The 72,089-nt window shown below is 37.8% G+C and overlaps 1 protein-coding gene, 1 long non-coding RNA gene and 1 pseudogene across 2 annotated transcripts; 2 read left to right on the top strand and 1 right to left on the bottom strand.

Annotated features, from left to right (window-relative positions):
• The first annotated feature begins 16,909 nt into the window (after positions 1–16,909).
• Positions 16,910–24,689, top strand: LOC107807946 (uncharacterized). The gene is made up of 4 exons (XR_012696651.1): positions 16,910–17,040; positions 17,767–17,800; positions 18,911–18,983; positions 24,379–24,689. It is a non-coding gene; the product is annotated as an uncharacterized LOC107807946 (long non-coding RNA).
• A 13,697-nt stretch (positions 24,690–38,386) lies between these two features.
• LOC142165945 (secreted RxLR effector protein 161-like) lies at positions 38,387–38,887 on the top strand. The gene has a single exon (XM_075224334.1). It carries the CDS (start codon positions 38,387–38,389, stop codon positions 38,885–38,887), a length of 501 nt encoding a protein of 166 aa, XP_075080435.1.
• Positions 38,888–49,701: 10,814 nt separating this feature from the next.
• Positions 49,702–68,086, bottom strand: LOC107802205 (alpha-soluble NSF attachment protein-like; annotated as a pseudogene).
• Positions 68,087–72,089: the final 4,003 nt, after the last annotated feature.

Genomic DNA, 72,089 nt, shown 5'->3' with positions numbered 1-72,089 from the left:
ATAAACGTTCATCCTCAAATGTGCCAAGAATCTTTCCCAAGCCACCAAATCACTGTATAAACTCACCACGCACATATTCACGGGTGATCCTACATCACCCAATCAACACAAGCCTGACAACACCATCTCAACCGTAGATTATTCCTTCCACTCATGCCAATAAGCCTTAGAATCAAATTTCCACATCTTCCAAGGGCCCTATTATCACATAAGCACATTGTAAAACCCTCAACTAGATACAATGGATCATGCATACACCGACAAAGTAGAACCACGTGACATAACACATCAACCATATGCCCATAACAACTACTCTGACTACAATAGCTGCCCATTACCAAACCCGTACTGGCGAACAAACTCATATCGATGAGAGACTTGTTCCAAACCTTCACAATGCTGAAAATAATGCAATAAATACTCGAAACTCATAACTACTCATCTGATCAATAAGCTACCTCAAACTCCACTAGGGCACATACATCACAAGCCAAACCCAATAAGCAACACTCGAATATGACTGAATATGAAAAAAAGAACACATGAGAGTACTGTTAAACAAGCCAAGCAGGCACAACTCCGCACTGATACAATATTGTGGATCTAATACATAAGAAAGAAGCAAGGAACACACAACAACCATAATAGATATTACATTAATATGACCTCACTACGGCATATAGCCTAGCACAAACACACCTATCCATCAAGAACACCAGGTCCCCATCATTAACTCGGAATCACGAGTAAGGTACACAACTCAGCAACTAAACCATTTAACTAACTCAACCTCGTAAAACCAGAACCACAACATGTAACAACTTCCCATACCTGTAAAGCACCCAAACCATAAGTCGGGCCAATCCATCCGGAGATCACATCAAATTCTACCGTATTTAACTAACAAAAAGTCCACCCAAGTCTCATGACCTACAATAGCAACCAAGATCACATCAAATTCTACCGTATTTAACTAACAAAAAGTCCACCCAAGTCTCATGACCTACAATAGCAACCAAACCAGAACAATAGATACGGGCTATCACAATAAAGTTCTCAACTGGCATGAACACATGAACAGAGAACAAGAATAAAAAAACATAACCATACCTAAAGCAAGGTAGAATGAATCTCACCAATAAATGGGACCGGATTGAAGTAATACAAATGCATCTCTATACTTAACTGAAACCATACCGGTAAGAACATCATCTGGTGCATCGGTCTCTACCCAACCAAGAAGGGCATAACAATGGGCCCGACCTCCCTCTCTAAGAAGACCTCTACCCCTAGATGGTAGTGCAAGTATAGCAGCAATTGAAGTAGAACTCATATCCTGAATGCCCCATCGTGACATATTTATCTGGAGTCTGGGATAATTTCTCACCATGTGGCTGGTATTTCCCCACTCAAAGAAACCTCTCCACTGAGGTGGCTGTGGAAGTTGTTTGTTACATGTACTTTAGGACCTATGGATATCTGAAACACCGCGTGAAGCCTGAAGTAGTTGACCTACAAAACCTATACCATGAGGTACCCTGCCTCTAAAATAGGGACTAGTAGATCCTCCCGATCCACGAGGCCTCTTAGCCTCCCTATCCTCTCTCTCCGGACCCATATACCCTCTAATCTGCAAGCGATCTCTACCTCCTGCTGAAATAAAACATCTCTCTCCAACTCCCGAGCTGTGCTGGATCGTATACCATAACTAAGCCCCTCAGTGAACCTACAGACTTGCTCTCTAACTGTAGAAACCAAATCAAGTGCATGCCTAGACAAATCACTGAATCTAAAAATATACTCCGACATTGACATAGTACCCTAGCGCAACTGCTCGAACTCTATGAGCCATGTATCTCGAAGGGTCTAGGGAACGAAATCTCTCAAGAATATCTCTAAAAATTGAATCCATGAAAGTGAAGCTGCATCGGCTGGGCTACCTTTCTCGTAAGCCCTCCACCACTGGTATGCCTTTCTTGACAACTAGAATATAGTAAAAGTAACCCCACTCGTCTCCATAATACCCATGGTGCAGAAAATACGGTGGAACTCCTCTAGGATACCATGTGCATCCTCTGAAGCTAAACTACTAAAAGTAGGTGGATGATACTTCTTGAATCTCTCAAGTCTCAACTACTCATCCTCAGATGTTGTTGCCCTAACTGCGAGCTGAACAGAAACAACAGGCCATACCGGAATAACAAGCTATGCTGGCATGACTCCTGGAACCTGACCAATGTGGATTCGCTCCTCTAGGGTATGGGTGGCGGGAGTCTGAGCTCATCACCCGGTATGTGAAGTAGAATTAGTTGGTGTAACTGGAATCAATCCTGCCTAAGCCAATGTACCAAACATGCTCAGGAACTGTACTAAAGTCTCTTGAAGTCCCGTGGTAGCAACAGGTGCCTCCGGTGCCCTTTCCCCTTAATCGGAGCAACTAGTGGCTCCTCAGCTACTGCTTTGGCAAGTGATCTAGTTGTAGCACGTGCTCCTTCTCGCCCTTGGCCTCTGCCTCTACCTCCGCCTCAGACCTTAGCAATGCCAACTCTGGAAGCAACATCATTAGTAACTGCAGCTTGTGTTCTCACCATCTGTGAGAGAATAGAATGACAAAGGCTCAAAGTCTGAAATCAATAAACTCGCACGATAAGAATGAAAGAAGTGAAGTTTTCCTAATAGTTTCGTAGCCTCCGAAAGATTAGTACAGATGTCTCCGTACCAATCTGCAAGATACTACTAAGTCTTTTTATGACTCGCAACACCTACGAACCTAGGGCTCTAATACCAATTTATCACGACCCTAATTTTCGTCTATAGGATGTCATGATGTCACCTAGTTTCTACGACTAGGTAAGCCTTACACTTACTGATTTAATAACAGATTTTAACCAAATAATTATTAAGCATGAAATAAAAATTTCTGTAATAAGCGAACAATCCAAGTTAGACACATAACATCCCAAAACCGAAAGTACAAGTCATATGCTCTGCTGAGTTTACTAGGAAATTTCTAAGTACAACTATTCTGGAATAGAAATAAATAGTACAAAGTAAAATTTTAGAAGGTGACTTCGAGGCCAACGAATGTGACGACAGGTATACCTTGAGTCTCCACAACAATGCCCGATCAACTAGCTAATGATCAACAAACACCGAAGTACCTGGATCTGCACAAACATGTTTATAAAGTGTAGCATGAGTATACCACAATGATACCAATAAGTGTTAAGACTAACCTCGGTGGAGTAGTGACAAGGGACAGTCAAAACACCTATTAGACTTAATAACTTGTACAAGTATGACTGTGAAACTAACAGAGAACAATATCAATATAAAGCTAAGTATGGTAAAAATAACAAAAAATACTCGCAATAGAAAACTAGAAACAACAATTAGAAACAGGGAACTAACAGGTAATAACGCCGTAGAGGAAGCTGAAACACAGTTTAAGTCCGGTGAAAACAAGTGACAAATCAATAAGAACAACCGCTTTCACACAAGATTTATTCAAGAATTTCCCGAGGTACCATACCTCATAGTCACAAATCACGGGTCCCAATTCACGAACCCTAATCATTTGGCATCTTGTGCTCACATTACAAATCACAACCCTACAAACAACTCAAGTGCCAATACCATTAATACCTTATATCTGCACGGACAACTCACGTGCTAAGGGAGTGACAATATCTCATATCCGCACGGTCAAATCACATATAAGCAATAACAATAACAGATAACCGCGCGGACAACTCACGTGCCAATAGTACAACTCTTAGACAGCAGTCAAGTAAACGAAAATACATGTAAATGATCAATAAACAACAGGATTCATCTTCTTAAGCCGATATGAGTGAATATTTACGTGTATGCTTGTGGAAGTGTTATATCACAATTCGAGTCAATAAGTAAGAGCAGATACAACGAATGGCATATAGGAAACAACACAAAAAATGTAAAATGCATAACTCGCACAAGGTAGGCACACTACTACACAAATATCATCAATAACCATGCCTCCAAGCCATCACAAGTCATCACAAATCATCACCGACAAAGCCTCCTTGTCTCGCCATGTGCGCAACAATAAAGTAAATGTCCGTCTTATGTCGCCGCATGCATGTAATAATATTCACGCCTTGTCTCACCACATGCGTAAATACACATATATATAACCCTCCTTGTCACGCCGCATGTGCAAATATCAATAATAATAATAGCACGAACAACTCACGTGCAAACATCCCGACAATTCTCTCAACAGTATCACGGGTGCCAAAACATAACAGCACAATATAAAAACTCGCACAACCTATGCCCATATGCCACAAAATTTCTTAAAACAATTCCAAAACCACAACCACACATATCCCTCAGCTCAAAAACACTAAGTACAACAACAACAACAACTATAATACCGAAGTACGGCAAGTAAACCAACACAAGAATCTCTAAACACAAAGAATGGAAGAATGAGCTCACAATGAAAGTCATAACAAGTAGTAATGGTTTCAAGCAAGAATAACTCCACAATGGGAGAGATAATATGTACAACAATATCAAATAAGAGTAATTCAATAATGGAAGGGATAACATGTAACAATGATTCCAAATAAGTACAACTTGACGATTAGAGAGATAATATGTAACGATGATTCCAAATAGGTACAACTCCAAAATAAGAGAGATAAAATGTAACAACAATTTCAAATAAGGATAAGTCAACAATGGAAGGGATAACAATAACCTCAATTAAGGTTAAGCAATTACGGAAGAGATAACATGGCAATAAAAGAGGCAAGAATTTCAATTAAGGGCATATAAGAGTATATTTGTCAACAAGGGTAGAACATGAATCAATCAACTTCAAATAGGACATATAAGGGTAAATTTAGCAATGGAGGATTTAACATGATAAGACAACTTTTTTTTAATGTACATAGGAACCTAAGAGTCTAAGTCGGTCAAATTTCCACATATGAGTCGTGTAGACACTCGTCACCTTGTCTACACGTCTTTCACATAGTTCAAATAGTGCAAACGAACCAATCCATACGGGTTAATTCCCTCACACAACGTTAGGCAAGATACTTACCTCAAAAGCCTTCAATCAACACTCTAAAATAGCTTTTACTTTACAATTCACCTCCACTCGATTCAAATCTAACCAAAATCAACTCAATAACATCAAATAATACAAGAGAAATCAATTCCAATAATTAAAGCAATGATCTTTACATAATTGTTCAAAAGTCAACAAAAGTAAACCCCAGGCCCGTCTAATCAAAACCTGGGTCCAATGGTAGATTCTGTTTGCCCATGACCCTACGAGTTCATAAATGTGATTAGTTTTAAAATCTGAGTCCAAATCGACTCTTAAAACTCAAATTTTTATTTTTTTCAAAATATGATAAAGTTTCACAAATTTTCACTCTGATTCACATGATATTGGTGTTAAAATCTAAGATATATTGATGAAATATGATTAGAAATACATTAGAATTATTTACCCAAAGTTTGTAGATGAAAATCCGTCTTCAAAATCGCCTCCTACTAAATCTAGGGTTCCAAAATATGAAAATGAGACTAACAACCCTCAGCTTTTTGTACAGCTGCAGGAGTCACAAATGCGTGAAATCAACTGCAAATGTGAAGAACCTCACATCCCTGGTACAGTCGCAAATGCGAACAATAGACACATTGCAAATGCGACCTGTCTGATCCCAAATGCGAGAAAGCTTACCAAGTCCCACCTTCGCAAATGCGAACTTTTGGTTCACAAATGTGAACTCTTGGCTCGCAAATGCAAACCTAACAGTCTATAGCTTAATATCGCAATTGTGATCCTAATCTCGCAAATGCGAGACCTGAGGCATCTGATCAACTCAGCAATTTCCAAACTCTTCCAAACATTCCAAAACGGGTTAAAAAATCACCTGAGCCCTCGGGTATCCAAACCAAACATCAACACAAGTCTAAAAATATAACATGAACTTGCTCGCTCGATCAAATCATCCAAATAACATCCGAAACCATGAATCAGACCTCCAAAACACATGAAATCAACATGAAACTCAAGAACTTCTAAAAACACAACCACGCGTCCGATTCCTACGCCAAACTTTGCGGACAAGTTCCAAATGAAAAAATATACTTATTACTAGTCCCGAATTAGAAATCCAAATACAATAGCTATGAATTCAACCTACGGTCAAACTTATCAAAATTCTAAGCCTTTAAATTACTAACTTTCATCAAAATAACACAAATCAACCTACAAACCTCCAAATTCGATTCTAGGCATACACCCAAGTCCAAAATCACCATACGAACCTATTAGAGCCATCAAAGCACTGTTCTAGGGTCGTTTTTACAAAAGTCAAACCCCGATCAATATTTTCAACTTAAGCTTCTAAAACGAGAATTACTCATCCAAATTCATCCCGAAACATCTGAAATTTAAATCCAACCATGCACGCAAGTCATAATACACAATAGGAAGCTACTCAAGACCTTGAACCACGGAATAGAACCTTAAAGCTCAAAATGATCGGTCGAATTGTTACATTATCAAAGTAGACATGTTAAGTATATTATATGGATCAACATGTGGCATAACATTTCTAATCCTAGGATCAATGTAATGCTGGTGCAGTTGACATAATCTCTCAACAGGATATCAATAAAGCCTAAGATCACAACCTAATCAAGTTAGCAAAGCATAGTAGTACATTTTAACTATATATATATAGGGCTTAGGTAGTTCATTTTTTAAGAAGCATTCATCCGGTAAAATTCACTAAGTGCCTTAGCAAATAATAAACAGCTAACATTTGAATGGTCACAAATTATCAGGAAACAATTAGCTCAAACAATAAGACTAACACATGAGAGCAAGGCGTGATAATCAATCATAAATTAATAACATATGCCATAAACAAAAGATAATAAATAGAAGATATGGTAAGCGCGAAACACAACAAATTTAAAGAAAGCGAGGTCAGTGTACACTGACATTCTACGGAGCAACAAACCAAACAAGAGCTTCGTCTAGCCATTTAGGAATCCAAACTCAAGCTCGAGTAGTAAAGAAACTCAGAACCAGAGAAAGAGAGGAAAGTAAAAATCAGTGAGGAAGTATAAAGAATTTTAGTTCTCTTAGGTGTTGTTCGTTTGTTAAGTTGGTTTTGTTAGGTGAGCCATTAAAGCTCCTATTTATAGTAGCATTCAATGCCCTAGGGTTTCGGCATATTTGAATTGTAAGTGGAAAGTGATGAAGTATAGGTGATGATAGCAATAGAGGTGACATCACTAAAAGGTATAGGGGAAAAGCAACATAGAAATTACCTTGGCATAAGAGAATGACCGTTTAAGGTAAAGACTCATCGAAGAAAGACCCAATGTCTAGAGGTCACTGCGTTTGACCTCTAGACATGAATAATGATGATGGAATCATAGACAATAGCCATGTATGTCATGGATTTGAAAGAACATAAGGGAGATTCGGACGATTTGAGGTTTCATCGTCAAGCCTAGGGTTTCAATTTGGGAATTGTGAATCTAGTGATGAAAGAGGAAAGAAATCGTAAGACTCATGGGGTGTAAGAGAAAGATTGAGTGTTGTGAGGTTTAATTTCTTGACCTTGCAAATATTTGTGCAAGGATTTGGGATTGATGAGTGTGGGGAGTTTGAGATATTAGAGAGAGTTTAGGGAAAGAGGGGCGGCTGTTCAAGGGGGAAATTATTAGGGTTTTAGACCTTTAGTTGGCCTCATAGGTTTAAGGCGAGAGAAGAGATCTGGGCCGTTGGATCATTTGTTCAACGACCTTGACAATTTAAGTTGTATGAACTTAAAAAATACATTATTAGGAAAAAATAGGGACCGTTGGATCTGTGTGATCCAAAGATGAGGATATAATCTCGCATGGGGTTAAAATAATGGGAAAGGTGAGAATAAACGTGGTCAGTTGATGGTATGGATCAACAACCTGAATTGAATGTGTTTGTTTTGTGAGTGGGATTGAGGATGACATGGCACACTTCGATTGGTTTTTAGGGGTTTAGGCGGATCACCAAAGTGGATAAAGGAGGTTATTTCGGACTGGGTCAGGTGGGGATTGGGCTGGTATTTGGGTAGGTTTTGATTTAACAAATAGCCAATTTGATCTTATCCAGGCAGCTCTGGCCCCACTCAATGCCTAAGTGACTAAACTTCTCAAGAAACATCAAACTTATGAAGATTGACTCTAGAACTTTGAGACAAGACTTGATAAGGTGGAGCTAGGGGGAGATGATAACATGACAAAGATGAAAGAAGATGTTTCCCAACTAAATTAGGAGATGCATCAGATGAAGTCCTTGAACTTGGAGTTCACAGAACTTCTTCTAATAGATGACGACCATGGCATTAACACCTCAAAAATTTTGAATCCTGTGACAATTACTACTGATCAGTAATATGATGATAAAATAGTAGTAGTCTTGTGAGGAGATAGATGAAGAATAGGCAGATAAAGAGGTCGATGACCGGCTGCAAGACAAGGGAAAATAGGTTGCACCTCCAGAACACAGAGAAGAAGATGATGTAGAGTTACAGACGACCATCGTAGAATCTCTTGAGGATTTAGCTGCCAAGGTAGCCACCACTTCTACAGGGCTGTCACAACTTAAGGCAAGTAGCTCAATGGTCCAGGACCCGTCTCCGCAGCTTGAGGAGTCCACTACTCTAGTCCCAGACTCTACATTGCAGCCTGAGGTTTAATCCACCAAACCTATAGTTTTAGCTCCCGGCCCCACGACAGCATCAGGTAGTCCAACATATCCAAGCACCTACTGTGCTACAGAAAGCCCCAAAACTTTGTTCTTAATTTTTAAATGCAATAGGGACAATGCAAGCTGTTATGTTAGGTTGGGGAGCAAGAACATTTTTGCTGATATACGTAGATTTTAGTTTTGATACTGTAGTTAGTAATAAATTTCCCTTGATTTTCTTTGTCGGGTTATTTTCCAAGGGTATAATAGTAGAACCACGACCATAGTTATGAAATATTTTGACTAATTTGGTGCTATTGCATTAGAATCAATCATTTGATAAATTTTGTGAAATCTAGGCTCGTTCTATGACTTTGTATTTACTAGAATTCCAATATCATTAGATGATGCCTTGTGTTTATTTAAGGGCTAAAGATATGTCGATTTGAGAAGTTCATGTGTCATGTGTGGTAAGAGTTTGTGAATAATGCATGTGCTTAACTCAGACCGTCTAAAACGTGCCTCGTTGGTTCCTTAATGTGAATCTTAGGTTGGTGTTTGGTTGTAGAAATGACCTAGGCTCTCTTTGTGATTGTTAACCAAATTTGGCCATACTTACGTCCCTTATGCACATATTACCCTAGTTTCCCCCCCTTTGGACCTTTAACCTTTTTTTGGCTACCACATTACAAACCTTTAACCCTTCTGTAAAATAATTTCCTCTTTTGAACCCGTCCCTCCTTGAATGTTATGAATGAGGATAAGTGCCTAAGTCGAGGGTGTTGGTGTTAATTTGGGAAATAGTGAAGATGCATATCGTGTGTAGAAGAAAATACCTCGAGGTTGTGTCATGTGAAGCGTGTGGCTAAGTTAGAGCCAACATACTTGAAACCAAAATCTTCACATAATCTTATTGTAGACACTCAATCTATAAACCAGAAGTGAAAAAAGGGAGAAAAGGAAAAAGAGAAAAAAGAGTCTTGAGCAAATTTTAACACACAACTATAGGGTAGTTATGATATACAAAGTGGTTCGATATTGGCAACTAGATATCAATAGTGAGTTTAGGTTAGATTCTGTGGCATTCTTGGGCCACATGGTGTCCAACGGTGTGATCAAGGTGGATCTAAAGAAGATTGAGGTAGTTCAGAGTTGGCCCAGACCTTCTATCGCTACAAAGATTAGGAGTTTCTTAGGTTTGGCTAGTTAATATCTTGGAAGGGTTTTCATCTATAGTAGCTCCATTGACTAGATTGACTTAGAAAAGTGCTTTATTCAGATGGTCAAATGAGTGTAAGAAGAGCTCTTAGAAGCTCAAGACTTCTTTAACTACGGTTCCAGTTTTGGTATTGCCTTCGGGATCGGGGTTGTACACTATTTATTGTGATGATTTGCATGTTGGTCTTGGGTGTGTGTTGATGCAGGATGACATGGTGAGTGCCTATGCATCATGCCAGTTGAAGCCCCATGAAAAGAATTATTCAGTTGCATGATTTGGAGTTAGTAGCTATTGTGCATGCACTCAAGATTTGGAGTCATTAATTTTATGCCATCTCTTGTAAGGTGTATACGATTCATCAGAGTCTCCAGCATCTGTTTAAACAGAAAGATTTGAATTTGAGGTTACAGAGATGGTTGGAGGAGTTGAAGGATTATGATATCACTATTCTTTATTATCCGGGGAAGGCTAATGTGGTAGTAGACACCTTGAGTAGAAAGGCAAAGAGCATGGAAAGTCTAGCATTCATTCCCATTAGTGAGAAGCCTTTAGCTATGGATGTTCAGGCATTGGCCAATAGATTCGTAAGATTAGATATTTCGGATCCGAGCAGAGTCCTTGCTTGTATTGTTTCATGGTCATCCTTGTTTGAGCACATTAAGGCTCATTAGTATGATGATCCCCATTTGTGTGTTCTAAGGGACATGGTGCAACACGGTGGTGCTAAGTAGGTGACTATTGATGATGATGGTGTATTGCGACTTCAAGGTCGGATTTATGTTCCTAATGTTGATGGCTTGAGAGAGTTGATTCTTAAGAAGGCTCATAGTTTGCGGTATTCTATGCTTCCAGGTTCTACAAAGATGTATCATGATTTGAAGTAGAATTAATGGTGGAGAAGTATGAAAAAGGACATTGTTGGACATATTTCACGGAGTTTAAACTATCAATAGGTCAAGTATGAGCATTAGAGACTGGGTGGTTTACTTCAGAAGACTAATATACCGGAGTAGAAGTGGGAACATATTTCTAAAGACTTCGTAGTAGGGTTGCCACAAACGTTGAGGAAGTTTGATGTCATTTGGGTCATTGTGGATTAGTTGACCAAATTGGCGCATTGCATTTCGGTTATGACTTCTTAAACTTCAAAACAGTTGGCTAAGATTTACATTAGAGTGATTGTCTGCTTGCATGGTGTACCTGTTTCTATCATCTCGGATCGTGGCACTCAGTTTACATCGCACTTTTGGATAGTTGTTCAGCGTGAGTTGGGCATGTAGGTTGAGTTGAGTGTTGCATTTTACCATCAGACGAACGGGAAGTCTGAGCAGACCATTCAGCTCTTGGAGGATATATTGGATGGCCTACATTATTGACTTTGGAGGCCAGTAGGATCAGTTTCTACCTTTGGCGGAGTTTGCCTACAACTACAACTACAACTACTAGCTTAGTATATAGATGGCTCTGTATGAGGCGTTATATGAGAGGAGATGTCATTCTCCAGTTGGTTGGTTTAACCCTAGTGAGGCTAGATTATTGGGCATAGATTTGATTTCTGATACTTTGGAGAAGGTAAAGTTGATTCAGAAGAGGCTTCGTACCGCTTAGTCCAGGTAGAAGAGTTATGTTAATAGAAAGGTTCATGATGTGGAATTCATGGTAGGTAAGAAGGTTCTCCATAGAGTTTAGCCTATGAAGGGCGTGATGAGGTTCGGAAAGAAGGGCAAGTTGATTCCTCGCTATATTGGTCCATTTGAGGTTTTGGAGAGAGTAGGTGAGGTGTCTTACAGGCTTGCTTTGCCACCCAGCTCGTCGGGAGTTCATCTGGTGCTTCATGTTTTCATGCTTCATAAGTATCATGAAGATCAGTTACGTGTTGGATTTCAGCTCAGTGCAGTTGGATTAGAATATGGCTTACGAGGAAGAGTCGGTGGCCTCTTTGGATAGGCAGATTTGGAAGCTAAGGTCAAAAGATATTGCATCAATAAAGGTTCAGTGGAGAGGTCAAACGGTCAAGGAGGCGACTTGGGGGACTGAGCATGATATGTTGATCAGATATCCTCATCATTTTGTCACTTCAGGTATGATTCTAAACCCGTTCGAGGATGAACGTTGATTTAAAAGGGGAGAATGTAATAACCCTGCCGGTTATTTTGTGTATTGAGCCCCGGTTCTCTATTTAATGTTTCTCGTATGTATATTTGTTGTTTGATAACTTGCGGGGTTGGTTATCATTGTTTCGGGAAGGTTTGAGAGTGATTGAAGACACTTAGTCTCATTTTGGAAGCTTAAGCTGTAAGAGTTGACTGAAGTTTAACTTTTGAATAGATGACCTAAGATTGATGATTAGACGGTTTCAATAGGTTTCATATGTTAATATTGGACTTAGGCGTATGTCTGAATTTAAATTTGGGGGTTCCAAGGATGTGTTGGCTCTATTTGCCGAGAATTAGCTATTTGAAGGTTTAGAAAGTTTATGAGTTTGACAAGGAGTCAACTTTGATGATATCAGGCTCATATTGTTGTTCCAGAAGTTGGGATAGGTTCTGATTGTTGTTCTGGAAGTTGGGAAAGGTTCATTTTGTCAATTGGGGCTTCTGCACAAAGTTTGGTTGTAATCCAAATCGATTAGGCTTGAATCAGACTCTTGGTTTCAAGTTAGAAAGTCCTTGAATTTAAGAGTTATGTAACTTGAGTTTGGATGTGTGATTCATGATTTTGGATGTTATTGTGATGTTTTGAGCTTTGTAATAAGTTTGGTTTAGTTATTCAGACCATTTGTAAATGGTTAGGCAGTTCTGGTTCTGGCGCATTGCATTGCATTTGCAAAGGTTTTATTGGAGCTGCGAAGGCGCATGTGTGAGGGGTTGGTCGCTTTTGCGAAGTTGACTTCTCTTGTGATGGGTCGCTTCTGCAAAGAAGGGGCGGTTGCGCAGTTGCACCTACGGAGCTTCTAGGCGCGCATGCGTGGATTGTTAGGCTGAGGAACTGCGCATCTGCATATTTTTGGTGTCGCACTTGTGATGTCGCAGAAGCAGAAGGTTGGCTGTAGGTGCGAAGGCAGGCTGAGTAAGTGACTTTCGCAGATGCGAGAATGGGCTCTAAGAAGCGGTATCGCGGATGTGATAGATTTGTCCGCAAATACGAAAAAATGTTGGGCAAACTTATATTTCGAGGGTTTGGTCTATTTTTCATTATTTTGAGTTTTGGAGCTCGGCTGGAGGCATTTTTTGGAGAGTTTTTATCACCACTTTTAGGGTAAATATTTTCTACTTGGATTTAATTATATATCTCAATTCCCCCATAGATTTGTGTAGTGGGAACATGGACTTGAAAGAGGAAATTTGAGGTTTTTACCTACAACTTAAGAGAATAAATTTTGGTAATTTGAAGGTCGATTTGGACTTGATTTTGGAATCTAAAATATTTGGACTCATGGGGTTATGGGTAATCGGGATCTACTCCTTGACTCGGGTTTTAACCGTGTGGGTCCGGGGTTCACTTTTGTTGACTTTTTGGGAATTAAGTAAAAATTGAAGCTTTATTGTTTGTAATTAATTCCTATAGTTTTGTTTGACATTATTGAGTTAGTTTTGGCTGTATTCGATTCACTCGAAGGCCGATTTGCGAGGGAAGACATTTTTAGAGTATTGATTTGGCTTGTTTGAGGTAAATACCTTGCCTAGCATTGGTTTGATGCACTAGTTGCTTGAATTATTGATGATGTCTATGTGCCGAGGGTGACACACGTGTGGGGGATGAGCATGTGTGCATGCTCCAGATTTTTATCCATGCTCGTGTTAGTGCGTAGACTATGTATGCCTTGTATTAAATACTATACTTCTTACTATCATGCTTCATATATTCGTATCCCTTCGTGAGCTACTTTCATCATGCTACAGATCATGTGTAGGTTAATTTCCTGTTTAAATATGATAATTGCTATTTTGTGGTGTATTCGCCTAGTCTGAGCTATGGTAGCACACTTTGCATATGCATACTCCTTAGCATGTCACTTTAATTAGTCCATGAGTGTGTGATTTGATATCCATTATTCGTATAAATATATTTTTGTATATGATTTCTGTGTGATATATCCTGGATTGGTAGCACGTGAATGGTCCATGCCGTTGAGTTATGATAGCACGTGAGTAGTCTGTGCAGTTGTTATATTATGGTAAGTGAGTTATCTTACATCATATGGATAAGGATCCATCCCCCTAGGAACGTCCTCTCATGTTTCTCTCTTGATGACGTACACATGGTATGAGAAAGAACTGACCAATGTTTGGTCTTTGCATCTCTTCTCTATTTTCAAACACCTCGGGTATATACATGTTTTTATTGTATATATTCTCTATATGCTAGTTTTGAAACGTATACGTGCCTCTTTGTTTTGACTGGAAAGTGAGGGCACGGTATATATCTTCTCTATATGTTAACCTGTGAACATTAACTGATTCTTAATGTGTATCTTCTCTATATGCTAAGGTTGATGATCTTTTTGTTATAAATGCATATATTCTCTATATGTTGAGTTCTTAAACTGTTATAAGACTTGGGCACGTCTTCTCTTTATGCACTAATTTGGTTATACATGTATTTTATATTTATTTTGGTAGCATTGCTGTGTTCTTGGATATTTACGAACTAAGTAGGTTATTAAGTGAGTATCATTGGTAATTCTTGCCACTACTATATCACTGAGGTTAATCATGATACTTACAGAGTATATGGGGTTGGTTGTATTTATACTACACTTTACACTTAATTGTACAGATTTAGGAGCTGGATCTAGTAGAGCTTTATAAGCGGAGCTGTTTGATGTGTTTTGTGGAGACCAAGGTAGAGTTGCTTCCTAATCGCAGTCCCCAACGTCTCTTTCTATGTTTATTTATTGTTGTTATTGTTTCAAATAATATTTCTGTATTTTAGACTTGTATTCATATTGTAGAGCCTATGACTTATCGTTACCAGTTTTGGGGAGTTGTATTATGATTTGTCATTATTTATGGTTATTTGTCTTTCAGATTTATCGATTTTGTAATTCATTATCATATTTTGTTATTATTTATAACTGGCTTTCCTAGCAAGTGGGTTAGTGCCATCACGATTGATGGTGATTTGGGTCGTGACGCATGACCAAAATATTAAAACCCCCAAGGACTAGGTAGCACAAGGTCACGAGCAACTACTAAATAACTACAAGTCTGAATACATGATCAAAAGTGTCTGAGACAATGAAAATAGACAGAAGATAATGAAAATAGACAGAAGATAATGAAAAGAGACAGAAGATAATAAAAAGATAGAGACTCGGGCACTAGAGAACAAATCCATGAGGCGCAACTCACCTTAAGTCTTTGAGCGAATGCCTAGGCTCAACAAGAGGCTCTGCTAGTGCACACATGAGGATTTACACAAAAGGATATGCAGAACCATAGTATGAGTATAACACAATTGGTACTCAGTAAGTATCAAGTCTAACCTTGAAGAAGTAGCAACGAAGCTATAGGCATCAAGATACATACAACACATATATGAATAACAGAGCTTGGAACTGAAACAACAAATATCCTCATGAACAACATGTATCAAAGATATAAAAGAGTCAAAAGATATAAAACATGCTTTCCAAGTTCAAGAGATAATCATAACGCTGGTCCAATATGGTACTTAAAGATGACATGCTTCAATCAATGGAGTCAAGGCTCCCAACTAGTATATATATATATGTGACAGGCAATAGTTGGCATTTTGAATGAATATTTCTTAATGAATCAAGGATGTCTATTCATGCTCAAGAGTCTATCTCTTACCATAACCGGCACAAGATCCGTGTACCACACTCAATCCATGTATCACTGAAACCCGATACAAAATTCATGTATCAACACCGATACACAATCCATATATCGACTATGCTCATGGGGCCTAAAGTAACATGGATAATTACTTGACTCCGGAAGGACAGATCCTTATCAAAACGCAAAAGTAGCTTGATAGCTCACTCATAAATCAAATATTCGTTCATCAAATTATGTGTGCCAAAATTGTATTTCAACCACACGACTCTACCTTTTGTTCCATGATCTCAGTCCAAATGTAACTTAAGCATGTTAGAGACACCAGTGATACAACTAATGACATAAATGGATAAAAGATGCACGAGGACTTAATATTAATTATGCAGATAAGTGCTCATGGAATTTCTATATGACTATGGATGATTCAAACAACATATCAAGAATAAGAGCCTTCATAAACAATTTAAAAAAACAAAGAGGCATAATTTCTAGTCTAGCATGAATAAGAGCGCAAATGTAGTCATATAAGTCAAATAAATCATGAATCAAGATGAGCACATAATCAAAATAAGGATAAAATATCTAAATTCTATCTTAGACATGATATAAACTTGGTACGTTCACTACCTTGCATATACATCACCCTCCAAATACATTAAACACATAGCAATCAAGTCATCCTAGGGGTTTCCTCTTATCCAAGAGACTTACCTCTTTCCCGGGCTAGCTTTAACCATAAATCACGTCAAAATCTTGTTCTAGCCCTCCAATCATGCAAATCCAACACTACAACAAATATGGCCTAATGGCACACTAATTTTAGACAACGCTTGAAAAGTGTGACCAAAAATATATTTGGGCACGCTTTCAAGGGGTGGCCTTTGTATAGAACTTTTGGCTACGGAAAACTTGGCCACACTTGTAAAGTGTGATCTTTATTTTATTAGGCTACACTTATTAAACTTTGCTAAATCATAAAATAATTAACAACAATTACTTGTATATATGGCTATACTTTTAAGTGTGCTCTTTTTTTATTCTAAAAGCAACACTTTATAAGTGTGCTCTAAAAGTCCAATAAATTTTTTGGCTAAAATGTTCCGTCCAATATTATAAGTATCTCTTAAGTGAAATATTTTTTCCCAATTTCAAAAGGGCAAAAGATCTCGCGCCTCCCTAAAATCTCTATGGATATATTAGTTTAGGGTTTCTTGCTTCAGCACCTCTGATGAATCTGCGGAAGTGTTTCTACACCTTCTTAGGTAGTGTTTCTGCACCTTTTCACCCTCCTTTGAGTAGTGTTCCTCTGTAATCACTATCAAAAGAAAATGTTTGCTTTAAATTATGGTTCTTTTTTTTCCAAACACATCGAAGAAATTATTAAAGTTAGAGAAACGAGAATTCTTTTGCATTTGTCTTATTGTAGTGTGGGCCAAAAAAATGGATAGATATGGTAGAAGAGGTGGCCTCAATTTCAGGTTGCTGCTCTTCTACTTCAATGTTTACCATCTTATGGTCTCCAATTGCTGTAATTTCCTATATTCTAAACAGTATTAATATTTTTGTTGTTACTCCTGCTATCTAATTTGATACTTATTCCAGAAAAGAATGAACGCATAAATTATTTATTGCTTTGTTTGTCCCAAAGATTAGTAATTTATTTCAAAACCCTAGCTGATTTGTGAGCCTAATTCTAGCAGAAACAACCCTAGCTGCGCACAGTATGTTCTTTCTTCTTTGACTACAAGTATATATGGCTTCAGGGTACTCACAAATTTCATATTTTTCTTGCTCTACACCTTCGCACCAGCTTACGTCATTTTCTTTTTTGGGTACTCACAAATGTCATTTTTTTTCTTGTTTCTACGTATAGAAAGGTCTTAAGTAGATTCATTTTAGCAGTCTCATGAATAATTTTTTTTATGTTCCCTCTTTTAGTAATTATTGTGTTTTCTGTTCCTTTTCATGTCAAATTTCTAAATGTACAGATACCCAAGTTGCAATAGTAAGTCATGTTGCAAGGTAAGATCTTATCTTCTTAGATTCTTTAGATGTTCTTCAATTTTGGTATGTGTGGATATCTTGTTTTCTGGTGCAAATTGACAAGGTTAATGGTATATCTTTTTGTTGCTTTGATTTCCTTTGATTATGTGCTACTTGATTGATTTTAAGCTTTCCATATCAATTATTGTTGATTGAAAAACATCTCTGAGAGTTTCACTGGTATGGTGGCTACATTCAAGCATAAAACCTGTTCCATTTCTATATTATGTAATATCTTGTACTTTAGTGATCTTCTGTAAAACATATGTATCTCTCACAGGGCAGCTTAAGATTTATTGGGAGAAGATCAACATTACTTCATGTGAATAAAAGATACATTGGATAGGAGTTAGTGATGTATTCGAATAATTTGGTACATTTTATATTCTGAATTCTGATTTGGAGTATAGATCATCTGCGTCATCCCAAAGTTAGCATGTTTCAGCTAGCAGAAACTAGTGCCACTTAGACAAATGATTTCTGATACCTACTTTAAACATAGGAAACACGTGTACAAGCTCAATTTGCTCTTGTATTTCATGGTTACTATTGTGATGTGAACATTAGAACTTCCAAAACTCATTTTCTTCGGATAAACACTTGGTATAAAGTTGCAGTTTGAAAAAAGTGCAGTCTTTTGTTGAGAAATTGTGTTTTGCTTCTGTTTCACTTAAGAAAAAATTTAACTGCAACTATATTATTCATTGGGAGCTAGCTTTAGTTTAGAACTCCAGTAGTTTGTAATAAATTGGGTGAAATTTACCATTAACCCATTGATTTGCTAAACTTTGAGTTGCTTGAACAGTGTACTTGGAGCTCCAAAATAAAATTTTGGTGAAACAGAAACTTTCCAGGTCTTGTATAGTTGTGCTATCAGCCAATTGGCTTTTATAATTCATACAAGTCCATCTTTCTTTTTCGTTATACTATGTGATTGATTGTGAGCATGTATTTCACATTAGTTTTAGTCACTTAACTAGAGAAAAAATGTGATATATTTTTCGTCAATTGGTAAACAACCTTAGAATGAATATTTAAGATATATACTAAGGTGTGTCGGATTCAACCTTCCTTCATCTATTGATGCAGGCAGTGCATGATTTTGAGAGGCTAAAATCATCTATATTCTTCTGGTTGAGGTCATCCTCCGAGTCTTGAAAAGGTATTTAACTTACAAGAACATGCTTTTCTAAAAATTTAATTTTGCAATATCGAAACAATGTAAAGTTTACTTAATTCTCAATTTTCCTTAGTCTAAGGTTGCCTCGCCCGGAAGAAAATGTCTTCTTCATGGCATTATATTTTTGCTTATGAAGATATTCTTGCAAATTTTTGTCCCCTCACTTGAAAAATATGATGAGCATTTAGCTAAAATAGCTAGCTGATTCTCTCTTGCTCTGTTATGAGCTCTTTTGAAGATATTTCGTTGGTGATTATTAGCTTCTTTTATAGATAAAGCAAGGGATGCTCTAGCATTAGGTTTAGCCTTTTCTTATTTCAAACTTTTACTATAGATTTGACAAATATAAATATTACTTTCCTCCAACATAATAGACTAAAATTCGGGTAAGATATGTCTGAACCTTAAGATTGACAACACCTAAATTATGCACTCTCTTTATCGCTTAGTGTTTACTCCGGATTTTTGAAAGAGTTTAACTTATTTTATACTCGTGCTACTCGCCTATGGTGATTCTTTCTCACTTTTCTCACAATTTGTTTTCTGATTCCAATTGAAGATGTTGAAGTTGTTAGTAATATTAGGGGTGGGAATCGGCCGGTTCGGTTCGGTTTTGAATATTATCGGTTTTGCCTATCGGTTATCGGTTTACAAATATCATAACCCGATAACCAAACCGATAAGATATTGGTTATCGGTTATCGGTTAATCGGTTATTGATCATTATCGGTTCGGTTATCGGTTTACCCGATAAGGTAAAACTAAAACTAAGAGTGCTGATTGCTGAACGCTGAATATTACCTAAAATTAAGAGTGTTGAACGCTAATATTTGTACAAAGTAAATTTTGTACAAAGTTTACTGGAAGCTGCTATATATGACACTTCAAGCTAAACTACAGCTGAGTAACAAGAATCAAACTACAGCTGCTATATTGAACACATAAAACGACACATAAAAAAAAATATGATAACAGAAAACTGCACACAAAGCTGCACATAAAACTAACATTTCTCACAATAATTTCAGTTTAAAGTTAAACTTCTCACTGAATAATTTCAGCACACAAAGCTGTACATTTTTTGCCTCAAACTAAACATACCCAGTACGGCAGTACCTCAATTGCCTGTGCATACAAAATGCAAATAGCTCAAATTCCAATCTAACAAAAATAGGAGATAAAAAGATCCCAACTTTCACAACCCAAAAACAGATGTATATACAGTAATGTCCAAACTCCAAAGTAATAGTTCAAACACATTAATAACAATGCAAAGTAGTATCAACCTTAGGATTAACAAGTCCAATTGTCCAAAGTCCAAACATAATACATAAAACAAGATGACAATAACTACATCTTACTTTCCACCATCCATCATCACCTTCTTCAATCCTTTCATAGTGACTCCAAACATGTGAGATAGCTTTGAGACCACAAAGTCGAGGCATGGTTACACCTATTAAACATAACAAGAAAATATATTAAGCAAGTAATATTTGTAATCATACTATGTATAACATATAAGTTGAATAATTAACTTACCAAAGTTTTAACTTACAACTATCTAAGATTCTACATATCATCATCGCAGGGTTCGTTTCCAAGATTGGCAAAATCTATGATAATATATATTAACAAGTCAAACAACAAAAATATTAAATAAACTATTTATAAAAATAATATACAATCAAACAAAATAAAATATTGCTACCTTGTTCTAGTTGCTCGAGAACATCTAAATCTTCCTCAACACTTACAGGTAATGGCTCACTTCGAAGCCAATCTTGAAGGCACAAGAGAACTTCCACCAATTTAGGAGTCAATGAACTCCTAAATGAATCAAGAATACGTCCTCCAGTGCTAAATGCACATTCAGATGCAACACTTGAAATAGGAATAGATAATACATCCCGAGCCATCTCAGCAAGAATGGGGAATCTAGGTGAGTTTACTTTCCACCAAAGCAATATATTACCGTCTGCTATTTCATTTTCAACTTCTTCTGTTAGATATTTTTCCAATTCTGATTTAGAATCTGAACCTCCAATCCCAGCTTTATGTCTTTTTAATTCTTCAAAGAAAGAACCAAAAGATCCATTTGAAGTTTCCATTGTGTCCAATGAAGAGTTAGATAAACATGAAGAGGGACGACAAACTTTATCTTTTGAATAAGACTTTACATACTCATTAAACAATGAAGTCATGTATGTATGTACTCCCTTCGCGATAATTGGCCCTTTCTCTTCGAACATCTTCGCAAGTGCAAAACTAACAGAATCAAACTTGTACCGAGGATCCAAAACACATGAAATGAAAATCATTTTGTTCATTTTTTCTGGATCACCCCAATACTTATCAAATTTCTCCTTCATCTTCTTTGCCATTAAACCCAACAAAACATCTTCATTTAATATCAATTGTTTCAAGTAAACAGCAACTTCACAAATTTCAAGAAAATGATGATTTGATGTAACATAAAGTGAGCCAGATACCTTTACAGTAAGCTTATAAAAGATTTCAAGAAATTTTGTCAATTTCTTTACATCCTCCCAATCACTACTCAAAAGTGTACCTGCAGGACTTCCATTTACAATATCAACAAACTCAAGATGATGTGACAAGCCAATATCATGATCAACATATTCTAAAATTGCACTCTCATATTCAATAGCCCTGTTCAACATTAAGCATGTAGAATTCCACCTTGTAGGAACATCCAAACATAAAGATTTCCTAACTAGATTTCCTTCATCACAACATTCCTGAAACTTTTTCCACCTAGCAGGAGACTGCCTGATATATCTCACTGCTTGCCTAATACGTTCAATAGACACAATTGATTCTTTTATACCATCCTGAACAACAAGATTCATAATATGAGCCATACACCTCACGTGAATGTGCTTACCATTCATAGAATTGGTCCCCCATTTAGTTAACTTCTTAGAAAGCTCCTTCACCGTCACATCATTTGAACTAGCATTATCAACTGTGACAGTGAAAAATCTTTTGTAACCCCCACTCTTTCAAACAATTAACAATACTATTTGCCATATCTTCCCCCCTATGACTAGAAATTGGACAAAAGTTGACAATTCTTTTATGCATTTTCCATTCACTATCAATCCAATGAACAGTAATACACATATAATTTATTCGTTGTAAGGAAGTCCAAGTATCAGTGGTAAGGCAAACTCTCTGATCTTTAAAAAGCTTCACCAACTTACGTTTTTCATCATTGAAAAGATCAAAACAGTCCCGAGTCATAGTTCTACGTGAAGGAATTCGAAAAAAAGGTTGTGCAACTTTCATAAAATTCATAAAACCTTCCTTTTCAACAAAGCTGAAAGGAAGTTCATCAACGATCACCATACGACACAAAGCCTTCCTACATTGTTCTTGATCAAATTTCCAAGGAACAACAGCTACATCACCCTTATTACCCCCCGGAATAGGGTTAAAGCCTAGTTTTGATTGACTTTTTGCAACATCTAAAGGCATTTTTAAACACTTGGCCATATGTGTAAGGAGTGATTTCGTACCATTATCTTTTGAATCGGCAAAATATTCTCTTTTGCAATGTTTACAAACACCCTTTTGATTTTCTTCCGGATCAATAATTTGGTCGAAATATTCCCATGCAACAGACCTCTTTTTTCTTTGTTTTTTTGCTTTCGATTGAACTGATTGAGATTGTGATGTGGCATTTGAATTAGAAGCTCCACTTTCACCAATCACCTTATCAATCATGATATTTTCAGCCATGTTTTTGTGTCACTGTGAATTTGATTTAAAAGAAATCAAGCAGCGAGACAACAAAATCTTAAAATGAAACACATATAACTACATATTTAGCTTAAAATCTAAAATGAAACACATATTTTAAGCAACAAAGCTTAATTGATTTGGTATGTTGGGGTTCCAATCTCAAAGAGATAAGTAACATAGCACCGTTAATAGCATGGGATCTGGTTACTGGTATGTAGACAGGACACAATTTGCACAATATGTGATAGTGCACCTGAGACAATTGAACATTTGTTCTTTGAATGCCAATTCTCTAGAGCTTGTTTGCAGGTTATTGTAAACTGGTTAAACATTGGAATACAGAACACTACATTACTCAGTCTAAGGCTCTAAGCAGCAACTATCAAGCAGAAAGGAAAAAGGAAATCAGTGCAACACCAAATTTTCAGGATGTTACCCACTAAATTTGCATGATGTTATAGTATAAATCAGTATAGTATGAAAAAGGAAACCAAACAATCAGTGTAGTATAAATTCAAGAAACCAAACATTTTAGGGAAACTAAGACCAATCAGTCTTAGTTTGGTCCTGCTTCTGCGTCCTTTCGATTTCCCATTTAGCTAACTTCTTTTGTAACCCCCACTCTTTCGAGCTTCATAAAAAAGGAAAATATGCAAAAATTGATTTCTAAGATACCAAACTAAGACGAATTCAGAAATGGGATATGAAACACTAACCTTAGTGCAACGCTCTGCCGGAAAAAGATATAGAAAACTGAGTTTTGACGGGCTCAGTCGTGTGGGCGTGACTGCGTGAGTCATGAGGCAGAGAACTGGTGAGGGCTTCACTGCTTCAGCCGTGTGGCCGGTGGAGGACTGACAGAGAACTGGGTGAGGACTGTGGACTAAGGGCTTGACTGACTGACTGAGCCTCAGTGTTTTGTTACTGAAGGACTTTTCCGCCTTAGAAATGAAGGACTCTATACTTCATGCCTGATGCCACTGAGGGCTTGAGCACTGAGGGCTTGAGCTTAACTTGTCACTGAGGGCTTGAGCTTAACTGAGGAGTGAGGAGTCCTGCAGGTATACTAGTAAAGGAAAGGAAAGGAAAGGAGTTAGTGAGGCTGTGAGGAGGCGGACAGACTAATGAAAATGAAACCCTAGTATTACTAGACTAAAGGGTATACTAGTAAATTAGTAAACCCTTATTGGGTTATCGGTTTACCCAATAACAGATTTGATAAACCGAGCCCGAACCGATAACCCAATAAGAAATTTTTTTTAACCCGTTACCGAACCATTAGCCCAATAACCCAATACCGATAACCCAATAAGTAATTAACGGTTCGGGTTATCGGTTTTACCCGATATATGCCCACCCCTAAGTAATATTGTTGACTGCATTAACTCCATACATATAGTTAAAGGAGCTTGTAATCAAAGTTACTTCTAATCCAACACTTATGTGTTGTTGTAATGAAATATCTTGACGAAAAAAAAGGTTGTTGTACCTTTTACATTATAGTTTATGTCAGATTTTTGTTAGTTTTTAGTAAGACAAATGTTGCTTTAACCCGCTCATATTATATATGTATTTCTTTGTAATTTCTAATTTCATCTTAAATGTGTAGAAAAATGCAGGTGATCCAATTGGAAATGTTGGCCACAAGTCCAATTTAATCTATTGAAGTGAATGATGAAGACTTTTTCAATAATTGTGATATTTATTTTCATCTATGTGAATACATTCGGTTTTTTATAGTTTGTTGCTAGTTCACATCTTGAAACAAAGCTTTATTAATGTGTAGTACATGAAATATATTTCTGCTTTGAAGTTCAGTGGAATTGTTGTTTTTTTCTTTTGGTTATTTGTTGTGTAATTTAATGCTTGAGATCCTAATGTATATGCTTGAATAAATGTGATTACAACATTTATGTAAAAACATATAACTTTTCAGTTACAAAATTGTGGTTCACATAAATATTATTTAAAAAGAATTGGAATTACCTATTCAAGATTTGCCACACTTCAAAAGTGTAGCCTAATGGATATCAAAGTCCACACCTCATAGGTGTAGCTTTAGCACATGAAAAATGTTGTCGTATCAGATAATACAAGCGTGTCCTTTGTATCTTATTGGCAACGCTTTTGAAGTGTGGCTTCTAAAGCTACGTCCAAAAAGCGTGGTCTCAGGGAATAGGTTACGGTACTTTAGGCCACCCCTGGAAAGCATTGCGTATAGTTGAAAAGTGTGGCTTTTGATTAAATGCCATACTTTTTGACAGTTCAGGCCACACTTTTTTGGGGTGGCTACATACCTAAAATGTTGTAGTGCAATCCCAACATCATCCAAGAAAGTCAAATAATGTTATAGAAAGCGATCCCAAACCATAAAGCTTCGATCTTTGATAAATTCCTAAAATGTCAACAAAATTCAACTCAAGCTTGCATGCCGAAAATCTGAAACCAATACCAAAATCAGATGACTCATAACCTAGCGAGTCTAAATATATAATTAATTTCCAAATTCGGGTCTAAATCGATCTTCAAAATCTTAAAATACACTCTCTTAAAGTGTAGACAAAAACTCCAAATCTTCCTTCAAAATCCCATGATTAAAGTGAATAAATTCATGGAAATTTAAGATAAATAGCCAAATACAAGTGAGATTACTTACCCACAAAGTAGTGATGAAAATCACCTCAAAAGTCGCCTCTTACCTTGCTCCAAATCTCAAAATAGTGAAAATAAGTCAAATCCTTGAACTATAACATTCTGCCAAACAATATAATCCCCTAGGCGACACAAGTACATGAGAAACTACTAAATAAGTACACGTCTGAATATATGATCAAAACTATCTGTGATAACGAAAATAGACAGGAGATAATAAAAAGACAGGGACTTGGGCACTGCGAAATAAATTCATGAGGTGCAACTCACCCTGAATTTGTGAGTGCCTAGGCTCACCAAGAGGCTCCAGTAGTACCCACCTGAGTATCTGTACAAAATATATATGCAGAAGTGTAATATGAGTACACCACAGTCGGTACCCAATAAGTATCAAGTCCAACCTTGAAGAAGTAGTGGCAAGGCTATAGACATCAAGATACTTACGACACATATATAATAGCAAACTCTCCAGGTATCAAAGATATGAAACAGTTGAAAGATATAGAGCATGCTTTTTCAATTCAAGAGATAATCATAATGCTGCTTAGATATTATATTTAACGATCGCATACTTCAACCAACGGAACATATATATGTGACATGCAACAGTTGGCATTTAAATGAATGTTTCTCAATAAATCGAGGATGTCTATGCATGCTCAAGACTTTATGTCTTACCATAACCAGTACAAGATTCATGTATCATGATACACAATTCATGTATCACTGAAGCCCAATATGAAAGTCATGTATCGACCCGAAGCACAATCCATATATCGACCACGCTCACAGGACCCAAAGTAATATGGATAATCTCCTGACTCCGAGAGGACAGATCCTTATCCAAGTGCAAAAGGAGCTTGATTGCTCACTCATAAATCGAATATCCGTTCATCATATACTGAACCCATAAATTTCAAATCCTGGCTCCACATATATGCATAGTTGTTTATTAATAATAAACAATGAGAGTAATCACTCTTCACCTTGAACAAGGTTGTTCCATTTGTTTAATTGATTGACTACCTTATAAGTCCTTATTAAGTATATGTGAATAATACAAAGCTTGGTATACAATTAATAGTAATACAATAATATTAGAATTTTTATACGACAAATAATAATACAAGAACGGTTAATCAATAAGTAGTACTCCCTCCGTTCCAGTTTATGTGAACTTATTTCCTTTTTGGTCCATTCCAAAAAGAAAGACCCCTTTCTAAATTTGAAAACAATTTAGCTTAAATTTCCAATTCTACCCTTAATGAAAAGCTTTTATAACCACACAAATACTCTGGATCCCTTTTTGACTTGTTTAGAATCACAAATTCAGAAAGTCTTTATATTTTTTTAAACTCCGTGCCCAGTCAAACAGGTTCACATAAATTGGAACAGAGGGAGTAATTAAGATATGATATTCCTAATTGCAATATCAAAATGAAAGATTAGTTTTCCTAATTAGTATAAATGTGGAAATTTTAGTTTAAATAGAAAAATTCAAATTAAAAACTATTAAGATTCAATACTATCATCATTTTTAACTTTATTATACAAATTAAGCTGTTATTTTAAGTATTTTTGACTTTATCAAACATACTATTATCTATTATGGCTAATACATGTGATTGTATTCTGCATTTTATCTCATATAAAACAGTATATAAATTTTCCGCAAGTTATGCGGATATTGTTGCGGAAGCCAAATGTATATAGTGTGAATAAGTCACAACTACTATACCAAAAATTATGACAGCCACCAAATAATAAATAAGACAATAAAACAACAATAAAGGGAACACCAGAATTTACGAGGTTCGGCTAATTTTGCCTACTCCTCGGACACAACCAATATTTTATTTCACTCCAAAATACAAGTGAAATAATACTAAAGAGAGAAGATACAAATGCCTTAAACAGATGAGAAGGCAAATGAGAGGTGTGTTTAAATCCTAAACATTAGGTCTTCTTTTATAGGGAAAATTTCCCAACCAAATGACTAACCCACCGATGTGGGACTTTGCCAAATTCAACAAATCTCCACCTTGGCAAAATTCCACATCTTCAATCTTCTCTCAATAACAAATTTTGGTTGTGTCTTCATCTTCAATCTTCAGTGTTCAACAATGTTGATCAAATCCAAACAATGTTGAAACTTGACCGCAGTCACCACTTTTGTCAGCATATCAGCAGGATTCTCTGTAGTATGAATTTTCTTCATCGTGACTCCACCTTCTTCTATGATTTCTCGTACAAAATGATACCGAACATCAATGTGCTTCGTCCTTGCATGATAAACTTGGTTCTTCGCTAATTGAATAACACTTTGACTATCACAAAAAATTGTGATACCTTTTTGTTCAACACCAAGCTCCTTTAGCAATCCTTGAAGCCAAATTGCCTCCTTCACAGCCTCTGTAATAGCCATATACTCTGCCTCTGTTGTAGACAAAGCAACTGTTGACTGCAAAGTAGACTTCCAACTAACTGGTGCCTTTGCAAAAGTAAACACATAACCAGTAGTTGATCTTCGTTTGTCTAGATCACCCGCAAAATCTGAGTCACAATATCCAATTACAGACTGATTATCTTCCTGCTCAAAAACTAACCCGACATCTAGAGTATTATGAATATACCGTAGAATCCACTTCACAACTTGCCAATGCTCCTTTCCTGGATTATGCATATATCTGCTAATAACTCCAACAACTTGTGAAATATCAGGTCTCGTACAGACCATTGCATACATCAAGCTACCAACAACATTTGCGTATGGTACCTTTGACATATACTCTCGTTCAACTTCATCCTTTGGCGACATAGTAGTACTCAGCTTAAAATGGGGAGCAAGTGGAGTACTAACTGGCTTAGTCTTGTCATCTATGCCAAAACGTTAAAGTACTCTCTTCAAATATTCCTTTTGAGATAAACAGAGTTTCTTTGAACGTCTATCTCTTATTATCTCCATGCCAAGAATTTTCTTTGCCTCACCTAGATCCTTCATCTCGAACTTCTTCTTCAGTTGAATCTTCAACTTATCAATTTCTTCCGAATTCTTGGAAGCTATCAACATATCATCAACATATAGGAGAAGATATACAAAGGAACCATCTTTAAGCTTGCGCAAATACACACAATGATCGTATTTGCTTCTCTTGTACCCTTGCCGCAACATAAACTCGTCAAATCACTTGTACCATTGTCTAGAAGATTGTTTCAATCCGTACAATGATTTTTCAAGTTTGCACACCATATTTTCTTTTCCAGCAACTTTGAATCCTTCTGCCTGAGTCATGTAGATTTCCTCCTCCAAGTTTCCATGTAAAAACGCAGTTTTTACATCCATCTGAACTAGTTCCAAATCCAATTGTGCTACCAAAGCCAACATAATTCTAATGGAGGAATGTTTTACAACTGGAGAAAACACTTCATTGTAATCAATTCCCTCCTTTTGAGCATATCCTTTGGCCACCAATCTTGCTTTGTAGCGAACATCTACTTGGTTAGGAAATCCTTCTTTCTTTGCAAATACCCATTTGCACCCAATTGCTTTCTTTCCCTTCGGGAGATTGGCCAATCTCCATGTATGATTCTGATGAAGGGACTGTATTTCATCATTCATGGCAATCCTCCACTTATCTTCTTCTAAACTTTGGACAGCGTCTTTATAAGTAGTAGGAACATCATCAGCTACAATTGAGGTTGCACAAGCAACCGTCTCTATGAGACGAACATGTTTCGTTATTGTTCTTTTTGGCCTGCTGGTTGCTATTGATTCAAGTTGTTGTTGAGGTTCCTGAGTTGGAATCTCCTCTACTGGCTCTCCTTCCAGAGGGTAATCTTCATTTGTTTCCTCCTCTGCTTCTTGTGTAGGAAAAATAAATTTTCCCTCAAACTCCACCTGCTTAGAAGCACCTTCATTTTGTTTGGTATCTTCTGTTACCTTATTTACCATAGCAGATTCATCAAAGGTAACATCCCTGCTGAATATTACTTTCTTTGTTATAGGACACCATAAGCGATATCCTTTGACTCCAGAAGTAATTCCCATAAAAATAGCCTTCTTTGCCCTTGGATCCAATTTTGACTCTGTCACATGATAATATGCAGTTGAGCCAAACACGTGCAAAGAGTCATAATCTACAGCAGGCTTTCCATACCATTTTTCAAATGGTGTCTTGCCATCAATAGCAGCAGATGGTAGACGATTAATGAGGTGACATGCATTGCCTCAGCCCAAAATTCTTTGCCCAAGCCAGCGTTGGACAACATACACCGTACCTTCTCCAGCAAGGTCCGGTTCATACGTTCTGCCACTCCATTCTGTTGTGGTGTATGTCTAACAGTGAAGTGTCGGACGATGCCATCATTTTCACAGACCTTATTGAAATGATCATTTTTGTATTCACCTCCATTGTCTGTGCGAATACACTTGATCCTCCTTCCTGTTTGATTCTCCACCATCGTCTTCCATTTGAGAAAAATTCTCAGCACTTCATCTTTGCTTTTCATTGTATACACCCACACTCTTTGGGAAAAATCATCAACAAAGGTTACAAAATAGTGATTCCCACCCAATGAAGGTGTTTTGGAAGGACCCCAAACATCAGAGTGTACATAATCCAAAATGCCTTTAGTATTATGGATCGCTGTACCAAATTTAACCCTTGTCTGTTTCCCTTTGACACAATGCTCACAAAACTCCAAGTTGCAAGCCTTTACTCCTTTTAACAATCCTTGATCTGATAGAGTTTTCAAGGATTTTCCTCCAGCATGTCCCAAGCGCATGTGCCATAGCTTGGTTGCTTCTACCTCTTTGTCGTCACTGGATGTCACTGTCGCTATCCCAATAACTGTACTGCCACGATAGCGGTACATATTATTATTCTTCCAATTAGCCTTCATTACCACTAATGCACCGGAGCATACTCTCATCACTCCATTTTCTTCAATGATTTTGAACCCTTTTGATTCTACGGCTCCTACAGAGATGAGATTCTTCTTCAAATCCGGTACAAATCGAACATCTGTTAATGTTCTGATCATTCCATCATGGTTCCTTAATCGTATTGAACCAATTCCATATGAGGTAAGAGGGCTGTTATCCGCTGTGTGGATGACTCCATATTCTCCTTCTTGAAATTCCACAAACCAGTCCATGTTGGGACACATATGATAGCTACAAGCCGAGTCCATCAACCATATGTCTGATGATGTTGATGACTCTGTTGTAACTAATGAGAAGTTTGAATCATCACAATCAGCTACATTTGAATCCATAATGGCCTTTCCATTGTTATGTTTGGCCTTATTCTTCAACTTCGGACAGTCTTTCTTCCAATGCCCTTTTTCTCGACAAAAGACACATTCATCTTTGCTGGGTCTGGATCTTGACTTCAATCTTCCCTTCTTTGTCCTCGTTTGATTTTGAGGATGACCCCTCACAAATAGTGCTTCTCCTTCTCCGCCCTTCTGTTTTTCTCGCTTTCTTTGTTCATAGCTGTACAAAACCGAACAAACTTCTCTGAGAGAAACTTCGTCATTTCCATGGAGTAGAGTAGTTTCAAGGTGCTCGTACTCATCAGGAAGTGACGCCAACAACATCAAGTCCAAGTCACCATCATCATAAGTTGTATCCATATTTTGCAAATCTGTGACCAACTTATTGAAACTGGTGATATGTTCATTCATCGTGGTACCAGGAACATAGGTGAAGTGAAACAGTCTCTTCTTCATGTACAATTTATTTTGACTGTTTTTCTTCAAAAATTTATCCTCCAGTGCTTTCCATAATTTACTTGCAGAAGTTTCCTTTGTGTATGGATATTTCTGCTCTCTAGCAAGGTAGGATCGAATGGTACCGCAAGCAACACGATTGAGAATCTTCCAATCTTCTTCTCCATTAACATCTGGTTTCCTTTCTTTAATGGCCAGATCTAGCCCTTGTTGAAAAAGGACATCTAGAACCTCGCCTTGCCACATCCCAAAATGCCCGGACCCGTCAAAAATTTCTACCGCAAATTTCGCATTTGACACAATTCTTGTCATAAGCGAAGATGCCAATGATGACGTATTGTTGACACTTGATGTAGATTCTTCTTGTTTATTGTCTCCCATATTTGACACAAATATTATTTAATAGCTGACGACACAAATCAAGATTATTTCCTTTCTGATGTAGAAGATCAGACTAAGCTGCAACCACAGAGCATACTTAGACAGTACCTTGGCTCTGATACCAATTGTTGCGGAAGCCAAATGTATATAGTGTGAATAAGTCACAACTACTATACCAAAAATTATGACAACCATCAAATAATAAATAAGACAATAAAACAACAATAAAGGGAACACCAGAATTTACGAGGTTCGGCTAATTTTGCCTACTCCTCAGACACAACTAATATTTTATTTCACTCCAAAATACAAGTGAAATAATACTAAAGAGAGAAGATACAAATGCCTTAAACAGATGAGAAGGCAAATGAGAGGTGTGTTTAAATCCTAAACATTAGGCCTTCTTTTATAGGGAAAATTTCCCAACCAAATGACTAACCCACCGATGTGGGACTTTGCCAAATGCAACAGATATTACCAATGTGATGGATGAAAAAAGTAATCAAATTTTGTTTCTCTATGCCGAGTTTCATGTTGTACTCAAACATTATTCTGGAACCAAACATTGTACATATCAGTAATATAAAGTTTTTTATGGAGATTATTTCTTCTTATGCAAGAAACAAAGCCCTGACCATCAGGCTAAAATCTAGTTGCTAGTCAAACTTAATTAGCACAAAGCAAGCATTATAATAAGCTAACTAGAAATATGATCGTATAATAAAAGACAATTCACAAATATATATATATAGTACTATGAGAGAAGAAAACGTTATGTGAGATCATCTTCCTCTAACTCCTTAGCCTTCACTGCTTCCTTCACTTTCAGAAGAAGCGTTATTTTCCAACCATCCTGGCACGAAATAAATGTCACGAGAAAGATAAGTACATTGCAAAGATGAACAACGAAAAAGACAACATAGTAAGATAAACAACAACAATAACCACTATCCCTCAATCTCAAACAACTACAGTTGAGGTCGACCATAAGAATCCTCACTTATCATGTTCCTGATTTACGAGTAGATAACTTCTGGCAGAAGTATATGTCAATTATCATGAATGTTGGGCTAAACTAGCCAAAGACACTCTTAACCTGGTGTGATATTGTCCGCTTTGGGCCAAGCCCGCACGGTTTTCCCCAAAAAGCCTCACACCATTAAGAGATCCCTACACCCTATATGTAGACTCCCATTCTTTTCAGCTACCAATGTGGGACTATGTTCGCACGCCCAACAATCTCCCCCTCGAACTAAGTTCCGCGTGGCCCACTACCACAATCCACGGGTCAATTTCCGATATTACTGTGTGCCACCCACATTATTAGAGTATTATGGCACCCGAAGCCCACAACTAGCTTTTGCTTGTGTGCGTACGGCCCCGCACCATCACTCCGCCATCTCCATACTCGTCCTACTGAACCTGAGCTCTGATACCAGTTGTTGGGCTAAACTAGCCCAAAGACACTCTTAACATGGTGTGATATTGTCCGTTTTAGGCCAAGCCCGCGTGGTTTTCCCCAAAAGGCCTCACACCATTAAGAGATCCCTACACCTTATATGTAGACTCCCAATCTTTTCAGCTACCAATGTGGGACTTTGTTCGCACACCCAACACTGAAAAAGAGAAAGGATTATTTCTCTTTTATCCAGATCAAGAAAACATTCCCAGTGCTAATAGATTCAGACAAGGCTCAAGTTTAAATGCACATCTCCGGGTTTGCCATCCACACTACCTAAATAAACCTGCATTGCAATCTCACTAAGTCATAGTTCTGAATTCATATTCATCGACACTAGTGATATAACCAAAGAGGAGTTGTTCTCCACTGGTGTCAGAAAGTTGCTACAACTCAATAATCAAAGATAGAAAAGGGGTCACGGAAAGTGCTACCAAACAAACACTCCATTTATATTTTTCTCTAGCCTCTTCCAACCAAGCCAAAAATATTGGATCCAATAGAGTATCCCACATTTAAAGTACTCCCCATGTGGTTCTACTTGTTAAGGGAAAAGATCTAACATTTCAAAGAAAACTTTTCTGTCGTGGGAGCCAAGAGTTTCATTAAGATATCCAAGCATTACTAAGTAGTCTGTGATTGGACTACAAAACAAAAAGTGTCTCGAATTTACCAGTGCTCAGGGGCGGAGTCAAAGCAGTTCGGTCGAACCCAGTAGTTTTAGTGCAAACATTATATTTGTTTTAAGAAATTCATTGAATAAGTACAAATTCTTATTTTAGAACCCAATAACATAAAAAACCTAGAATCCCGAACCTAGTAACTTCAAATTCTGGCTCCGCCTTTGGTCATGCTATCATATTCTTTGACCACATCAGTAAACTTGTCAATGTTTTCCTCGTCAATAGCAGCTGCCAAATCCTTCATTGAAAAGGTAATTCCAAAAGTTAGTTCTTTGTTACCACAATCTGAAATCACATATGTAGTGATTCAGAAATACCGAGTATAAGCACTTGAGCGAAAGTATATAGTCACTTTGGACCTTGCACAAGGATGCTTAAATATGATGATTTGCCAGTTTGTGCCATGTGAAATGTGAGTCCAATAGAAATTGTTTTTTTTCTCAGTTTCTCTCAAATCACTTCATTATATATTGTTTCGCAACACCATCAATGCTCTTCCTACTTATCACAAATACCCAAAAGCTTTATATTGGCATAAGACAGTAATATCTACTCCATATAAAACATAGTTCTATACTTTTCCAGATTTATTGTTTTAAGTATTAAACAAGTGCGCATCTTCAAAAGAAGTGAGTGAGTGATAAAGGTCAGGTACATGCCAGCCCCTGAATTAAAGTCTGTTTCTTAAGTTCACTTTAATACAATGTTGGAATTAGTTCATGTATAGTGTCCCACATTGGTATAGAAATCTTTAGGTACATGTAAACAATGTATATAAATAGGGCTATTGTAAAACACTTAACGAACATCAATAATAAAAAAAATTCGCGTGCTTTCTCACATGGTATCAGTGCAACTAGTGAGAAATCTCCTTTGTGCAGTAACCAGCGAGTCCGGAATAGTCACTATGCCTTTTTTCCGGTGAATTTCAGGCGGTTTTTGCGTCAACTTTTCTCCGGTGTTTTTTTATGAAAAGTCACACCACCAGCAAGTACGGAATTCTCAGGCGACCAAACCCTAGGAAACCACACCGGCAGAAACCTAGCCACGCGCCTGAAAAAGCTCTGACGCCAACGGCGCATCAGACCCACACGCCAGCGCGTGACATTTATTCGGACCATTTTAAGAAGCAAATTTAAGGACAGTTGTCTCGTCTAGTGATTCTGACCCTACCCATATCATTTTCTTTTTATTCCGAGCCTACACTAATTTTCCGGCAACTATAGTATTTCTTCGTCTGTTTCGGCGAGTTAGTGTTAATCTTTTTTGTTATTTGGTGATAATTTTCTAGACCCTTCCTTAATTCGACGATTTCTTTGGGATTTGATATTTTTGGGTCTAAAAGCACGGGGTCTGAAAGTTCCAGTATTATGATTACCTCGGAACCTTTAATGAGAAGTTCAAATTACTTAGCTTGGGCTTTGTTTGTCGAGTTGTGGTGTAAAGGTCAAGATGTTCAAGATCATTTAACCACTAAGTCTAGCAAATGATATGAAAAGGCCAAAGCACTTTGGGAGAAGATCGATGCTCTTATGCAGTATCCTGTGGCGATCTATTCATTCCAAGTTGATGCCCTTGTTTCATCCATTCAAACATATTATTTAGTTTGAGAAAAGGCTCGCACTTTATACACTAATGACATATCTCGTTTCTATGATATGATATTGCGGATGACAAATTTAAAGAAACAGGAATTAGATATGTCTACTTACCTTGGACAAGTACACCCAGTCATGGAGGAATTTGAGAAGTTGATGCTAGTGTTGAAAAGAAACAAGAGAACCGATAGAAAATGTTTCTAGTTTTTATTATCGTTGGACTTCCTAATGACCTTGATTAAGTATGCGACTAGATTTTGGCTAGTCCGACTGTCCCCACAGTTGATGAATTACTCTCTCGATTACTTCGCCTTGCTGTTGTGCCCAGTCATACAGTGATCTCATCACAGATAGTTAAATCCTTTGTTCTCACATCCTAGACATTGGAAAATCGAGCACCTCAGACTATGGAGAATAGACAAGGAGGATGTCGTTTTGGAAGAACTCGACCAAAGTGTTTTTATTATAACAAGCTTGGCCACACTCGTGAGGTGTGTTACTCTTTGCATGGTCGACCACCTAGAAATGCTCATGTTGCTCAAACTAAGACTGCAGGTAACTAGCGGTTTTCTTTATCTGGAGAGGAGTATAATGAGTCCCTTCAGTATCGAGTAACTAATCAGACACCTCCACAAGTAGTCTTGTCGCTCAGACTGATATTTCTATTGTTGGTAATTCTTTTGCTTGTGTTTCGTCTACTACTCTTGGACAATCGGTCATGAACTCAGGCACCTCTAATCATATTTCTTGTAATAGGTCACTTTTGTCAAATACTGTTTATTCTCAATTTCTTCCCAGTGTTACTCTAGCCAATGAAGTCCAAACAAAAGTAAAAGGAGTTGTACTATCCTCTGTCACTTTAGATTCGATTTTTTATGTCCCTGGTTGTCCTTTTAATCTCGCATATACTAGTCGTTTGACTCGTGCCCTTCATTATGGTATATATTTTATTGATGATTTTTTATTATGCAGGACTGTAGTACGGGACAAACGATTGGCACAGGGCGTGAATCACAAGGCCTTTACTACCTTAACTCACTCAATCCCTCTACAGCATGTCCAGCTACAGATCCTCCAAACCTTCCCAAACGTTTAGGACATCCGAGTTTATCCAAGCTTCAGAAGATGGTGCCTAATTTGTCTACATTAGATTGTGAGTCATGTCAACTTAGGAAACATATTCAAGCTACATTTTCACGTAGTGCTAAGAGTCGTGTAGAGTTCGTTTTTTCTTTTGTTCATTCTGATATATATGGAGTCCTAGTAGGGTCAATTCAACCTTAGGATTTCGTTATTTTGTTAGATTTATTCATGAGTACTCAAGAAGTACTTGAATTTTCTCAATGAAAGATCTTTTTGAGTTGTTCTCTATATTCCAAAGTTTTTGTGCTGAAATTAAAACTCAGTTTGGTGTTTCTATTCGCACTTTTCATAGTGATAATGCCTTAAAATATTTATCCTCTTAGTTTCAGCAATTTATGACTTCTCAAGGAATTATCCATTAGACATCTTGTCCATATACTCCTTAGCAGAATGGGGTAGCAGAGAGAAAGAATATGAATCTTATTGAAAATCCACGCACACCTCTCATTCGATCCCATGCCCCGCTGCGTTTTGGGGGGGGGGGGCGATGCAGCTCATAGAGCTTGTACTTAATTAATCGGATGTCTACAACTTCCATTTAGAATCAAATTCCACATTTTGGTATTGTTCCCTAGGTTACCCTTATGTTCTCTTCCTCCTCATGTTATTGGGAATACATGTTTTGTTCATAACTTAGCTCCCAAAAAGATAAATTATCTCCTCGTGCTCTTAATTGTATCTTCCTTGGCTATTCTCATGTTCAAAAGGGGTATCGTTGCTACTCACCTGATCTTCGTAGGTATATTATATCAACCGATGTCACATTCTTTGAGTCTCAACCTTACTTTACTTCATCTAATCATTTGGATATATCTGAGGCTTTACCTGTACCTACTTGTGAGGAATGTATTGTTCCTCCTCTTACATCCCAATCGATGTCCACAATACCACAACAGCCACTCCTACCTATACCGACTTCTGAGGAGTCTAAAGTTGTTCCTTCTACATCCCCAGCCACAAGGCCACCACTCTTGACTTATCATTTGTCCACGTCCAGCATTAGGCCCAGATGATTCACGTCCTACATCAGCTTTTGCACCTACTACAGACTTTTCTCCTCCTAGTCCACTTAATGCACTTCTGAAAAGTGTATGATCCACACTTAATCCTAACCCCCATTATGTTGATTTAAGTATTACCGTCTGTCATCACCCCATTATGCTTTTCTATCATCTCTATCCATTGTTTCCATTCCTATGTCTACAAGTAAGGCATTATCTCATCCAGGATGGCGACATGCGATAATTGATGAGATATCTACTTTACATGCGAGTGGTACTTGGGAGCTTGCTCCTTTTCCTACAGGTAAGCTACCGTTGGTTGTCATTGGGTTTATGCTATCAAAGTCGGCCCGGATGGCCATGTTGATCTGCTTAAAGCTAGTCTGATTGCAAAAGGATATACTCAGATATTTGGGTTTGATTATAGTGACACTTTCTCTCCCGTGGCTAAAGTCGCATATGTTCGCCTTTTTCTATTTATGGTTGTTGTTCGTCATTGGCCTCTTTATCAGTTGAACATTAAGAATGTCTTTCTCTACGGTGATCTTGAGGATGAAATTCATATGGAGCAACCACCTGATTTTGTTGCTCAGGGGGAGTCTAGTGCCTTGCATATCGATTACACATGTCACTTTATGGGTTTGAAACAGTCTCCTCGAACCTTGTTTAGCAAGTTCAGCACAGTGATTCAGGAGTTCAGTATGACTCGTAGTGAAGCCAATCACATAGTGTTTTATCGGTATTATGCTCCTAATATGCGTATGTATCTGGTGGTTTATATTTATGATATTGTTAACTGTAATTAATAGGATGGCATTACTAGTGTGAAACAACATCTCTTTCAGCACTTTCAGACTAAGGATCTCGGCAGATTGAAGTACTTTCTAGGTATTGAAGTCACTAGTCTAGTTCAAGTTTTGTTATTTCACAAAGGAAGTATGCTTTAGACATTCTTGAGGAGATAGGAATGATAGGTTGTAGACTTGTTGACACTTACTTGGATCTGAATGCTAAGCTTCTGCTAGGACAAGGGGAGCCTCTTAACGATCCTGCAAGATATAGGTGGTTGGTAGGCAAATTGAATTACCTCACAGTGATTAGACCTGACATTTTATTTCTTGTGAGCGTTATAAATCAGTTTATGGACTCTCCCTATGATAGTCATTGGGATGCAGTTATTCGTATTCTTCGGTATATAAAACCAACTCCAGGCAAAGGACTACTATTCGAGGATCGAGGCCATGAGCATATTGTTGGATACACAGATGTTGATTCGGCAGTGTCACCTTCTGATAGACGTTCCACATCTAGATATTGTGTTTTAGTAGGAGGTCATTTGGTCTCTTGGAAAAGCAAGAAACAGAATGGAGTTGCTCGGTCTAGCACAGAAGCAAAGTATCGAGCCATGGCTCTTGCAACATGTGAGCTAGTTTGTGTCAAACAATTGCTCAAAGAATTAAAATTTTGAGAAATCGGTCGGATGGAACTTGTGTGTGATAACAAGTGTCACACCTCCTTTTTCACTTACACCCCCGGGGAAAGGGTATAAATAAAGGAGTTTTTCCATTTAAAGGACAATCGAAACGGGATTTATTTATTAAAATTTAGAGTCGCCACTTGGGAGATTAATGGTGTCCCAAGTCACCGGTTTAATCCCGAACCGAGGAAACGTATGACTTTGTTAACAGTCCGCGAGCCAAAAATCTGAGTAAGGAATTCTGTTAACCCGGGAGAAGGTGTTAGGCACTCCCGAGTTCCGTGGTTCTAGCACGGTCGCTCAACTATTATAATTGGCCTATTATCTGATTTTAATACATGTTTTAGCCTATGGTGCAATTTCAACTTTATAGCCGCTTGAATTAATTATTTTTTAGGAGAAAGATTCAACGTCATCTAAAACACGTCTTTAGACCATGTCACATAAATGCACCCGCGGTCCACAATACATTTTATTTAACGTGGTTGAGATTCGGATTTGGGTCACATAAATGCACACCCGAAAATTTCTTATCCACCAGCTTCTGTCACTTAATTCAACAAAGCATCCACCATTCAATTTTCGTAATTGGTCATCACATGTACACAACAAGTTGATTTATCAACAAGGAAAAAAAATTGATTTATCGTCATACATAGAAAACGATAACGATTGCACACTAACTTAGTTAACAGGAAACTCCAATTGTTCATTTTGTTGGTATCGAAAGAGAGCTTCTCAAAAGCCTTAAACAAATGTATCACTTTTCTTAATTCAGATACACTTTTCCTTGCTTCTTCCAACAACCTTTCCCTCCTCCTCTTTAAAGTTCAGTCACCCGTTTCAACCGAACACACATACTCGTCTGCCCTTTCCGCCATTTCATCAGTCACACAGCGATTACCCAATTCAACAGTCTCAATGTTTTTAAACCAAAACAATTTGTAAAGCGAGTGGTAATACATAAATTGTCCATTTCTAATTTTCAAACTAACTGAGCTTCCAAATAAAGACAAATCCTATGAAATAAAAAGCAAACAAACTGGGAGATACGATTCATGGTTTTTCTGAAAATCTAACGATGCAGTGCTTTTAAACAAGGACAAATCAATATACCACACATATAGTAATCAAAACTCACATTTAATTCAAACTCAGTCATGATCTAGTACAAACCAGATATAAAATAAAGATCTAAAGCTCAAGAGAAAGGGAAATGGACCTCTAAATAGATAACAGTGACTGTTTCAAAATTCACGATGCATAGGGTCACGGTCGGAACCTTGACAACAAACCTCGAGCGAACATCTGTCTTGCCCCGATAACTGTTCTCATGGCTGATCCGCTACTGAAGTTATGGTGTGTTCATCGTGACCTTTGAAGAAGAGTGAAGGGATGACGATGGATGGTGTTGAAGGGGCTGTTGTGATGGTGTCGCGGCTGAGTGAGAAACAGCGACGGGGGACTGGAGGAGTCTATTTTTGCTGATTTGGTGAAGGGGGGGTCGCGTGTAGAAGCAAGGGTCATTTGGAGAAGATGACTAACGGGGGGGGGGGGGGGGGGTCTGTATTGTTTTTGCTCAAACGCAGGACGATGGGGTCCCTTCCCAAAAGCTGCGCCGATAGTCTATTTTTTTCAGCTTTTCGTTCTTTTAGCTATTCCCCGCTTTTTTCATTCTTTAGGTGTTAGCTTGTTTATATACATAGGTCTAGGTTAGTGGTAGGGTTTTAGGTTAAGGGGGTATGGGCCTAGGAATTATGGGCTTAGAAATTATGGGCTAGGTCTAAAATTAGGCCTAACAATGGGTTGCTCGAGCCCAAGCTCTATTCTTTCGCTGCGAACGAGATTAAAAATACAGGCCCATTTATTAATTATTCCTACTATTCAAATAATTATTAAAATAAAACTTATCATTAAAACAAATCTATTTTTGGTATTTTCAAATATCATATTAAAATAAAAATACGATACTATTGTTGTATATATATTTTTAAGATATTGTTTTTAGATTAAAAATGACTACAAAACATTAATGAACCTATTTTTTGTTTTCTTGTAATAAATAAAGTAAAAAGAGCTAAAATTACTTAAAATATCTATATTATGCCTAAATTAAATATTTTACGCTAATATATAAAAAATCTTGGGGAGGGTCAAAAATCACATGTCTACAGTTGCCCCTCTTTGACTGGAAACGTACAGAGTTTTCAGACAAAGACTGACTAGACAGGTTTTTGACCCGACCTTTATTTGGAGAGACTAAAACTAAGAGAAAAGGGGGATGTGACCGAGCTCTGGCATTTGAGCTGCCTACATATCCTTGGCTATAAAGGAATAAGGCCACGTGTAGTTTAGAGATGAGTGAGATGACAGAGTATGCCGAGGTGGAGATCCGGTCGAGGTGCCGTTCCGTCGAGGTTCCGGTCTGCGGTCTCTGTTATTACATCGAAAATCAAAAGATGAAAAAGACTAGCTAAGCCTATCGACTACGAGTTACAAGATTCCTATCTATAAGTCTTCTGAAGCTTGATCTTGAGTTTTGAATGGTTCTTCATGCAGACTTTAGATTTGAACCTTGACACTTGTTAGCTGCAGGTGCTAGCTCGTTCTTCTACAGCTTTTGGGTCAGGACCGGACATGTAGTGCTTGTGACCTCGGCCATGTCTTGAGCATCTCACATCCTTCATCAACTTCTGAATTGCATTCTGAATTGAATTCCCTTTTTTTTCCAGGTGGGCGCCTAATTGCTGAACTTGAACCGTCTTCTCTTGTTACTTGACACTGTTTTCCCTTGCACTTTGAACCATTTTCCCTGAAACTCGAACTGTCTTCCTTCGAAACTGCTTTCCCTAGAAACTTGAGTTGTTTTCCCTTGTTCTCCAGGTGGGCGCCTGATTACAACAAAATAACCAAAATAAAGAAATTTTTCTGCCCCAGTTTGCACTAGGAAGATTTGTGAGTTGTTAGCAAAATTGTAAACCACCTGTATTATTGATGCAATGATGAAATTAAACTAAAGAATAGACTAGGAAAACTGTAAACTAAGCTTGGCTAAAGTAAAAACTGACCCTATTCTCCAGGCGGGGCTCCCTGACTGCTAACTTGAAATGTATTCTCTGCTTTCCAGGCGGGCTCCTGACTTCAACTTGAAAGTGCTCCCTGCTTTCCAGGCGGGCTCCTAACTTCAAGATAGACAAAACAAAGAATTTGAAAGCTAAAATTTAAATTGTACTCTCTTGTTCTCCAGGCGGGCTCCTGACTGCTAACTTGAAAGTATTCCTTGCTCTCCAGGCGGGCTCCTGATTTCACCAAAGACAAAACAAAGAATTTGAAATCTAAAACTTAAATTGCACTCCCTTGTTCTCCAGGCGGGCTCCTGATTGCTAACTTGAAAGTATTCCCTGCTCTCCAGGCGGGCTCCTGACTTCAACTTGAAATGTATTCCCTGCTCTCTAGGCGGGCTCCTGACTTCAACTTGAAATGTATTCCCTTATTGTACGGGTGGGCTCTCGATTACTGGAACTTGAACTGTATGTTTCTATTCCTCAAGCGGACTCCTGACTTCTGAATCTTGAAATTTAATGTATTCCTCTGTTATCCAGGCGGGCTCCTGACTTCTGAATCTTGAAATTTAATGTATTCATCTGTTATCCAGGCGGGCTCCTGACTGCTGAACTTGAAATTGAATGTATTCATCTGTTATCCAGGCGGGCTCCTGTCTACTGAACTTGAAATTGAATGTATTCCTCTGTTATCCAGGCGGGCTCCTGACTTCAACGAAATGTATTCCCTGCTCTCCAGGCGGGCTCCTGACTTCACAATAAACAAAGCAAAGACTTTGAAAGCTAAAACTTAAATTGTACTCCCTTGTTCTCCAGGCGGGCTCCTGACTGCTGCGCTTGAAAGTATTCCCTGCTCTCCAGGCGGGCTCCTGACTTCATCAAAGACAAACAAAGAATTTGAAATCTAAAACTTAAATTGCACTCCCTTGTTCTCCAGGCGGGCTCCTGACTGCTAACTTGAAAGTATTTCCTGCTCTCCAGGCGGGCTCCTGACTTCAACTTGAAAGTGTTCCCTGCTCTCCAGGCGGGCTCCTGACTGCTGACTTGAAATTGAATGTATTCCTCTGTTATCCAGGCGGGCTCCTAACTAATGAACTTGAAATTAAATGTATTCCTCTATTATCCAAGCGGGCTCCTGACTGCTGAACTTGAACTTGAATGTATTCCTCTGTTATCCAGGCGGGCTCTTGACTGCTGAACTTGAACTTGAATGTATTCCTCTGTTATCCAAACGGGCTCCTGACTGCTGAACTTGAAAGTATTCCCTGCTCTCCAGGCGGGCTCCTGACTTCAACTTGAAATGTATTCCCTGCTCTCCAGGCGGGCTCCTGACTTCAACTTGAAATGTATTCCCTGCTCTCCAGGCGGGCTCCTGACTTCAAGATAGACAAAATCAAAGAAGCTTTTCTGCCCTAATTTGGTAGCTGGGGGCAGATGTGATTGTAAAACTAAACCATATTACCAAGTATTACTAAGGATTTGAAAGCTAGGTCCCATTATTCAGGGGGGTCCTGACAATTGTTGACTAAACGATGATTTAAAACTTACGTTATATCTTCTACAAGTGTGATTTCTGCTAAATCTTGCTATCTAGGAGGATCTTTAAACTACTCCCCATTATCCAGGAGGGTCCTGAAAATCAAAGGTCAAATTTTATCTTAAGGGTGACAACTTTCATGTCTGAGTTATACTACCCTACAACAGAGTTTACGCCAAATGTTGTTATCTAATTGAAATCTTAAAGCTAAGTCTCATTATTCAGGAGGGTCCTGGAAACTCCTAATTGAATCCTTTCTTGAACATGCCGACTTCTAAGCTAACTTATATTTTTGGGATACATTTATGCTAGATTATGCTATTTCTGAACTTGAAACTAGGTCCCATTTTCCAAGAGGGTCCTGAAAATTTAAAACTAAATCCCATTATCCAGGAGGGTCCTGAAAATTTAAAACTAAATCCCATTATCCAGGAGGGTCCTGAAGTTTACGGTCAAACCTGTCTGGTGCTTGCTTTTCCTTACGGAGGGTTTCTCCGAAACAAACGAAATTTTCTGCCCCTGTTTCAATCAAAGAAAAATATTGTCAGTTTAAAATGTGGTGGTTGGTTTGTGGACTTGACTTTGAGGGTGATTGCTCCTTCACTTCCCATGATAACTGATTTCCACTCGAGGACCTTGCTTGCTTATGGACTAACCACTTTCTCTGTCATCCTTATCACAGAAAATACCTCTTCTCCGTTCAGACACAATTCCCTTTATCTGTTGCATTGCTCATGAACTGACATTTACCAACCTTTGTGTTTCACCGAAAATACCTTTGATTCGTTCACCTAACATCCTCCATCTGTTACATCGTGCTCTTGTGTTGACATGTACTGCACCTTTGTGTTTCTCATGAATTCCAAAGCACGTTAATTTCCATCCACTTAGTGTGCATGCTATTCTTTCCTGACTTAAATTACTGGCCTTGGCCTTGAAGTCTATTGTTCTCTCACTTGTCACGATAAATTTGATTTCTACTCGGAAGACATCGCTTGTCACTGGTTAAACACTTTGTTGACCTCATCACAGAGAATACCTTTGACCCGTTCACCCAACATCCTCTATCTGTTGCACTGCTCGCGAATTGAAATATACCAAACCTTTGTATTTCTCATGGACCCCAAAGCATGTTGATTTCTATCAACTCAGTGCACTTATTGTTCTTTCCTGACTTATGATACTGATGTGCTGGCCAGATCCCGTTTTGTACAATTGGAAAGCTGATGGCAGATTTTGAAGTCATTTATCCTTATTTTGACCAAATAGACTCAGGAAGAGGAAGTAAACAAGACAAAAGGAACAGAGTAAAGGACAAAGGAAAGAGGTGATTCCTAACAAGAAAACTACAAAGTAGAAACCTATTAGATGTGGATACCAACTCTAATGACCATGACATGCACCTGTAGACTATTCTGTTGAGCACGTTTGATGTTCAACTCCTGTTATACCTCTAAACCGTGAAACTGAGCTTCAATGCTCCGATCATCCAATCTGATTCGCAATCCTTATTCGACTTGTAGTGCCCGAAGGGTTTTCACCATCAAGCCTCTCTCATTTTGTTCTTTTTCTCAACTTACCGTCGCCTTACGGTGCCCGCAAGGGTTTTCACCAATAAGACTCTCTCATTTTTGATTTCTCTCAGCTCCCGCCACCTTACGGTGCCCGTAAGGTTTTCACCAATAAGATTCTCTCATTTTTCTTTTTCCTGCTTGAACCAGAGTGCTGCCACTGACATGAATTACCTTTACCTGCTCGACTTGGCATTTCTCAAAGACTGATCAGAAGGTCTTTCTTTAGACCGTAATGTGGGCTTTTGAACAGGGTTAGAAGGAAAGGGTATAAAAGACTCAAAACAACTCAAATGGGTTAAAGTTACAACTTTCGGAATCAGATTTCTTACAACAACCACAACTTCTGCCCCGGTTTCTTGCTCGGGGACTTTTGGATTTTTTTGTTTTGTTTTGAGGAGACCGAACCGTGAGGCTGCCTACGTATCCTTAAAAGGAATCAGGTCAAACGTAGTTCATGGCATAGGAATTACTTTGTTGTTGTGATTTTCTCTTTTCTCTTTCTTTTCTTTCTCTTTCTTTTCTCTTTTTATTGTTTTCCTTCTTTTTTCTTTCCTTTTTTTTTGCTTTTCTCTTTTCTTTTCTTTTCTTTTCTTTCTCTTTCTTTTTCTCTTTTCATTTTTCTTCTCCTTTTCCTTTCTTGTTGATTCTTTCTTTTTCTTTTCACTTTCTTATCCTTCGCACTTGCGTTTCTGAATTGTGTCGCTGATCCCGAAAGAGGGGTATGAAAGAAAAATAAGTAAGGCTCAAAATGGGTGACGAGGGATAAAGTTTTTAGATAGCAGAACAAAATGCCTTCGTCATTCCAACCTTCAAAACATGCCAAGTACAAACAACACAATTAAACAAACCAAGGAAAACATGCGTAACATCTTTTGGTTGTGCCAGACTTGATGACCGCACCCACACATTCGCCTTCTACATTTGTTATATCCAAAGCACCATTGGACAACACTCTCATTACCATGAACGGCCCCCTACAAGTTGGAGCAAACTTGCTTTTATATTCAAATTGATGCGGTAGGATGCATTTCAATAGGGGTTCTTTATGTTCTATCTGCCCCAGTTTCACACAATTCGGGCTTGAAGTGATCTCAAAATACCTTTATTTATTTCCCTTAAATGTCCTTACATCTTCAACATTGTTTCATTGCTTCATGACTAAATTAACTTCTTAAGACCAGACCGAGCATTACGCGTGCATGTCGTGTCACTAGAGTCAATAAGGAAAAGAAATATAAAAGAAAAGAGAACCAAGTGAAAATGACTAGAAATTACAGAAAACAGAAAATTGCATTAGACAGATGGTGAAAGGGTTTGAACAACAAAACAAACAAACTAAACTGGGGACACAAACCTAGAACAAACCTAGACAACACTAGACGGGATACTATGACTAAACAAACTAGGCAAAATAAAAGGATAGAAGGGTTTGAGCCACCAGACAATGTCTGGATTACAACCTTGAAAATAACCTGGACAGCAGAAATGATAGCAACATGGACCACCAAAGCTCCTCCCCGGCTGACCTAGGAATGAAGCGTCTTTCCAATTACCAAGTACAGCATCTTAGACACTGAATTCTGCGTTACCAACATTAGGAACTTTACAAACTTTCATCACATCGTCCCTCAACAAGTTGGTTTTGGGCCTCCTAGGCTCTCAGAGAATCCTCACATTCCTTTTCAAAACAAATCATACCCACCATGTCTACCTTATTATGCGCAGGCAATGGATTTTGGCTGGTGTCCGATGCATCCGAATTTTGTACGATGATGTTACCTGCGTTAATAAGCTCCTGAATTGCTTTCTTCAACCTCCAACACTTTTCCGTGTCATGCCCCAGAGCATCTGAGCAATATGCACACTTTAGAGAAAAATCACATTTCAGAGGGTTCGACTTTTTTATCTGAATCGGCTTCAGCATGCCCACTTGCTTCAACTTCTAGAACAGACTGGTATATGACTCTCTAATAGGGGTGAAAGCCTTTTCTCGTTTCAGCAACTTCTCGTTCCTAAACGCCTGATTTGGCCTAAAACCTGACCTAGGGAGTTTCTGGTATGCTCGTGGGGGTGGATAAGCATGTTGCGGAGCTGGGTATTTGGAAAATTGAGTCTGTCTTTAGGAGTCCCATGGAGAGAAGTAACGTTGGTGAGGGTCATCCGGTGCCCGAGGATATTCACAGGTACGATATCAGGGTTGGAAATATTGATCAGGAGAGCCCTTTGGATCATCTTTTCTGTTTCTCTTTCTCACTTCCGAGCTTACCGAGATGTCCTGAATGTCTTTCGAGCAACTCCTTATTTTGCCCGACTTGATTCCCCTTTCTACTAACTCCCCCATTCTTAACACATCATCGAAAGGTCTGCCCACGGCCGGGATCAAATGATTGAAGTAGGAGGGCCCCTAAGCTTGTATGAAAAGTTCGACCATCTCTTTCTCATCAATCGGGGTATTGATTCGAGCAGCTTGTTCCCTCCATCTGAGCCCAAACTCTCTAAAGCTTTCCCTTGGCTTCTTTTCCATTCCAGACAAGGAGGAACGGTCCACGGACGGTTCTTTCAGCTTCATGGATTCCCCGTCTGTCCCTTCTCTTTCTGTGAACCTTCCATTTTCAACACGAGGCTTATCTTGCGGCCATTGTTTGTGCGAGTTAGGACCCTTATGAGTGACCTTGAAGGGGTAATATTGGGCATCATGAGCTCTGGGTAAGTGTTCTTTGTCGAGCATAGTGGATGTGACCTGAAGGCACCTTTGGGAAAAGATAGTTGAATGATGAGTGATGGAGTTACCGGAGTGGTTAGGAAAGCCATGGTAAGCGGGTGAATCTGGAGAGTATGGGGGATCATCTGGCACTGTGACCGGTGTTTGGGTAAGGGTAGCATTTAGGAAGCTAGGTGGTGGCGGGGGTGGTTCCCTCCCAGTCATCCAGGCATGATACATGTCCGCCATGTGTCGTCTTAACATCCTCACCTCTTCAACCAACCCATTGTCCTGTTCAACCAACTGCTTTCGGGCCCCGGTATCAACCAACTCAGTTCTGTTGTTGTCTGCCATTGCCTTTTGATTTTGTGTTGTAGAGAAGAGTTATCACTTTAAAAACCACAAACCAACCACCCTTCTGCTTTGAATATAACAAAATGAAGCCATCACGTTAGCGTTAGGGCATTTAACATAAGATAATCTCACTTTATGTGCAATGCACCTAGCCGCAGTTATCGGTTCTAAAATGACTTCGAGGGTACAAAGGTCAGTTGACATCATCCCAATTTGTTCATTTCAACCTCTCTTTTCTTTGTTTTTCTAGCACTTGCTGGCTTGCCCATTTTCCTTCATTTCTTCTCTTTTTTCTTTATCACTCTTTATTTCTCATATCTCACATTCCACAATTTCACCTCTTTTTTTCTTTTCTTTTTTTCCTTTTTTTTTTATAATAATAAAAAAAATGATTCGATCGAACCCTATGTAGGTTGCCTACGTATCATGACCCCGCATGAATCAGATCTTTGCGTAGTTCTGGAAATAAAAGGTAAACGACAATAAAACATTTTTGGAATTTTCATAATAAAACAAACTTGATTACAAAGGTTTTTTTAAATAAAAAAAACTTACCCTACTAACAGACTTTGACGAAAAGACGACCTACAGACTTGAAAATCAAACATACTTCATACTTTAATCAAAAGAATTACGAACTCAAAAACCAACGGCCAAATTCCTTTCCCTATTTGCCAATTTTAACCAAATGATTGTTTTGCAAATGTGGTCCCTTCCCAATTTCGCATGAATTTTGAGAGGATTATTTTATGACACTTCACAAACTTGTCCATTCTTTACGAGAATAGCCCTTTGACAACTGAAAGATACTCTAGGGCTATTTCGGCAAGAACGGTTTAAGACGCCGCCGAAACTGGATCGGCTTGTTTTGACCAAAATCCAAATGGTATTCACTTGACCAAAGACTCTTTCTCTTGTTTTTCAAATTAAAATAAAAGACCTGGTTTCGCAAACACAGCCTTTCAATACCCCGGGGACAAAGATTTTAAGGCTGTGTGGGTCAATCGGATAAAATCTAAAAAGTGACTCAAAAGGTGGCTGTTCATGCAAAGTCAGCCTTCTGGCGTCCCTTTCGGGAACGTTCGGCTGTATTGACAAAAACGGCATCACCCGATTTATTTATGACACAAAAATAAAAATTTTGACATTTTTTGGCTATTTTTGCAAAGGGGAGGTTGGACCCGATGAGGGTTGCCTACGTATCTCACGCCCTGTGAGAATCAAACCTGCGTAGTTCGGGCAGATCAGATATGGACGAGAATAATAAAAACAACTGACATATAGAAAACACTATTTTTCTTTTGCTTTTAGTAAAACAGACTATTAAAAATAAAGCATTTTTCTTTTTCACTTTCTCAAAATTTCGGCAGAGTTTCGACAGTATTTGGTCATTGGTTTTTCTAAAATAATCAATTAACCCCCTAACTGTTATTTCTCTCTTTTCTCTTTTCCTCTTTTTCTCAATTTTCCAACATTCCCGAGATTCAAAAGCCGGTCAACATGCTGGTTCGAAACAAATATATGTACAGAACAAATAGGATGCATCAGGATGGTCTTTTCATTTCAGGTTGCTAGCCCTAGACGGACCCAACCCCTGTGTTGAGTCCCCTAAGTCAAATGCAGCATGATGCAATTAAGCGCTCCTACTAGGGATCCGGCATGAAGTCAAGTTATTCTAGGTTCAAAACCTGGGTATGTGTTCTAAACAGTGCACTCGAGCGGACAACTCGAGTCGAGGAGGGGGCAGCGTACCAGGGACCCGCGGGATCGTCCGGCTTTGCAACTTATCCGAGCCTCTTTTTTTATTTCAGGGTATGACACTAACAGAATAGGGAGTCTCAACCAGTAAGCACATCCCGGGAGGTGAGAAGAGAAGGGTTTCGGCATAGCTTATATACAGTTCAGATAATATCAAAGCGATAAAGCATTTAGCACCTTTAGCATGAAACATGTAAGGAAATCAGATAAAGCCAACACAACAATTATTCTAAGCTCGAATTCTTAAACCCTGAACCAGAGTTTCTGGGTTAGGTCCCTGGCAGAGTCTCCAGAGCTGTCACACCTCCTTTTTCACTTACACACCCGGGGAAAGGGTATAAATAAAAGAGTTTTTCCATTTAAAGGACAATCGAAACGAGATTTATTTATTAAAATTCAGAGTCGCCACTTGGGAGTTTAGTGGTGTCCCAAGTCACCGGTTTAATCCCGAACCGAGGAAACGTATGACTTTGTTAACAGTCCGCGAACCAAAAATCTGAGTAAGGAATTCTGTTAACCCGGGAGAAGGTGTTAGGCACTCCCGAGTTCCGTGGTTCTAGCACGGTCACTCAACTACTATAATTGGCCTATTATCTGATTTTAATACATGTTTTAGCCTATGGTGCAATTTCAACTTTATAGCCGCTTGAATTAATTATTTTTAGGAGAAAGATTCACCGTCATCTAAAACACGTCTTTAGACCACGTCACATAAATGCACCCGCGGTCCACGATACATTTTATTTAACGTTGTTGAGATTCGGATTTGGGTCACATAAATGCACACCCGAAAATTTCTTATCCACCAGCTTCTGTCACTTAATTCAACAAAGCATCCACCATTCAATTTTCGTAATTGATCATCACATGTACACAACAAATTGATTTATCAACAAGGAAAAAAAATTGATTTATCGTCATACATAGAAAACGATAACGATTGCACACCAACTTAGTTAACAGGAAACTCCAATTGTTCATTTTGTTGGTATTGAAAGAGAGCTTCTCAAAAGCCTTAAACAAATGCATCACTTTTCTTGATTCAGATACACTTTTCCTTGCTTCTTCCAACAACCTTTCCCTCCTCCTCTTTAAAGTTCAGTCAGCCGTTTCAACCGAACACACATACTCGTCTGCCCTTTCCGCCATTTCATCAGTCACACAGCGATTACCCAATTCAACAGTCTCAATGTTTTTAAACCAAAACAATTTGTAAAGCGAGTGGTAATACATAAATTCTCCGTTTCTAATTTTCAAACTAACTGAGCTTCCAAATAAAGACAAAGCCTATGAAACAAAAAGCAAACAAACTGGGAGAAACGATTCATGGTTTTTCTGAAAATCTAACGATGCAGTGCTTTTAAACAAGGACAAATCAATATACCACACATATAGTAATCAAAACTCACATTTAATTCAAACTCAGTCATGATCTAGTACAAACCAGATATAAAATAAAGATCTAAAGCTCAAGAGAAAGGGAAATGTACCTCTAAATAGATAACACTGACTGTTTCAAAATTCACGATGCGTAGGGTCACGGTCGGAACCTTGACAGCAAACCTCGAGCGAACATCTGTCTTGCCCCGATAACTGTTCTCATGGCTGATCCGCTACTGAAGTTATGGTGTGTTCATAGTGACCTTTGAAGAAGAGTGAAGGGATGACGATGGATGGTGTTGAATGGGCTGCTGTGATGGCGTCGCGGCTGAGTGAGAAACAACGACGGGAGGAACTGGAGGGGTCTATTTTTGCTATGTTGGTGAGGGGGGGGTCGCGTGTAGAAGCAAGGGTCGTTTGGAGAAGATGACTAACAGGGGGGGGGGCTGTATTGTTTTTGCTCAAACGCAGGACGATGGGGTCCCTTCCCAAAAGCTGCGCCGATAGTCTATTTTTTTCAGCTTTTCGTTCTTTTAGCTATTCCCCGCTTTTTTCATTCTTTAGGTGTTAGCTTGTTTATATACATAGGTCTAGGTTAGTGGTAGGGTTTTAGGTTAAGGGGGTATGTGCCTAGGAATTATGGGCTTAAAAATTATGGGCTAGGTCCAAAATTAGGCCTAACAATGGTTGCTCGAGCCCAAGCTCTATTCTTTCGCTGCGAACGAGATTAAAAATACAGGCCCATTTATTAATTATTCCTACTATTCAAATAATTATTAAAATAAAACTAATCATTAAAACAAATCTATTTTTGGTATTTTCAAATATCATATTAAAATAAAAATACGATACTATTGTTGTGTATATATTTTTAAGATATTATTTTTAGATTAAAAATGACTACAAAACATTAATGAACCTATTTTTTGTTTTCTTGTAATAAATAAAGTAAAAAGAGCTAAAATTACTTAAAATATCTATATTATGCCTAAATTAAATATTTTATGCTAATATATAAAAAATCTTGGGAAGGGTCAAAAATCACATGTCTACAACAAGTTGTCCTTCATATTGCATTGTCACGACCCTAACCCCGAACCCAGTCGTGATGTCGCCTCTCGTGAAGACAAGGACAGCCAGTTCAACCCAACTCAACTTTTAAAGCAGTTAATCAACATAAAAATAGTCTAAACATGATTTAAACAATACTAAATAGTGGAAATATCGATAACAATGTGGAAAGTCCAACCCGACACAACTCTAACCGGGGTGTCACAAGTCACGAGCATCACTAAACCATAATACTAGTCTGCTAAAGTCATAAATTACTACAAGTGTTTGAAAGGAAACAGAAATGATAGAGAAGTAGAGACACGGGGCTGCAGACATCAACAACTACCTCGTAGTCTCCGAAAAACCGCCTGGAACCGGAGGAATCAGCACTCAGGAGCGGTACTAGCTACGCCTGAATCTGCACAAAGGGTGCATGGAGTAAAGTGAGTACTCCAACTTAGTGAGTTTCGCCCCTCGGGCACATCATCAATAATTTTCGCCCCTCGGGCTCAATCTCATATCACAATGGGTACCCGCGCTCACTGGAGGTGTGCAGACTCCGGGAGGGGCCCTTTACGGCCCAAGCGCAATATCAAGCCATCTCGTGGCATCAAATCTAGGCCCTCGGCCTCATATCAATCAAGCCACCTCGTGGCGTATATATCTCAGGCCCTCGGCCTCAAATCAGTATCAGTGTTTCCTCATAACTATGCCCTCAGCCTTACTCAGTCAAAGAAATACTCACAAGCCCACCGGGCATTAGTAAAACAGTATTCTTAGCCCAAAACATCATTTAAAATATCATTTAAGTCTCAAAACGGAGTAAAAATGGCTGAGTAGAAAAACAGTGAAAAATAACATGACTGAGTTCAATTAATAAGTTAAAACAGTGAGGAAATAGTAATAAAAATTCCCGAAGGGTTCAAATAGTTGGCACGAAGCCCAAATATGGCAATCAGCCCAAATCATGATGATAACATATAAGTTTCAGTCAAATACGCGGTAAAATCATCAATTGGGACGGACCAAGTCACGATCCATAATAGTACACGACCTCACACTCGTCATCAAGCGTGTGCCTCATCTCAATATAGCACTACGATGTGCGATCTGAGGTTTCAAACCCTCAGGACATCATTTACAATCATTACTCACCTCGAACCGGCTAAATCTCTAACTCGCGATGCCTTTGCCCCTCGAATCGGCCTCCACGCGCGTCGAATCTATCCAAAATCAGAACGAATACGCCATAATATGCAAAGGGAACAAAACCCAAGTGAAAACAAATACCACAAAATTCCAGAAATTGGTCAAACCCGACCCGCGGGCCCACATATCGGAATTTGACAAAATTCACAAAACTAGAATCTTTATACTCTCACGAGTCTAACCATATGAAAAGTATCCAATTCCGATACCATTTGGTCCTTCAAATCATCATTTTACATTTTTAAAAGATTTCACAATTTTCTTCCCAAATTCCATCCCAAATCACGAGTTAAATGATGAATTCAATGATAGATTCATGTACTCTAACCAAATCTAAGTTAGAATCACTTACCCCAATGAATTTCTTGAAAAATCTTCAAAAAATCACCAAAATCTGAGCTCTCTAGGTCAAAATATCAAATAAAACCCAAAACCTCGTATTTATAGAGTACCCCACAGATTTCCACCTCCGCTGACTGCACAAAATCGACCGCGGTCCGCATAAAACTAGTGCGCACAAAAACTACCGCGGTCGCACAAGCTTTCCTCTGCAGTGACAGGCTTTAGTATTTTGGCCATAACTTTCGCTACAGATGTCCAAATTGCAATATCTTTACCTTACTGAAAACTAGACACGAAGGGCTACAACTTTCGTTTTTACATCATCTCAACATTCCTTGTAGATCAAAAGATATGAACTTCCGAAGTAGGACCAGTGAAATGTTCCCCACCGCAGCCGCACTGCTTTTATGCGGTCCGCACAGCAGCTACCGCGGCCGCACTTCATTTTGTGCGGTCCGTACAGCACATACCGCGACCGCACTTCTTTTTTGTGCGGACCGCGCGGATGGGTTCCGAGGCCTGCAACCCTTCTGGACCTGCTACAACTATGATTTTCGGCCTAAAACATCCCGGAACCTACCCGGAACTCCCGGAACTTCAAACCAATTGTACCAACACATCCCATGACATCGTTCAAACTTGTTCAAAACTTCGAAATGCTCATAACAACATCAATCACCAATTTAACATAGGATTCAAGCCTAAGAACTCCAAGAACTCTTAAATTATGTTTTCGATCAAAAAGTCTATCAAATCTCGTCCGAATGACCTAAAATTTTGCACACACATCCCAAATGACACAACGAAGCTACTGCCACTCTCGGAATTCCATTCTGACCCGTATATCAAAATCTCGCCAATCAACCGGAACCGCCAAAATATCAACTTCACCAATTTAAGCCTAACTCTTCTCTACAATTCCAAAATCCATTCCGATCGCGCTCCTAAGTCACAAATCACCTCCCGAAGCTAACTAAACCATCGTAACTCACTTCCGAGCCTTCTAACACATAAGTCAACATCCGGTTGACTTTTCCAACTTAAGCCTTCTTAAAAGAGACTAAGTGTCCCAAACTTCACCAAACTCATTCCGGACTCGATCCGCCCAACCCGATACCACAAAAACACAGATAGCGAAACATAAAGAAGCTGAAATGCGGAAAACGAAACGGTAACTCATGAGACGACTGGCCGAGTCGTCACATGCATCAAATCCGGTATTCCTTGAGGAGACCGAACACATTGAGATTCACTTTCACTTCATTAGAGAGAAGATTCTCTCGGGATATATTGTTACAAAGTTTGTAAAGTGAAATGATCAACTTGCAAATATTTTCACCAAATCTCTTACTGATCCTCGTATTAGTTATATATGTAAAAAGCTTGGTACATATAATTTATATGCACCAGCTTGAGGGGAAGTATTAGAATTAGTTCATGTATAGCATCTGTTACGCCCCAAACTCGGGAGTCCTGACCGATGCTCAATCGAGTGAACCCAACTGAGCAAGCTTTATTAAACACTTTTTACCCAACTCAATATGAATAAGGAAACCACGCTTTTGTTTACTTAGACAATAGGAAAGATCGTACATTCAACATCGTTAGTTCATTTTGTATCACAACCTTAAACCATGGTTAAGTTTCCAAGATTCCATACAGTTACAATTTAGAGAAAACAAGAGTTTAGAATTACAACATAGTCTAGGGACCCATCCAATGCCCGTACATAACCCACACAAACGTCTACGGATCCTCTAAGGATACAAAAGACAGTTATGATAATGACGGCAACAAGGTTCCGGCCATACCTCAAAAGTGGTAATTTATAACAAAAGATGTACGGCATAACCCCCTGGAAGAAAAAGGGGCTCACCAAGATTTTCTGAGAGGAGGATACTCCGCTACCTGCGATCGGCACTGTCCGCTATAGAACCACCTACATTCATTTCAAAAATATAGCGCCCTGGCAAAAGGGACGTTAGTACCATGGAATAGTACTAGTATGTATAACTAAACACCATCTTATTAGAAAGAACTATCATACAAGAACAGGGAAATCACAAGAGACAATCAAAAGCTTTAACCGGACACCACGTCATCAAATAAAAGCATCATATAACTTTCACATAATTTCCATAGCTTTAGTTTTGGGCCATTTCATACTGTTCATTACCATTCACAATACCACCGCTTGCTTGAACGGAGTCCGATCACGACCCGATCGGCTAGATTGCCTCATTTGAGACATGTACCTCAATCACAATCTCATTCTCCCTTTTCGGAATTCAATATTAGTACAATACTACCATGTGTGCGGCATGACGTCCGATCACGGCCCGATCGGCTAGGCCGCCTTACCAAGGCGTTATTCCTTTCTCATTAATCATCTCGTTTCAATCTTTATTTCACATATATCAATTCATAGGCACTTAGGGCCACAATTATCACATCAATTCCACTTTCAAAGTTAACCTTGCAATTTAGGATCATAGGCACATACAAAAGCAATTCAAGTTGTAAGCATAGCTAAGGTTTCACATAGTTGACATGACAATCTCAGTTTTAATCTTGACGTGAAGTCTAGGCATTTCAACACATGGTTCATATTCTTCGCACATCTTTTGATATCTAGAATAGTACATTGCACACATTGAGGTACACCTTTCATGTATATATAAAATTTCTAAACCAATTCATGTGAAATAACAATCAATACATTAATCAAATTTTTGTCTTACCACATTTGCATAGACACCAATGGAGCTCAATTTCTAAGAAGATGGGATTTTAGTCATACATACCTCAATAGAGCTTTCCTTAAATTCTTACAACAAGAATAACTTCGGAACTCCTAGCAACTTCGATTTATTTTATGAGAATTACAAGTTGAATCAAGAATTAGAAGGATAGTCAAGATTCTAGCTCACTAATACATTCTATCAAACACTATGTGTACATTATGTTTAAGACTCTTTTTTTGTGTAAGATTCCATCATTCCACAATCCCTCTTTTATCATTTTTAGCACATCATCTTCCTACATTCTTTCATTACCCATGCATGCAAAACAAACAACCCTCAAGTCTAAGAACTATCTTGTTAATAACCCATTTTAGCTACATTTTGGAATTAAGAGCTTGGGTGATAGGAGCTTACCTCTTGGGAAGGAGACCTAGGTGCCTCTCTTGTTAATCTTCAAGGTGGTTAAGCAAGAGTTAAAGAACAATTGATGAAGACCACTTTCTCTCCCTAGGATCCTTTCCCCCACTCTAAACTATCAAAAAAATATGCTCAAAATGGCCTAATATGGGTGTTTTAACGGAATGAAGACGGGTTTTAAAAATTAGAAATTAGAAGCCCCGACACAATCTGCGATTGCATAATGGACATGCGGCCCGCAAAAGAGACCGCAAAATGGCCCCCAAAACCTGAACAAACTGCCCGGGTATGCGACAAGAATGCGGTCCACATACCTGTTCTGCGGTCGCATAATGCACCGCAAAACTGTCCTTCGCTAAATTCCAAGGAGATTATGTGATGACTATGCGGCCCTCATATTGATTATGCGATCGCATATTTGGCCGCATATTTGACCTCAAATTAACCATCAAACTGCCTCACTCTGCGGCGACTATGCGGTCCACATACCTATTATGCGACCGCATAATGGACTGCAGAAACGCGTTTTTCTGAAAAACATAATTCCTTAACTTTTTAATGCACAGATCAATCCAAAGGGTCCGAACTGCAAGAATTTTACGAACTTCTTACACATTCCTAACTTAGCACTACGAGATTTCGAGTTTTTTGAGTAGAAATTTCACGGGGCCTTACATCCTCCCCCATTGGTATAGAAAGCTTTAGGTATATGTAAACATTGTATATAAATAAGCTATTGTAAAACACTTAAGGAACATCAATAGTATATATTTTTTCCCGTGCTTTCTCACATATAAATTAATCAGGTAATTCATCTCTAAATTATATGTTCGCTATCTGAATATCATCTTACTCTCCCTCTCATCTAGACACCATATTCAAAATTCAGATACAACTGCAAAGGTATAGATTTTCAGATCCAATTGAAATTTTATTAACTTGAAATGATACAAAAATCACCATTCCTACAAAGACAATGGAAGGATACAAGTTTAAAAGAGAAGAGCGGGGAAGCAAGATAGAGAAGAACGGTAAGGCCTAAATAGACAAGCTATGACATACCTCTAAGAATTCATACTCACGTGTACCTGAAAACGTGGGATCAAGTTCCTGCAAATGATTTACTACTTCTATTAGAAATCATGTCTGCAGATTAAAATCTTGGAGGCACAAGAGGAAGAGAGTGTGTACCTGGTAACGCTCTAATGCATTGTTAATTGCAACAACATCACCTTTACAAAGCTGGAAAATACCAGCATTAAGAAGATGCTCTCTAACTCCATATTTCAATAAGTTGTTCTTGACTGAGTCTCGTGCTATCGCCTCAAAGACCTCGGTTGCTCTCTGGAATCTGGGGGAATTTTGTGTCAGACAGTCAAGTTTTCCAGGAAGACCCAATTCTTCTTAGACGTTGAGCAATACTACAAGTTAAAATATTTGTTTATCAACATAAGTGAAGGTTCAGCGCTTTTAACATGGCATTTACAATAGAGGTCTTCCCTTTTATCAGTAGAGGTCTTTTCTTAATTCTGAACTAGTTCCGTTTTCCTAACTCTTTGATAGTAACCCCTTTTTCTACTTTCCTTTTTTTAATCCTACCGAACATGAGATTAACAGCGCCAGCATCTCCAGGGAGACTTGGATCAAGTTCAATGATTCCACAGAGAAATGTGTAAGATTAACAGGTAAGCTTAGCATCAATTTCAGATCTCCAGGATTATTTGTGTTCTGTAAGGAATTTTCTTTTATAAGTTAAAGTTCATATTTTGACCATTTTCCCTTTGTCTTACATGTGTCAATCTTTCACCGTTCAACATTGAGTTTTTCAATGACAACTATTTGAAATTCTTTATTTTAAGAAAAGCTATCATAGACCATCAATACATACCTCTCTATTTGAGCAGAGAACTCTGCAATTTTTTGCTTGCACTGATTTGCAGTTGATGTTGCATCTTCGCTCTGGAAAAGATCAGCTGCTTTCTCATAGTAAACGATAGCCTGCACCAAATTTTTCTCTTGCTCATATAAATCAGCAATTTCCTGCATACAGAAGAAGAGTACCTAGAATCATTTGATGGAAGAAGGGCCATATACTACCTCAACACGAAAATTACTCAATAAAGACCAATTCACTACACTTTCTTAATATATAAGCACCTTAAAGTGTTAAGTGCAGGATTTATTGAAGAGAGGGGAAGAAAAATAAACATTATATATGTAATACAAGAAACTGAAAAAACAGTGGTACGGATAAATGATGCGAAGGTCTACAACCACGTTAATATGAAGTGAAAATCATGTAAATCAGGTTAAATAAATATTTTGAATTTCTGATTTAGATGCAAATATGCAATTTCAAATTAATTGAAACAAATAAATTCTATAACGTCCTCTTAACAACAATATATCACTTCGCTAGTTATATTTATTGTTTCTCGTCCGTGGGCGATCACGTGCATGCCTTATAGCCTTGGTGCATGCATTGAAGGGCCGCCTAAGCACGACGAAGCACCCATCCTATGGTGCATCTAGCTTTAGGACTTAAACCGCCTCTAATGAGCCTTGACAACATTGTTTGCCACTTGAAAGTTTGATTAAGCACACAGTACGTGCATTGAGAATACCAGAATGCACATCCAGCTTCTCACGGTAATAAAGTTATACCTTGCAATATCTTGCAGACACGCTTAGTCTTCCAATCTCCAGAAACATGTTTACAGCCTGCTCTAGACAATATTTTGCCTCTGCATAATATACGTGTTAAGAAATTCTTAGCCAAAGGAGAAGCTGACAAGAAAGGAAGGGATGAACAAATAAAATGTGATGATTTCATAGAAGATAACCCCAGAAATGATCAACGATATGAGACTATAATGAAGATATACATGCTATATGAATTTTATTATCAGTTAATTATTGATGTATGATGTACCAAGACAGTTACCAAGCGGTCTACTCAGGTTCGTGGTGCTGAGCTATATATTTCAACTAGTGACATTATCTGACATTAAGAAAGTAGAGGAAATATATGGTGCAATCAACTATCACCACCTATGACCACTCAAAGATAAACTTCTCCAATGAGTTGCTTCTCCCTAAACCCATCAGCGTTTTCCTGCTGAAGGAATTCTGTAAATGCTTCTATATAAGGCAGGAATGGACTTATATCAAAATATGTCAAATACTAGTTTGAAGCACATGAAATGTTCTGCAACGCAAAAGTATTGCTCCAAAGAGAATGAGGTATGCTTTAACTTACTGACCTTTAGTATTGGTCTTCTTTTAACAATGAGCAGCATCAGCATAAGCATTAGCCGCCTCATGTTGGCTATCCAACTGTGAACATAGAGTAAAACTAACAGAATTGTATAGGAAAAGCATCAGATAGAGACATATTACAACAGGACAATAAAACACTACCTTCAGATGACAATTAGCCAATTTGACATATACCGCTCCAGCTTGATCCCCTGAAAGAAAAGCATCCGTAGATTATATGCAGTTTCTCAGCATATACGACATGGCGATGTAGCTTACAAAACCATAATCGTTTTCCCATTAGATCCTCAAGAAGTCAAAGAATCCTCGACCTCATCATGTTTAGAGACTAATGTAATTTTTCCATAATCACAACTGAATGTCAATCTTATAAAATGAGCAATTCAACCAGGAATAGAATAATTTCTTTATCTCAAATTTACATTATTTTCCATCTTTTGTCTCAAGTAACATAACCATATTCACTGTCATACACAAAGCACAGAGACGATTGGAGAAACATCAAAATCTTGTTGTGCATGTGATGTTGGGCTAAAACAGTCCAAAGATACTTTTAACATGGTGTAATATTGTTCGCTTTGGGCCAAGCTCGCACGATTTTCCCCGAAAGGCAGTACATCATTAATAGTATTAAACACCTTATAAGTAGTATTTTTTTTCCTACTTTCCACGTGGCACTTTGTTCACACACCCAACACCTAATGTTGGATTTTAAGCTATTAATGCTTAAAATAGGATGAATGGGAAACGGAGAGAAAAATAAAATATTTGAGTAATATTTGAGTTTCCCTCCTTGATTGTCCCATATGGGAAGAGGAAAAGGTTTTTGATGGGTATATAAGCAATTTCTCTTCTTCTAACTCATAAAGAGTTGAGAAGAAGGCAAGCCCCGCACCGCCGTCGTCGTCACTCGGCTTCGGATTTGGTCAAATGATCGTTTGATTAATTTTTGGACAAAATTTATTTGTTAATAGTAAATATTAACATAAATGTTATTAAATATATGGTTTAATAACAAAATATTAATATTAAAATAAATATTAATATTAAATCCAATTCAGTTATCCAATTTTCAGTTTTCTGTTTTAATATACCAGCCATCTATTTCATATTTCGTATTCTGTATTTCATATCTCTTATATTGCTGTTATTTTATTATGCATTTTTATGTTACTAATATATCGGCTCCTGTTGCTTTTTTTGAGCCGAGGGTCTCCTGAAAACAGCTTCTCTACCCTTCGGGGTAGGGGTAAGGTCTGCGTACATATTACCCTCCCCAGACCCCACTTGTGGGATTATACTGGGTCGTTGTTGTTGTTGTTGTTGTTGTTGTTGTTTTTGTAACAAAAAATTAACTACCCTTCAATTTTCCCTCTTTATTGTTGAGTAAATAACCATTTATGTTATGACATTTATTCTTTGGCCGTTTTGCAAAAACAGCCATTCTGAAGAGTTGCACCTCTTCAGATTTCAGCCTAACTTTGGCTATAAATACAAGTCCATTCTCTCAGATTTTCCATATGAATTTTCTGAGTTCTTCTCCTTTCTTCTGCATATTTTAACTTCAAAGAAAGCAACAGTTAGTGTGATTTGCTACCGAACTTTGTATTCGCTGAAACACTGGGGTTTGAAGTACCACTACACCAGTGTGTAATTGGTTCTATCCTGGGAGGAAATAATCCATAACCTTGGGTACTAGGAGGGGATTAAATTCTTTAAGGAAACACTGTGAATTCAGTGGGCTCGAATTGTTTTTTTTTTTATTTCGTTTACATTTTTGTTTATGTTATTTTATTTTCTCTAGAATTGTTCTACAAATACAGATTACTAACAAGCTTAAGAAATTTAATATATTTTCTGTATTTGTGTTATACTCATTGTTTTTGGAGAGTAAAACCTTTGTGGTTTGTACTCTATTAGAGATTAAAATCTACGTAATTTTAACGTTTGTGTCATTCGTTTACAAAAATGACGAATGACAACGGAAACCAAGCTATTCCGATGGTAACTGCCAATGTGCCTTAACGAGCCGAACAACACCGACAGCATTGGCATCGGCGGAGAAACCCGAAAAAATTTTCGGGATTGATTTCAAGCGCTGGCAGCAAAAGATGTTCTTCTACTTGACTACTCTAAGTCTCCAGAAGTTCATCAAGGAAGATGTTCTTGTGCTGTCCGATGAAACTCTAGAGACTGAACGCTTTCTCGTGATTGAGGCGTGGAAGCATTCAGATTTTTTGTGCAAGAATTATATTCTAAGCGGGTTGGAGGATGCTTTTTATAACGTCTACAATAGCGTGGAAACGTCAAAAGAACTGTGGATTGCGCTTGAAAAAAAAATACAAAACTGAAGATGTCGGGTTGAAGAAGTTCGTTGCTGCAAAGTTTTTGGATTACAAAATGGTAGATAGCAAGTTTGTTATTACCCAAGTCCAGGAATTGCAAGTGATTATTCACGATCTCCTTGCTGAAGGTATAAGTAGAATTAATACTAGTGTTGGTAGTATTAATTTTATTATGTTTACTAACAGAATTTTCATTGAAGGTCTTGTCATCAATGAAGCATTCCAAGTAGCAGCGATGATTGAGAAGTTGCCTCCGTTGTGGAAGGACTTCAAAAATTATTTGAAACACAAACGCAATGAGATGTCCCTTGAAGATCTCATTGTTCGGTTGAGAATCGAAGAGGACAATAAAGCTACTGACAAGAGAGGCCATGGAAACTTAACAATAATGGGAGCAAATATTGTTGAAGAGAACAAAAAGAGGAAGAAGGCTTCTGGACCGAAATACAACCCAAGCAAGAAGCGGTTCAATGGAAATTGCTACAACTGTGGAAAAGCCGGACACAAATCTACGGAGTGTCGTGCTCCTAAGAAAGACAAGAAGAAGGGTCAAACAAACATGGTTGAAAAGCATGATGATGTTGATGACTTGTGTGTCATGCTTTCCGAATACAACTTGGTGGGCAATCCTAAAAAGTGGTGGATTGATTCTGGACTTCTTGTTAAGAATGGTTTTAAATGTGTTTTTGTTTCCGATAAGGTTGTAATAAGTAAGAACGAAATATTGTAGGAAAATGTTACCTCACCGAGGGCCTTTTCAAGTTGAATGTAATGGTTGTTGAAAATAATAATAAAATTTCAGCTTCGTCTTACTTACTTGAGTCAAATGAATTATGGCATATACGTTTGGGTCATGTCAATTATAAAACATTGCGGAAAATGATTAATTTGGAAGTACTGCCTAAGTTTGAATGCGACAAATCAAAATGTCAAGTATGTGTGGAATCTAAGTATTGGAATCTAAGTATGTTAAACATCCTTATAAGTCAGTTGAAAGGAATTCAAATCCTTTAGACTTAATTCACACAAATATTTGTGACATGAAGTCAATACTACCTCGCGGTGGAAAGAAGTATTTCATAACTTTTATTGACAATAGTACTCGATATTGCTATGTTTACTTGCTTAATAGTAAAGATGAAGCAATAGACGCATTCAAGCAATACAATATTGAAGTAGAAACGCAACTTAACAAGAAAATCAAAATGATAAGAAGTGATAGGGGTGGTGAATATAAATCTCCTTTTGAAAAAATATGTTTAGAATATGGTATTATTCATCAAACAACGGCCCCTTACACGCCCCAATCCACTGGGATTGCGGAAAGAAAGAATCGTACATTAAAAGAGATGATGAACTCATTGTTGATAAGTTCTGGTTTGCCACAGAACTTGTTGGGGGAAGCCGTTCTTACGGTTAATCGAATCTTAAATCGAGAGCCCCATAGCAAAACACAATCCATTTCCATATGAAAAATGGAAAAGAAGGAAGCCAAACTTGAATTATTTTAAAGTGTGGGGTGTTTGGCAAAAGTGCAAGTTCCTAAACCCAAAAGGGTAAAAATAGGAACGAAAACCGTTGATTGTGTTTTCATAGGATATGCGACTAATAGTAAAGCATATCGATTTTTGGTTCGTAAATCAGAAAATCCCGACATTCATAATAACACTGTTATAGAATCAGATAATGCTGAGTTCTTTGAAAATATATATCCGTATAAAAAGGAATGTGAGTTGATTGGTGAAGGATCTAAACGACCTCGGGAAGAAACAAAAGAAAGTACATTTAATCAGGAGGATCCAAGACGTAGTAAACGTCAAAGAACGTCTACTTAATTTGGACCAGATTTTGTGACTTTTTTATTGGAAAATGAGCCTCAAACATTTAAAGAAGCTATGTCTTCTTCGGAATCATTGTTTTGAAAAGAGGCAGTCAATAGTGAAATAGAATCCATACTGAACAACCATACATAGGAATTGGTTGATCTTCCTCCTGGAAATAAACCGTTGGGTTCTAAATGGATCTTTAAGAAGAAAATGAAAGATGATGACACTATTGACAAATTTAAGGTAAGACTTGTGGTCAAAGGGTATAGACAATGAGAAGGTCTTGACTATTTCGATACATACTCTCCAGTTACAAGAATTACGTTCATACGAACGTTCGTAGCGTTAGCTACAGTTTATGGTCTTGAAATTCATCAAATGGATGTTAAGACGGCCTTCTTAAATGGAGAGTTGGAGGAAGAAATCTACATGGAACAACCTGAAGGGTTTGTGGTTCCAGGTAAATAAAAGAAGGTATGTAGACTTGTTAAGTCCCTTTACGGACTAAAACAAGCACCCAAACAATGGTATGCGAAATTTGACCAAACAATGTTGTCAAATGGTTTTAAAATAAATGAATGTGATAAACTTGTGTACATTAAAAATGTTCCAAATCACAAAGTCATTGTTTGCTTATATGTGCATGATATGCTGATAATGAGTAATGACATTGCCAACATAAATGTGACTAAGCGCATGCTAACTGGCAAGTTTGATATGAAAGACTTGGGAGTTGCTGATTTAATTCTGGGAATTAAGATCCATAGGACTTTTCAAGGTCTGTCATTGTCAGAATCTCATTATATTAAGACAGTACTTGAAAAATTCAAGCACTTGGGCTTTAAAGTTTCAAAGACTCCAATTGACGTGAATCTTGCATTAGCAAAGAACAAAGGTCAAAGCATATCACAATTGGATTATGCTCGTGTATTGGGTTGCTTAATGTACATCATGAATTGTACACGACTAGATATAGCTTGTGCTATAAGTAAATTGAGTCGATATACGAGCATTCCAAGTCAATCTCATTGGATGGCCATGAAACGAGTTTTGTGGTATTTAGTACATACCCAGGACTTTGCTTTGCACTATAGTAAATATCCTGTGGTCATTGAGGGATACTGTGATGCAAATTGGATCACCGGATCAACTGATTCCAAGTCCACAAGTGGATATGTATTCACTATTGGTGGAGGAGCGGTATCTTGGAAGTCGTCCAAACAAACTTGTATTGCCCGCTCTACAATGGAGGCTGAGTTAATAGCCTTGGATAAAGCCGGTGAAAAAGATGAATGGCTGCGGAATTTCTTGGAAGATATTCCATTTTGGCCGAAACCGTTGGCACCAATATGCATACATTGCGATAGTCAAGCGGCAAATGGAAGGGCTGGGAGCGTTATGTATAACGGTAAATCTCGTCATATACGACGAAGACATAAAACTGTTAGAAAATTACTCTATAGATGAATTATCATGATTGACTATGTAAAGTCAAGTAATAATGTGTCGGATCCACTTACAAAAGTCCTAACTAGAGAGGTAGTTGAGAAATCATCAAGGGTAATGGGACTATGGCCGAGAACAAGTCATAGTGGAGGTAACTCTACCTAGAAGATCGAAAATCCCAAGATCTAGATTCAAGGAGATCAAACAAAGTCATTAATGACGGTTCAACATTGTCAACTAAACTTTTGGTCCATTCTCGTGATGAGACAATGTTCAGTACCAAGGATAAAGCATTAAGGCTTTTTAATGATTTCTAAATTTGATACGGGGTATATCAAATAGTGTATCTACGGGATGACATGTTTAAGAATCACCTATGTAAATGTGAAGTGTTAGCCGCTTTAAGGAGAATTTTGCAACACCAGTTCTCTATGCACTTATGAAACCGGGCAGTGTTTATGGTTGAAACGAACACAACAATGAGAACCAAAGACGGTTAAGGGTTGGTTGTATGACTTGTGGTTGTCTAGGTATACAGACGGTTCAAAGATATCAAACCTACCGATTGATCGAGTATATCCAACATAAGTTCACTACGGAAAGTTCAAAGGGAAACCTACTTATCCAGATGCAATTAATCCTTGCTTGCGAATCACACAGTTTTTCATGCATACTTCCGTGATATAGCCATTCCCATTCATGTGGTGGATTGTTGGGTTTTTAAGCTATTAATGCTTAAAATAGGGTGAATGGAAAATGAAGGGAAAAATAAAATATTTGAGTAATATTTGACTTTCCCTCCTTGATTGTCCCATGTCAGAAGAGGAAAAGGTTTTTTATGGGTATATAAGCAATTGCTCTTCTTCTAGCTCATAAAGAGTTGAGAAGAAGGTAAGCCTCGCGCCGTCGTCGCTCGCTCGGCTCGACTTCGGCTTCGGATTTGGTCAAATGATCGATTGATTAATTTTTGGACCAAATTTATTTGTTATTAGTAAATATTAACAGAAATATTATTAAATATTTGGTTTAATAACAAAGTATTAATATTAAAATAAATATTAATATTAAATCCAATTCAGTTATCCAATTTTCAGTTTTCTGTTTTTGTAACAGAAAATTAACTACCCTTCAATTTTCCCTCTTTATTATTGAGTAAATAGTCATTTATGTTATGACAATTATTCTTTGGCCATTTTGCAAAAATAGCCATTCTGAAGAGTTGCACCTCTTCAGATTTCAGCGCAACTTTGGACTTGTATTTCTCTCAGATTTTCCATACGAACTTTCTGAGTTCTTCTCCTTTCTTCCGCATATTTTAACTTCAAAGAAAGCAACAGTACGTGTGATTTGCTACCGAACTTTGTGTTCGCTAAAACACTGGAGTTTGAAGTACCACTACACCAATGTGTAATTGGTTCTATCATAGGAGGAAATAATCCATAACCTTGGGTACTAAGAGGGGATTAAATTCCTTAAGGAAACATTACGAATTCAGTGGCTCGAATTGGTTTTTTTTTATTTCATTTACATTTATATTTATATTATTTTATTTTCTCCAGAATTGCTTTACAAATACATATTACTAACACCTAACACATGAATTATAAGCAAGAGTTGATCCATTCAAATATAAGAGCAGGTCCATAACATGGTAAAAGCGGCTGAGTAAATAACTCTCTTTAAATGAACAACGCTCCAGTGATTAGAACATTAGAAGAATTATGACCTTTCCACCTACTTTACACACAAAATTTTACATAAAATTAGACTTTTTCAAAACGAATTTATCAGATATTTACTTTAACCAAACAATAATCGGCATAAAAGAAACAATTGTTCAGATAACAATGAACTCGCAAAACAGAATCACGCGTTGATATATATAAGAGGAAGATTTTTATATTAAAAATGATAATTTACCATAGAGTGTAGATAAGAAACTAACAAGATTTGGCGAGTTTGAAGCAATTGGCAGCTTTATCAAAAAATTAGCAGCTAAGCTTCTTCTCAGCTTGCTTCTCAAATTCCCCTCCCTCGGCAATGTGATCCCCCATTCTGGGACAAGGGATGACGATGATCGTTGAATCAAGTGAAAATTATAAGACGAGAAACTGTGATGGAAAAGATAAGTATTAGATAAATCTACAAGAGCAATGCATGAGAGTTGGGAATGAAAAATGATTATTCAAGCATTGACGGGGCTTTACTTCTTTTATATGGAGTATTGATTATGCATAGACACGTGTGCTTGTTCTAATTAAATACGTAGCTAGTAATCACGTAGTCATATTACAATCGGTAAAGGGCTAAAAATACCTTTAACCTATTGGATTTGGCTCAAAATTGCCCTACTTTCACCTGTTGGTTCATAATTGTCCTCAACATTATATTTTGACATACAAATACCCCCACACTAACAAAAAATATAAAAAGAATTTTAAATATGGCATGGCACCATATAATTAGTCCACATGGAATTATAAATTATACTAATGACCCGCCCCACCATAAATGAACCCGACCCAGCCGTCCAACCCAATTGCTTAAAACAACCCAAATCCCCCATTGTCCTCTATCACCCTACCCGCCCCCACCCCATTTTGAGGGAACGACTTTCCTATATCTGTCATCTCTTCCTCTAGCATCAATATTTGACGAACAAGTATGAATAAATAAATAAATATTCTAATGTGTAAAGATTTAATTTTGAGATAATTTGGCAATGGGCTATTGTCTGAATCGATTCTTGGCCTTAAAATTTGATAAACAAGTTCGACTATACATTAAGAAAATCACTTCTATATCTAAATATTTGATTTGAGGTATTTTGCTCACTGACCCATTTGCAATTAATGAAGAGGGAAAACTGAAGAGGATGAAGTGATTGAGGAGAAAGAAGAATAAATTAACGGGGGGTTTGGGTTGTTTTAAGCAATTGGGTTGGACGGCTGGGTCGGGTTCATTTGTGGTGAGGCGGGTTATTTGTATAATTTTATAATTCCACGTGGACTAATTATATGGTGCTATGTCATTTTTAAAATTCTTCTTATATTTTCTGTTAGTGTCAGGGGTATTTTTAGGCCAAAATATAACGTTAAGAGCAATTATGGACCAATAGGTGGAAGGAGGGCATATTTGAACCAAATCCAACCAATAGGTTAAGAGCATTTTTGGCCCTTTTCCGTATTACAATTTACTAAATAGGGTATAAATTTAATCGATTCGGTCTATTTGGATTTCGGTTCGGATTATTCGTCTTTGGAGTTAATATAAACAAATCGATCGAGCAAAAAGATTACGTAATAATTATGATAACATGGAAAACAAGTATAAAAATTCAGCTGGATTATGAATTTTGTACAAGAAAAAAAGCTCGTTATCATTTTAGCTACTTAAGGCAAAAACTTATACTAATACGTACTCTAAAGATTAAGTAAGTCTACAGATATTTTTCAATTTATATTTTTTATGAAAATTAATTCACTAGATATTATATACAATTGTCCTACTTTAGAGCAATCTGACAACAAAATAAATCCTGGAGAAAACAATTAATTTTTTATTATCTATTAATAAATCACGGAGGAGTTTGAAAAGTGAAACAAGGGGATTTATTTGAATAGATTTGTGAAAGAATTTTTTTCTTATATTTTCTGTTAAATGTTTAAGGAAAAAAAGGAGAAAAAAATCAAAATAAATTAATAAGTTCAAAGAAAAAGTCAATAGGACCTACTAATAAACAAAAAAGAACAATTAAGTAAAGAGAAAAAAGAGACAAAAGGATCCTCATGTAATGGTCTTAAATGCACCAAACAAAAGTTTTTAAAACAATAAGCTAGGCCAGATTTGAACCCCAACCATTGGGGTGAAATTGGTGGTGCCTTACCAGTGGCACCTTGAGCCATTTTGTTATTGAGGGTGCCACTTAAAATATTTGTATACATTCCTTCTATATATACATGTATGTATATATATTATTGCATAGTCTCGGCCTAAGCTTGCGGGTGGCGTACCACCCCGTCCCTTACATGTAGATCTGCCCCTGCTAGTAACATCTTTTTTTTAATAGAGAAATACATAAAAACCCTCGTGAACTTGTTCCGAAAATTCATTCATCACTTCAACTAAACAAATGTAGTTTTACACCCACCCCCACACACAATTTGAGTGAATTATATTCCCCTTCCATAATACCAGGCAAGTTAAAGTGTAACGGGGTGAGCCATGTGTTTTCTGGTGATGCTACATCATTAATAAGGATTTATATTTTAAAGACCAACCCACTAAGAAACCCTCTCGAATAAAACATCTGATCCACTTCTAATACTTACCCTAGGTGTCACGATCCAAAATTTCCACCTTCGGGACCGTGATAAAGTCTAACATTTCACTTGTAGGCAAACGAATGTTAAATGATCTTTAAACCAATTTTAATCAATTCAAATAAGTAAACCAATTAAACCGAAATGAGCACTACTAGAAATTCGGCAAAAACCGACCAACTTTGGTCGGTCAAAAAACCGGCCAAAAACGGACCAAAGTTGATCGGATTTTCATTTTTTTTTTTTACGAAAGCGATCAACTTTGGTCGGTTTTCTTTGGCGCAAAAATGCGGGAAACTATTTTTGAGTCCCGCAAAATTTATTTTTCAAGAAACCGACCAACTTTGGTTGGTTTTTGCAATTAAAATATATAAAAATTAATATTAAAAAAAACCGACTAACTTTGGTCAGTAAATTCGGGCGGTCTTTTTAAAAAACCAACCAACTTTGGTTGGTTATTTTCGTGCGAAAATACAATTAAAGAGTATAAATAAAAAATAGGACAATCTTAAAACAAAATGCACCAATGGTTTAGTAGTAGAATAGTATCCTGCCACAGTACACACCCCGGTTTGATTCCCGGATGGTGAATCTTTTGATTATATAATTAAAATACCGACCAACTTTGGTCATTTTTTTTGCGACCAACCTTGGTCGGTATACTAAAACGACCACCAAAATAGCGATCAAGCGTGTTTGGACGTGTTTTGGTCGGTAATTTGCCAAAACCAACCAACGTTGGTCGAATTTTTTGGTCGCTAATTACCATATTTCTAGTAGTGAAAATCAATACGTAATAACATAAAAAGCAATAACATCTATGTACAACACGGATCTGGAGTCACAAGTATACGAGTTTCTAGAATTTCTATAAACGGAGTTTGAAATAAGTACAATTATCTCGAATGAAAAGAACGGTAAATAGGAGAAAAGTGGATGGGAACTTCAAGGTCTGCGGACGCCAGCATCTTTACCTCGAGTCTCCAAAAGCTAATCCGAGCTGAATCGCCTCACGGAAAGCTGGGACCAGTACCAAAATCTGCACAAGAGTACAGAATATAGTATGAGTACAACCGACCCAATGTATTCCGTAAGTGTCAAGCTTAACCTCGACGAGGTAGTGACGAGGCTATGACAGGACACCCACGTAAATAAATATGTGCAGATAACAATATACGTACAACATAACAATAATTAAAAGCTAAACATGTACTATTAGGAGAGGACATGCGAAAGGGGTACAAGATATGATAACTACATCAAGGAATGATAACAAGAAACAGTCAATAAGCCATTAACCAGCAAATGAATAAACTGCACGGCATCACCCTTCATGCTTTTACTCTCAACCTCACTATGAAACAGTAATAATGGCACGTCATCACCCTTCTTGCTTTTAATCTCAATTTCATCATTAATCAATAGATATAACACGACATCACCCTTCGCGCATTAACTCTCAAATACGGCACGACATCATCATTCGTGCATTAACTCTCAATTATGGCACTGCATCACCCTTCGTGCATTAACTCTCAAATATGACATGACATCACCCTTCATGCATTAACACTCTCCCTTACCATATGACAATCACTACAAAAAAAACAGCATTTAACGATGACCCAAATTCATCGCTAAATAGCTCTTTTCCATCGCTAAGCTGGGTTAGCGACGGATTAGCAATTGTTGCTGATTTGCTCGTTGCTAAGCTCTTTGTGACGGAAAAATGGAATCCGTCGCAATATTAGTGACGTTCTAGCGACGAACACTATCCATTGATACAATTTGCGATAGAATTTCCATCGCTATATTATAAAATTGTGTCGCTAAATTCACAATGC

The sequence above is a fragment of the Nicotiana tabacum genome, chromosome 11 (assembly GCF_000715075.1).
Source record: "Nicotiana tabacum cultivar K326 chromosome 11, ASM71507v2, whole genome shotgun sequence".
Lineage (NCBI taxonomy): Eukaryota > Viridiplantae > Streptophyta > Magnoliopsida > Solanales > Solanaceae > Nicotiana > Nicotiana tabacum.
Note: the sequence above shows the minus strand (reverse complement) of the source record. Positions and strands in the feature narration are given on the sequence as shown.

Excerpts from the sequence above, each read along its gene's own strand:
- LOC142165945 (XM_075224334.1), top strand. The coding sequence starts at position 38,387 with ATGATAGGTTGTAGACTTGTTGACACTTACTTGGATCTGAATGCTAAG.